The sequence below is a fragment of the Thermobia domestica genome, chromosome 8 (genome assembly GCF_964235325.1).
Source record: "Thermobia domestica chromosome 8, izTheDome1.hap1.1, whole genome shotgun sequence".
Classification (NCBI taxonomy): domain Eukaryota; kingdom Metazoa; phylum Arthropoda; class Insecta; order Zygentoma; family Lepismatidae; genus Thermobia; species Thermobia domestica.
In genome coordinates, this window is record NC_137461.1 from 42,644,074 (window position 1) to 42,705,021 (window position 60,948).

At 34.7% G+C, this 60,948-nt stretch overlaps 1 protein-coding gene across 1 annotated transcript; it reads right to left on the bottom strand.

Moving 5' to 3' along the window:
* Nucleotides 1-32,723: 32,723 nt before the first annotated feature.
* On the bottom strand, nucleotides 32,724-60,531 carry LOC145692108 (odorant receptor coreceptor-like). Its single transcript, XM_081767402.1, has 4 exons — nucleotides 59,926-60,531; nucleotides 51,900-52,246; nucleotides 38,429-38,528; nucleotides 32,724-32,849 (listed from the first exon to the last, which is right to left on the bottom strand). The coding sequence occupies exons 1-4, from the start codon at nucleotides 60,529-60,531 to the stop codon at nucleotides 32,724-32,726; spliced, it is 1,179 nt and encodes a 392-aa protein (XP_081623528.1).
* Between the last annotated feature and the right edge of the window lie 417 nt (nucleotides 60,532-60,948).

Below are 60,948 nucleotides of genomic sequence, written 5' to 3' on the forward strand. Positions count from 1 at the left end.
ACACGTGGATTTGGAGAAAATATAAAAACAAGTTCCTTTTTTTGTTTGGTTTTGAATGTATCATGTTTCTCACCAACCAGATATAGTTAAAATTCTTGTTCTTCTCCAAATTTATTATTTATGTATTTATTTAAATATAAGAGCAATGTATATGATGAATATGTATTATTAAGTACCAGATTGCGTATGAATTCTTCTTTGATCTACTAACAGTGACACATGAATGAAGAGTTTTTTTAATGTGCAATTTCATTCCCATGTGAATATGGGCGGGTCGTAGAAGGGGATGCCTTCTCTGAGGCCATGAATATTTACTTATTGGTAGTATTATTGTGTATAGTGCATAGATATAGTTAATTTTCACATCAACTTTTTTGCCTCATTTGCACATAGGAATAATTAGATGTTTGGATTTTTAATCATATTTATAAATATTAATAAATAAAGGATTCGGTGTGGAAGCATTAATTAGACTTAAGTTTATTTGCATATGTTATTTTTGTAATTTATCAAGAGGTAAAGCATGTAAATATATGTATATCAAATATTCATTTAATAATAATTTATATATCATGTAACTATATGGAACGACGTAGCTTCAGTCTCACGCTGTGGATGAACGCAGAGTTTAAAAAAAAAGTTTCAATGCAGAACCTTTGTTTGGTACAGAAGCTATGCTTTCTGAGTTAGAACACTAGTGCATAGTTTCCATCTAAATTTTCAAGTTATAGACAGGCATAGACGCAGGAAGGAAATGTCCTGATATGGTCTTATATTTTAGTTGTTGCTTTATGAGGGAGAAACATTTTGTTTTGGAGTCCGACTGTCGCAGAGGGCTATTGTTGCTGGGATGCACTGGAACCTAGCATATACATGCCAAAACCCAGCGTACAAAGAAGTGTGATTTTGGGAAACTCCGCCCACTTTTCGCAGCTTTTAATATGCAAGCGTCTAGGAAGCAACGGACGTCTTCCGCCAGCCAGGCGAAGCTATAATTTCAAACGCTACTTGAAAGACTATGAATTGGTACTATTCCGTCTGTGAGACTTCACCCCCTTTTTGTATAGATGTTTCCACACGTAATTCTTTATAAAGTTGTTAAAAATTCTCTTGATATATTCGTAATTTTTTTATTTAAATAGATTAGGCCGTAGCTAGTTTAAGCATTTATATCGTTAAAATTAAGGCTTATATCGGAAAAGGGTAGCAGCTCTCGCAGTTCATGAACGGAATGCATAGTACCAAGAACAGCCATGTCGCCATGTTAAAAGCAGAAGTTTTCCTGAGGAGGATCAAATGAATGAGAGTGCATTTTTTCAAATGTAGTTTGTTTAATATATTATGACAGCACAAAGTGTTCGAAACATATATATTTTTACATGTAGATTTATTTTGTATTGAGTTTTAAGCAGTCTTTTGCTGCAATACTTCTCAAACACGAGAAAAACCTTCTAGGAGAACCTCCCTCACCTCTCTCATACAGGTGAAAATTCATCCCCACAAATTGGGAGAGGAGGATATATATATATATATATATATATATATATATATATATATATATATATATATATATATATATATATATATATATATATATATATATATATATATATATATATATTCATAAAATAATCGAAAACGACCGACATTAGTGTCGAATCTATACTTTTTCGGGCCCCGAAGTTCATTGGTGACAGTTTTGGTAACCTTTATATCCAAAAGTATCCTATTCTCCCCGTGCAAAGAATGGATATTCTGGTAGTCTTTAATAATAACGTACGGAAGTTTCACATGTTAAATTCTTTAATATATTTCTCGCTGCTCAAATTTACGACTTGGTGTATGTGTGTATATTTAAATAAAATCATCTCTTTTTTGAGTTGTTCGAAAAATGTACAAACAATAAAGTGGGATTTTTACCAGAAATCAGAAAATTGAAAAGTAAAATTAAAACCTGTTGCTTTAAGTATTTTTCCTGCTAGCGAAATATATACATTGTGTGCATGCAGCAGATACGTTACAGAAAAATAAGATTAGCATCAAGCGAAGAAATAGTTTTTTAATTATATTTTCCGCTTTTGCCAATATTTCGTAACATTTTTTTCTAATGGGTTCAAAATTTCTGGAAATTTTACCAGTATTAACTAAAATGATTCTGGTCCCGTTATTTTAACACTTCCCAGCCATAACGTGGGAACTTCGTAAGATTGCTTAAGATATTTTGAATGTGTCTATATCAATTAATCTAACTAGGACCATATTTTAGTAACTTTTGTAGATACAACTCCAATCTATCACGGTTTTGTTTCCAGGAATTTTCCCTATTCTAATACAATAAACATAAGTACTCAATGATCTTAACTGTAAACTAGTAAATATAAAATAGTTTTCATTTTTAAAAAAATATTCGAAAATTTCAATTTTCCCAAATTTTCCGAGTTTTTTCAAGCTCCTGAAAAACGATAAAAAGCTGTTTTTTCACAAAAAATTCCAGAGATTTACAACACTAATCACAGGCCTCTTTTAAGACAACTTAACACCATCGAGAGAGTTTTGCAGATACCGAAGTAAATTATAGTTTGAGAGTACTAGATCTGGGATGTATATAGTAGATACATTAAAGCCCTCCGTACAAATTATCTCCATTTCTCAAGGTTTTTACAGATGAATGCAGTCAGACGCTAGGAGCATGGTATACGACATCCTGTATTTTATTAATACTCTGATATATATATATATATATCATAGTGCCCGAATACTCTGATATATATATATCATATATATAGTAATGACAAGCATTGTCACTGCCAACTGCAGAAGGAATGCTTCGCGAAAATTGCACAGATGAAAAAATATATTTTATTGAAATGTTTTCTTTTTTTCTCTTCGTTTTCAAACTGGAGGACGGAAAGGGGATTTAATTGACTGGAATTGTATTCATTGGTTAAAAAAATTCCCGACAGATCAATTCATGGAAAGTTTCAGTTTATGGAAAATGGAGTTCCTCTTACAACGAACAGTGTTTCTTCCAGACATATTTGTTTGAACATTTGCTTCATTTCAACCATTTGTAGTCGACTTCAGTTGCAAAATTAGGCCTCATTCAGGAAGTTCTGAGAAAATATATACTATGTCCGTGTCAATGATCGTAGTTTCAAAGGAATTTCACAGTTTTACTACCAGGAAGAGATTGGGTTATCACTTCAAATCCACCTCTTCAGAAGTTGAGATCTTTCCTCTGCCAATATTAAAAGTGGTACTTAATATTTTTTGCATGGGAGCACTAACATACTACATGAGCATTAAGAGAATCCACATATCCCTTGCAGAAAATCATAAATTCAGACCTGCATGGTAGGATTGGCAATTAATCTCCCTTTCAACATCGAGGCCACATGAGAATTGATCACATTAACGTAAAATCCCAATCACATAACTCCTACGAGGAGTGGAATAGGGGTACTCAGTGTCAAAGTCGCGTAGCCTAACCATATAGCACGAGAATGTTCTAATATCTGATATATATGTCAAGTTCATAAAAAAGACTTTACATTGCAAAATTGATATGCTAGTTCTTCAAGAATTTAAGCATTTGAAGAAATGTATGTAGTCACCGTGTTTTATATTTGATCTAGAAGGGAAGAAAAGCAGTGGCGGATCTAGAAGATACAAATTGGGGGGCAGCAACCAGAACAAAGCATATGACAAGTATAACTATAAACTTTAAAATATATATAAATAATAAATTAAATTATATTTATCACTCAAAAAAGTGGCGGGCCTTGGTCCCCCGGTCCCAGGCTAGATCCGTCACTGAAGGAAAAGATGTATTGGTGCGTCATTAAGTTACCAACATTAATTTTTTTAAAATTTTGTGCGCGATTTAGAATTCACATGTAGAGATACACAAATGTCCAAAATGATTGTCGCATATCTATAACTGTCTTCTTGTAAGAATATAATTTGATAATGATTTTGCATGGTACTTTTAATACTGTTACTATATATATAATCTAGAAATGTATATTTGTGGTAAATTTCATAGGAAAAGAATTATAAATACGAAAATTAGAACGAGTAAAACAAAATGTTGCTAAATGGACAAGGGAGTTTTATTTTCGTTTTATTGTTGTTATTTACTGCTCTTTTCACATGCAATTTGCCACAAACATGTCTTTTCCGATTATACACATACTAACATTATAAGAAATACCGGGCGAATTCGTTATCAAATTATATTCCTTCAACAACATATTTATACACATGCGACAATAATTTTGGACATGAGTGTACATAATATAGAGCGCAAAATATTAACCGAGGTAATATATGGGGGATTTTGTTGGCATTGTAGGCCTATATGGATTTATTTTTGCTGTTTGTCATGTTTGTGAGGGAATTTAAGCCCATTAACTGATGAGTTGAGCAGTTGTATTTCTGCGACATACATAGTAACTGATTTGTTCAACAGATAGAAGTTGCAAACATTGTATTTTACATGCAACTGACATAAAAGAACATTGCAATATACTTTTGCTTATTCATTAGTTTATTTTATTATAAAATGTAAGTTTAACAAGTAAAAAATTATTTTAAAGAAACAGATTGTTAAAGTTAATAAACTCTGTAGTCTTTACCCATTCACTAATGCTAGAATATTATTTCCACATTAGTTCCATTTCAGTAGGTTGCTTTCTCAAGAGGAGCTATTCTCATAATCCGGTTCTTCGTTATATGATATGGATTTTGTAATTTGTGTAATAAACATGTGTTATGATAAGTATTTGCTTCAGCACTATATTTGGTTTCCTACTCCTACAGTCATACAATTTGACGAAATGTTGGTCATAAGCATAAGGAGTATAGAGATTTACTGTTATTAAATTGAAACGAAGAATTTTAGTTTAACAGTTTCCATAAAAGTAATGAAACAGAAGCTTAACTTAACATGAAGAGTACTGATTTTACACATCTACTCTGATGATTTCAGACGATTTCCACTCAAGTTCCGGGACGGAGTTTCAATACACCGAGAGTTAAAGAACTATTTTGAAAATACTGCTAATCGTTATTGAACATGATCGGATATTAACGCGGAAGAAATTTCGTAGCTCGGAGGTGGGGGTGGGGAATTCAGTGCATCTACTAACATTCTGGAATAGCCAATTAAACCTTGTTCCTATTTACTACATGTAATCTGCTTTCTGTTGTTTCTTCATACAGTCTGGAGACCTGTAACATAATGTAGAATAGGGATAGTCAATTACCGGCCCGTGGGCTGCATGCGGTTTGCGAGGTCTTCTAGTGCGGCTCTGGGGAAGATAAATGTTAGCATTTTCATATATTGTACTAAGTATATAAAAAATTTAAAAATAGTTAAAATGCACCAACTTGAACTAATACACAAAGTGGATGTATGCTTTTAGGCCCGGAAACCAAAAACAAATTTAAGGTTAATTAGTTAGGTTAGTGTTTTATTTCAATTTGGTTACGTCAGGTAGTACCAAAAGTTTAAGCGTATCTACTATTTCTATTCACACATGAGCATGAAAAACGAGTAGTTTTGAATATTTTTAAACGTCAGTATCATTGCGGGCAGGTATTATTTTACTTGCGATTTAAAATATTTCTTGTTTTTTAAAGATATTTTCACCCAGCCTTAAGAGTATAAAGATATTTTTGAACAAAAGGGTTTCTAAGACTCGTCGAAGAAACTTCGATGTTGAAAACTGGCAACTCGCCTGTGTCATAGACTGGTGTATTATATCAGCATACTTTAGAATTGCGATGTGTTTCCTCAAGAAATACATTATTTTTAATTGCCTTTTGAGTCAGTGTCACTTCATAATGAGTAAGAAAATATCGGTGAATCGCTGTCTGTTTTGATTGTCGATGTCTTAATAGACACCCGCAAATTCGTCGATTTCTGGGCGAGAGTGTCATGAATGTATATTATAAATGTGAAGTATCGTATGAAGTTGCCGCTCTTGTCATATAGAATTTTTTTATGATTCGGCCACTTAGTTTAAAGAAGGTGGTTATCATTGATGTACAGTATTGCCCAAATATACCTTAATGTCATTTTTCAGCATAGTACCCGTAAGTAGTGTGATTAGCAAAGATATTCCCCGTTTCCTTCTTACAAATAAGAAATTGCACGAACTTTTTGTTTTTCTTTTGCTATATTTTATCATTATTATTAAATTTCCGAAGTTTGTGTATTAGAGCAAAAATGGTCAGAGATTCATAGAAATGGTTTCTTGAAATCGAGTCAACGTCCCAAACACATATTCCAGCATATTATCCATTAGCCATGAATTCAAATCAAATATCAAAGATGAACGACATCCTTTCAAATTTTCATCGTCATAGAACAATGACGTTAACAGATACACTGTAAAAAATTTCATAGGTAAATTTACAAAAAAAAAAAAAAAAAAAAAAAAAGATGGCAATCTCTTTGCCACTCCTCTAGGTAAATCAATTTAGACCTATAAAATAAAATTACTAATACGAAATGGTGTAAAATTACATTTTCATTAATAACAATATCATACGTTCTTATAAATTTACTGTAAATTTGTTAAATAACCCAGCAAAGTTTGTAATTTAATCTAAGGAAATGTATATCAACTTGAAATGCAAAATAAAGGGCAAATGATTTTGCATTGATGTTTGGCAATTTAATTACAATTTTTTTTTCAGTATACAGACAAGTGGTTTTATGTAATTGATTCAGCATGATGTACGATTGAACCGAAAACTCTTCCCACTCTAGGTGGAAGTTCTACCACTTAACCACCGTGATCCCTTCCCTGTTAGTTATCATCATCCTAAGTATTCTGATATTATTGAAAGGTCATTTGCCGCAACTCAGAAGTTTCCATGCTCCTAGGTCTTCCGCTATCCTCTTCGTCATCAAGTACGATCTTTCAGTTTTGATATTGTCCATTAATTGTAGTCCTCTTCGCCCTCTCTCACTCCTTCCTGCCACCATACCCTCTGAAACGTCCCTTACAATGCAGTTCATTCTTAGCTAATATCCCAACCAGCTTCTTTTCCTCTTCTTAATAATGTTTAAAATTGTTCTTTCTTCTCCCGCCATTTCTTAGACACTCTCATCCGCTTTCCGCTCGACCCACCTGATTCTCTCCATTCTTCTCCAGACCCACATTTCAAAATACCCAGCAATATTCACAGTAGTAGTAGTAGCAGTAGCAAAATACTTCCACATGACGTTAATCGTCTATCGGTATAATTACTGATATATTATTAGCAGTTTATATAAACAACGCTGTGCAATGTTAATAATAATAATGTTCTTCACTAAATATTACTAAGGACTTGGAAAACACAAAGAAACAGTGACGCTCCGCGGACATCATTAACCAGCTGTAATTTTAAGTTCTGAAACTCTCTTCAAATGTCCTTTTAGTTTCTTAACAGACGTGTTTTCTTTCAACTGTATAGACTACTTCAAAACTTACACACACACACACACACACACACATTATATATACGAGGAGAATTCAAAAAGTAAAATTACATTCGCGATTTCTCTTTCGAGGGATTGGCAACACTGCCAGTAACCAGTGCTCAGTGAGTGTAGTTGGCAATACTTCGAGACAACGTGTCGCTCATGTTCCTAATGGCAGCTCCACTGGCAATCTACATCAAAGAGGAAATGAGAGCACTGATTCGCTTTTTGTATGTGGAATGTTTGAAATCTGCGAACATAATTCGTCGAATCCAACCACAGTATGGTGACAGCTGTTTATCGCGAAGAAATATCTACGTATGGAAAAAGCGTTTCAAACAGGGAAGAACTTCTTTATATGACGACGAAAGATCCGGCAGGCCATCGACCTCAACGACTGAGGAACTTGGGTACATCATCCCGAACCGGAAACTAAGGCTGCGAGCATGGTTTGGAAACACCCATCATTACCAGAAATTAAGAAATTTAAACGTCAACCATCAGCTATTCATAGATGCGGTGCAAAATTATAGATTACAGATGGAACCGAAAAACTTTTTTTGTGACAGAATCAAAAACAAAAAGACTTGTGGAACGTTGGGAACAATGCATTGAAGTCCAAGAGGTTACGTAGAAAAATAAGGTATGTTTCAGTTTCCTATCATTAGGATAAGAACAGGATTTCTCAAATGTGCCTTTACTTTTTGAATTCTCCTCATATATATATTCTCCTCATATATTGTATAATTTAATTTATTAACTATACTACGTAATGCTCACCGTTGTGAAAAAATCATAGGAAAGAGTAAAAAATTTGTAACCAGTAAGTTTTAAAGGTTTCTGACACTGCACATTCACAATTTTTATAAACATATGTGTGTCTTCATTTGCATCATCCCAAGGTGTTTCATAGAGGTCCCGTCCAAGGTTTGTGCTCTGGAATGAGAGATAATGATTTATAAATTAAAATAAAATTTAGAATATCTGTTTAATATATAGGTTGTTCGTAAAATGGAGCCGATGTGCCACAGATCACTATTCTGCAGGAACAAAGAAAGCCAAAACATTATATGATGGAATTTACTCCGGGCCCCCCTTCAGCAGCTATTAGCAATAACAAATTTTGCAACGTCGCAGATTAACTTGGAACAATTAGCATTACTCTACGAATACAGCAAGCAGTTAAGTTGATTACCACATTAATAAGTGATATTATTATCAATCTATGTCGACTTTAGCTGTAAACAATCGATGGTAGATTGATAGATTGGTACTATTTGATAGATTGATACTTTATGGTTCTTCATTTGCGGCATTGCTACGTAGTGCAATTCATGTCTTCTAACGAGGATCCGATTTTTTGCTTTAGTTTGACTTGTAGAATAGTGTTCAGTGGTAAGTAGGCGCCATTTTTTTTGAGTACCCGATATATGTTATGATGATTTAGAACATCTGTTGAATATACATACTATACTTACGTATATATAGGGTGAAGCACTTATAATGTTCAACCATGATAACGGAGATACCAAAAGAGGGAGAGAAAAGAAATGTTGCATGGATAAACTAGAGGAATGGGGACACCTTCCTTAAAGTACAACAAAACGGCAAGGCAATACACATTCAAAATTCCTTAGCTTTGGATCGTGATGTGACGTGTTTCGAATAAATAGGGACGAAGTAACAGTGAGATGATAATTTGAATTTTTGTAAAAGACTTAATTGTGATAAATGCTCAGATGAGTATCATACCTACGTATGTGTGTGGTTTTCAATTGACTAATAAATCATTTTCCCGTTTACACTTCGCTATCTTAATCGGTTTCGGAGATATCATAAAAATTGCTGAAGCTTGCAAGACTCAGTGTAATTCACGTATGTGTGTGGAAATATGTCAGTAGCTAATACGTAATACTTAATCGTACATGAATATCAATTTATCTTACCCGGTTTGATTTATTAAACAGACATTTTTTATGTAGAAAAACAACTACTTCGGTCTTATTTTAAGTACTGTACACATGTATATTGATAGATAATTAATATTTATGGAGAATTGCGGTATTGTGTGTTATTATGCATTTAGTAACTTTGTAAGCTTAAATCAAATATAATTTAAATTGTTGTCTACAGTACAAAATTACAAAATACAAAAAAATGCAAAACAATACAAACAAAACAAAAAGAAATGCTCCTTACAACAACCAATGAAACTCTAAATATGCTGAAATGCTGAAGAGACTTCTTGATTCTTCGGAAATAATTCAGAGAAGAAATTCATGATATGGTGAATTTGCTGAGCATATCTGGGGCGGCTTTCAGCTTTGGCATGTAGGTGCGTAGCATGTGCACTATGTTGATCAGGTTTAAATCCTTCAGAAGTTGAAGTTCTTGAATAGTTTGGGTGATGTCTTCGGACGATGAGTTATTATCAGAAGACGTCTTCGATGTTGAAGCTTCGATAGTGCATAATATTATACGCTCAGGTCTTGAAGTGGATGTAGCAGTGTTGTGTTGGAGAGGTGCTAAACGTGATTGCTGGCGTTGTTTTCTTTTTTGCAAGTTTTCTTTTGTTTTCTTTTTTTATATTTTTTGTAGTCACGGACATCCGGAATAATTAGCTAGATAAGCGCCTTTACAGTTGACGCATTTCGCTGGGTACTTCTTCTCCTTGAGTGTTGTTATGATTTCCTCAACACTAGTATCAATTGGAAGGTGGCGAAAAACTGATTTCATGGTCTCAATTTTGTTCTTGATTTCTATGGCATATTGTAAGTTGATGGTGAGGAAAAATGTTTTGCACGACTCTATAATCACTCTGAACCCTGCACTTAATTTTTGTGTATCTTTCACTAATATCAAAGTAACTTGTTTGCTCCAAGATTTTATTATTAACTTTTGTTATTCATATTCCTAGACGAGGGCAATCATACATGTATAAGATAGTTTTGATCACGTGTGAGGAAGTCTTCATATCATGTATTTTCTCTTCCTTCCTAAGTTCATTGTTTGGACTGGAAGTCTTTTTTAGGGATGGCCACAAAGTTCCGGTTCCGGCGGAACCGGTTCCACGAGGAACCGGTTCTCGGAGATCTGGTTTTCAGAACCGGTTCCAGACCTGGATCCGAAGAACCGGTTCCAGACCTGGATTCGAAAAATCGGTTCCAGACCTGGATCCGAAAAACCGGTTCCGGAACCGGATCTTCTAGAACTGGATCCGTTCAGACCCGAAAACCGGTTCCACCAGGAACCGGTTCCGGCCATCCCTAGTCTTTTTCTGTGTCATCCGTGGCTTTTAAAATTACTTCATTGATATTTGATGCGATATAGGCTCAGGTATCTGAGTTTCAGGTTTCTTCTTGATTTAGGTGGCAAATAAATCGGCACCACAGAAATTGGGATGAACTGGGAATATCTTAGGTTAGCCTAAGAATACAAAGTTTTCCACAACAAATTTACATGGCCTAGGTTCGAATCACGCACTCTCGTAATAGATGTAAGAACTTTACCACTAACCCAGTGTGTCCCCTTAAACAAAATTTGATCATGCAATGTAAAAAGTAGCTTACAATACAGTGGCGTATTTAAGGGGGTGGCTTTCGGGCTTAAGCCCCCCCGGAAATCTTACTTAGTATAGTAAAGTAAATGAAATATCTTGCCGAATTTTCACATTTCCAGGCAAAGCCCCCCCCCCCCGAAAGTTAGCAAAGCCCCATCCGAAACAAAATCGTAAATACGCCACTGATACAATAAAACATAGTTTTAATGAAGTGTGTGGCATATATGACATTTTTAAGCAGCGATAAGGCTTTATTGGAGACAAGATAGACATTGCCTATTCATTTCACTCTTATAGGCGTTAAGCTTAGAATTTTTCCTAAGTTTCCTATAAATTCTTTTATTTTTTCATGTTGAAACTACACACTTTTATATTATCTGTTTCCATGTAATTTGGCAGATCTCTAAAATGATCCTTGAACATTATCTCTCTGTTGGATTCATATTCCTGACACCAACTTATAGAAACGTAAGAGTACTAGACCCATGCGAATCCAAGGGCCGAACACTCGCTGTGCAGTTGCCCTCAAAAGACGTTCGACATCTGTCTATTGCAGGGTTGCTTGCCTATCTTATTTTTAGCTTGGTTTGTAAGTGCGAGAAACACCGGTACTTTCTTGTTGTTGATATTTCTGTTAATTTTAAATCACCTTTCAAACTCCCGGTTAAAAAGTGTTACCGTGGCCCCGTATTTTTAAACATGTTTAAAATTTAAAATATAGATTTTGTCGAACTGTGTCCAATAGCGCCAGTTTTGATATCTAGAACCGACTACTACTTCAGGATCAAATTAGGGGTCAAAAATAAAAACTGGAACATTTGGGCAATGCAGACATATTACCAACTGGGACGAAATGGGTGTCATTCGATTCGTATGCACAAGTACATGAATAACTGATATTCCATTTTCCCGAAAATTCAATATTTATCCAGAAAATTTACGAAAATCCTTGATGATACAAAATTACAGATTTTCGATAATTTTCGGAGTCAAAATATAGTTTTTGGGAAAATGGCATATCAATTATTCAAGTACGTGTGGATACGAATAAAATGACATCCATTTCGTCCTAATCAGTCACTGGTCCGAATTACCCAAATGGTCCCACTTTATATTGTTGACCCTTAATTTGGCCTTCAAACGGTCAGTTACAGAAATCAAAATTGGTGCCAGTGGACACCGCTAATCGAAATCTACATTTTAAGTCCCAAAAATATGAAAAATACGGGGCCACGGTAACTTCGTTTTAACTCTAACTCTCTCTATAAAATAGTAAATTGGTGTCTTTGAAGAACGATTATTTTTACACATTTTGTCGTCTTGTGTAAGGGGCCACGGTGGTTCAGTGGTAGAGCGTTCACCTCTGGTGCTTGGGGTCCCGGGTTCGTTCCCAGCCCCCGCCAAGTGAACTTTGTGGTGGACAAACACTGTGTGCGTAGGTTTTCTCGGGGTTCTCAGATTTCCTCCGACTTTCATCATTCCACCACTTCATTCATTACTCATCATCACCGTCTCTTTAGCCTAGCCGGCATAACCGTGGGACGTAAGATTTCATTTCATTTGTTGTCGTCTTGTGTGTTCGTGGAAAATATACTAGCGGAAACTTTAAGTGTTGCATTGGCAACTCTACCCTTATTGTGTATTTCCAGAAACTGACAAGTAGGGGTAGCGGGTTTTCTTTGTGTGTAAATGAGTGTTTACATTGCAGTGTATTATGAAACTGTCATGTAAAATACTTCAAAGATTTCATTGAAGTTTAGCATTTCTTTTCAGCGCTCAGACTATATAAGACGTGGATCTATAGGCTAAGGAAAAATCGGAACAACGTAATTCCTTCAACATTTAACGCTCTTTTAATGAGACTTGAATCCGGGACCACAAAGCCACACAAGCTAACTCCTATAACGGGGAGAGCTGTTCCCAAAATTTCGTTTTCATCTCATTTATAGAAACTTTTCTTATTATTGCTGCAATGCACTGAGTGGATTTTAATAGTTCACTATAATAAAATTTTCAGCTACCTTCGTCGTGTGCGAACGATTATTTATATTCTTAACTATCCTTTATATCAAACAAACCTGAACCATTATCAAAAAATAAATAAGCTTATTGTTGTCTTAGTTTTACGTCACAACACCGTTCAGAAAGGTCTCGCTTTCGCTAGCCTCATCATAAAATACGATTTGAATTTTACAACCCTTTTCATCTACCTACAAGAATACTGTAGAATGAATTGAAGGTCGATTGAATTCAATAATGCACTGAACATTTAGATGGAAGGAGAAATGGGAATACTTTTTATCATGATGTATGTTGTGGTGTCTTGTAGATGGGCTATTTTCAGAACTGTAATCAGCTTGGTTAGTTTTTTAAACTTCGCAATCTTACTGAATAACACTCTTAACTATAGGTGCTTTCAAAAATTTGGAATAACATTCTGAATTGTGAGTTCCTGGGGATTTGACGAGTTCGAAGTATGTAAAGACCGTTTTTGACGATCCCGATAATTACTGTACATTTATGTTTTGAATTTTCAATATTATTTGGTATGTTAGTCGTTTTCTTTCATGATACAATAAATTGATTTTAAAGCATGTTTTTCCTTCAAAGTCTAGATTTTAGGAATAGTGTCATATTCCTACAAATTAGGGCATTAATCAGATCAACTTGCATAGATAGATATGGTCATAGAGGACACCCACCCAGCCAAAAACACACACACAGACACACACATATATATATATATATATATATATATATATATATATATATATATATATATATATATATATATATATATATATATATATAACGTGATTCAAAACAACACCAACAACGTTTGGGAGGTGATTCCTGACACCAAGATAAAGAAGTATAGACCAACCTGGGTGCACAAATGCTTCCTTTAGGAGTTATAGGCTACCGAAAACATAAAAAAGTAAACCGTAGACGTTCATAGCTCCAAAACTATGGACCCTACCGTAGTAGGATCAAGATTTCACTTAGGAACTAATATGCGCCCTCCCCCCAAAAAAAAAGACATGTTTCAGAAACCTGAAATACTCCCAAAGCAATTTTTATACAGGGAGTTTGGCTACGGGTATATAATTTGAAGTACTCTCCAATTACCTTCATAAAAATTACTGCGGAAGTATCGCAAGATTCTGAAACTTGGATATTTGGATAAGGCACATACTAGTTCTTAAGTGAAATCTTGACCAGGCTACGGTAAGTCCCATAGTTTTGAAACTATGGATCTTTAAATTTCATTTCTTCATGTTTTCGGCTAGCTATAACTCGGATAGCAAGCATTTGTACACCAAGGTTGGTCTATATTTTCTTTGTCTTATCTTGGTGTCAGGAATCACCTCCCAAACGTTGCCAGTGTTGTTTTAAAACACCCTGTATATTAGGATGGGCCTTATTTATATGGAGAATATATATATATATATATTGTGTGTGTGTGTTTCTGTGTAGTGTCTTTTATGTGGCCAATTTTTTATGGCACGCTTCGGTCCTGATTTTACGTAAAAATCGGTAGAACATAATCTACTAAATGTCTAGGCTGTTTGAGAGAAAACATAAAATAATAATTATCCATATAAATAAATGTGCTGGAAAGAGATGGTGCCGGCATTAACAAAATCAAGGAGACTAAAGGTTCGTTTGCTGCAAAATATTCTGGTTTCAGTAAGAATGTCATAAAATAGAGAACTCAATAGGAGCCGCGAAAATTGAAGACCCTTAAAGTAATCCATATTATTCGCATTTAGGTAATAAGAAATCTAAGAATCTCGATTGCAAGTACATGATATTGTGTCCAGCTGAAAATTTCACCAAGTAGTTACTGTTTCGTGTTTGAGTATTCAATTAGCAGACAGTGCTGCGTAATTTAAAGAAACACAGCGAAATGAGTTGTTTGATACAACTGTCACTTACAAGGAATAGGTGATTGTTACTTGAAACTTATGGTTTTAATTTTGATACATCAGGCGTGGTTCTCGTGTAACCTGTAGGATATAACCTTATACGGAAAATGCTAGACTCTGTCGCATTATATGTCACAAATGTTGCCTGGAGGACGTCTTAACCGTAGAAATCAGTTATTTATTGTACTGCTTGAGTAATTAACTTTATTGTTCCCGTGCTTTTACTTAGGCAATCAACTATACATGATACCGGCAGATGTTTTTAGTTTTTGCATACTCGATTTAGTGAAAATGATAATTAAGATCGGAATTGTAGGGATTGGGAAAACCGTCTAGAACTTACTACTCTACTCAATGAATTTATTTTGAGTATAACGTCTCTTTCAGCAGCGAGGCTACATGTTGACGGGACCTCCTGATTAACGTGGAATCTGGTCGCTACATGAGCCGCTGGGAATCGAACCCAGTTCTTCCACGTCAAAGGCACATACGCTAATCGCTCGGTCAAGAAGGAACTCTACTTTACTCAAGGAATATATTAAATTGTTTCGAAGGTTTGACCCCTATGCTAGCTAGTAGCTACGTTTATTTAGGTGTATTATTGTGTGCGTGCTTTGAAGTAAAAAAAAAAGTTTGGCTATTAGAGACCTAATGCCATGCTAGTTTCCAGTTCACTATTTATGTGGGACTGAGGTCAATCTTTACATTCGTCTAGGATAGATACATAAAATTGTTGTGTTAATCCATAAACTTCAAATGAATTTATGAAATGAATGAGCTTCCCAAGAATAGTACCAAATCAAAGGATCAATTAGACGTATATCATATAACACAATATTCCATATATATATATATATATATATATATATATATATATATATATATATATATATATATATATATATATATATATATATATATATATATATATATATATATATATATATATATATATATATATATATATATACTAGAAATTGATGTTCAGGATTAACCAAATATATATTAACGCTTAAGTCATAACATTAATAGTTACTTCCATGTATCTTTCGTATTCACACACCAAAACAAATTACGATGCAGAATCAATATGTTCGGCACGTCAAGTGAAATAGCAACATACTGTATATACCAAATAATCATCCGCCACACTTTACGATACATAATCCATATTTAACTACCACTGAAAAGTCAATATAGATCATATGAAGTGATACAAGAACACTGTATCGAAACATGTAAAGAAACATCATTTATTCATTGACCTCATTTATTTTTCCATTAAAGAACACTCGAATACTAATAATAAGTATACTTTATCTGACAACGAGTTCAGCGACCCACCTACTTGTTTATACATTTAATCACAATTTCACCCCCAACCAAAAATGACGGTTAGTTTACTACTTCACTGTGCATGTATTGGATTAGAAGTTAAAATTTTTGAAGGTCCTTGTTTATTCTTTACAGCTACATGCTGGAATATACTATACATCTATGTGATGTTTGTATGGCAGTGTATTCGTTTTTGTTAGTGTTGTGAGCAGTGCCTTATCTCCTCGGTGTTTTGGGAGAGGAGGGGAATGTAATGTTCCGGTAAGGAAAAAATACTCATTACCTACATATAAACGTATATCCTCAAAAATTTGGGGGGTATTCCAAAGCGTTAAGGAGGGGAATTTCCATCTCTTAACTTGTCTAGCTGCAATACTGACTGGATGTGAGAAAAGAACACATATAGATTCTTGATTATTGTCTAGTTTAAAGTATAAGTTAGATGAAGAAATGTTTGCTGCTACTTTTGCTAGAGTGACTTGTTTATGTGGTCTTGCTGAGCAGTAACGATCTAAACCTCCCCATTTCATGATGTTATTGCTGGCTTCACCGTTGCTTTCCGAACACTCATTTTATATTTTATTTCTTCGCAATTGAGTCTTTCTTATTGAAGGTTGATGAGGTCCAGGTGCTTTGTGGAGAGGTGCTGATCATCCAAATTGTGGGAGTTCTTGACTGCTGCTGGAAAGCTGTACTTGATTACTTTAGGCATCATTTTGCAGGAGCTGCTTCTAGGGCACTGAGACGGTCGCCGCTGTCTTCTGCGTGGCACAGAACATCTGGGTTATTCTTTGTTTGCAGCCACGGGTGTTGGAATAACATTTGCGAACATCAACTTTCGTTTGACTGAACAGGTGTTTTGATTACCGTGTTGGAAAATTTCCAGCGGGCAACGAACGTGGAATGTTCGTTGTATTTTCTGAAGCTAAGGATTGCATTAATGAGATTGTCTATTAGTTGATTGCATTCTAAGAATGTTGGAGATGAAGAATTTCTCTTGTGTGAGAACAATGACAATTATTTCTCACCTCATAGCAGGCCCACTTCTGAATTCCACTTCAAGGATACAGGATAACTTCTAACTCTCGTCTGCAGACGAACTGAAGTGGGGATTGAATTTAATATTTCCTTCTATTGGTTCTGTATGTGGAATCTTTAGAGGATTCTTTTTTCCTTCTTGCGTTAACTAGCGGAGAAGGGAAATCTGCTGCCTGAGATATGAATTCTGCAAAATGGTCCTAAAATTAGCCGTCTAAAGCTATGCGTATATTTGTCTGAAAGTGACATGTTACGGAAGGTAAAGACTTTTTTTCTATTGAGCAGGGAATGTCGAAAAAATTCCACCAGGAGAACAAAAATTTTGCCGTGACACCTCAAGAATGTCGTTAAGTGAACGAGATTATTCCTACTACCAAGATCTGCTTCTTCTGTCTGTAATTGTAGTTTCTTCGCGAGGGAAGAAACCACTGTTCACTGTTGGTGAATATGTTAGCTGCTGTGCTTTATTGATTAATCCTTTGTTAGTATTTTCTTAAATAAATCACATGAATAGCGTTGTAGGAAGCAAGGAACTCACTTCTTATTGGAACTTTACTGTAACACACAGCTTTCCTTTTGAACGAAAATGAATATACTTGATGCTATAGAACGTTTCCCTGAGAACTAAAATTCAGAATTTTTGTTTTACGTTTTTAATATACTTTCTAACGGTGCAATTTTGTGAAATGTTATTAAGAACTTTAAGGAAACTTTCTGTGGCAAGTAAAGCCATAAGAAAACATTTTTTAAAAATCATTGTCTGTTTTGAAAATTATCCGAAATTACAAACCTTATGTAAAATATTGATGAAACTGTATTACGTTTACTTCCGTAGAGGATGGAGGTATTGCCATTTTGAAAACTATTAATTTGTTTATTTCTGCCAAGATGTTTCTATTTTTTAACTTGAATATGTTGAAACATTAATTGTAAATAAAATCCAGCTGGAAAAATATTTGTTTTATTTCCTATAAACTGTAGATAGAGGCTTCCTAGCAAATGATATTAGTATAATTATGATTTTATTTTATTTATTTAATTTATGTGTAAAATTTCAAATTGAAATATGGTGCTATGGATTGACTATGTTTATTTCTATAGAGTATCTGATAATGAATGATTTTAACCAACATTTTAGCAGCCCTCCCTTTTATATATATTCCAATAGAGTCAATGTTCAGCTTAGGCATACACTGAAAACAATGTCAATGAAACTTATGAAGGAATATCTAGTTATTATTATTATTACATTTAAATATAATCTGTATATATATATTCAATGCTGCATAGCACAGAAGAAGATAGCGTAATCGTTGAAACAGTTGATTGTTGAAATAGTGAAATAATTTTCTTTACAGAATAGGATTGTGAATATTTCGTTTTAAGGTTATTCTTTTATGTGGATAAGTTTGATACTTCATCTTCCTTCTCTTTTCTTGCACTTCTTCTGTTTTCTTCTTTCCTTCTTTTCTTTCTTTATTATTTTCACAGTTTAACTACCGCCTCATGTTATCTTTATCCTAGAGACATTTCATCTGGAAAGTCTCTTTTCGGTGAAGTAACAGCCTTATTGAATACACGGTCAATATACTTACTATGGCTTCAGTAGTAGAAAATGGATCGATCTGGAACAGACCTGGCTCATAAGAGGACAACTCACAAGCCACTGAGAAAATGACCACCGTGCACCGTGAGACCACGGCCTTTTACGACCTCCATTTTAGGGGTGTATTCATTCCCTTTTATGAGCACTTTTAAGGGGGTGACCTCGTTCTCTTTTACGACCTCCATTTTAGGGGGTGAACTCGTTCCCTTTTATGAGCATATTTTTCAACTCCTATGTTAATTACGAACACATAGAAGAACAGATAACACATAACACTACGTAACACACAGCAGAACAGATATCAGATAAGAATATGAAACATAGAAGGGGTGTATTCATTCTCTTTTACGACCTCCATTTTAGGGGTGAACTCATTCCCTTTTTTCAACCCTTATTTTAACATAGGAGATAACACATAAGATTACGAACGCATAAAAGAGAAGATAACACATAAGAGTACGTAACACACATCAGAGCAGATAATACATAGCACAGCTAATAAAAGAACATGGCTTATTTTCAACCCCTATTTTAACATAACAGAAATGACCCTGAGATTATGAACACACAACAGAACAGGTAATACATAGCACAGTTAATAAAAGAACATGGATTATTTTCCAACCCCTATTTTAACATGACAGTGAATACGAAACATAGTGAAGATTAGATAACACATAAGAGTACATAACACAACAAGGGTGTATTCGTTCTCTTTTATGAGCATATTTTCCAACCCCTATTTCAACATGCCAGAGACTACGAAACATGGCGGACATAGCACAAGGGGTGTATTCATTTTCTCCACCTCTAATTGAACATAGCAGAAATTACACTGAGAGTACGTAACACACAACATCCTCCATTTTAAGGGTGGACTCGTTTTCCAACCCCTATTTTAAGACAATGAATACCTATGTAACATAGCGATTGGATACGCTCTTTGAACCGATTTGGATAAAACTAGGCATATGGGGGTTTTCGACCATGCTGAGTACGAATATCATACCATTTTAGGGGTGAATTCGTTTTCAACCCCTATTTTAACATAACAGAAATGACATAAGAATACGTAACATAGCAGTGGGCCTATTTTTCCACCCTTATTTGAGCATAGTCCATTTTTAGGGTGAACTCGTTTTCAACCCCTATTTCAACATGACAGAGACTACGAAACATAGCAGAGGTGAACACACAGCAGATACATAAGACTTGTTCCACCCTTCCAACCCTATTTGAATCCATCATTTTAAGGGGTGAACTCGTTCCCTTTTATGAGCATATTTTCCAACCCCTACGAACACATAGCAGAACATCAGACTACGTAACATAACGAACATACAGCAGAGCAAATTGAACTCGTTCTCTTAAGGGGTGAACTCGTTCCCTTTTTCAACCCCTATTTTAACATAGCAGAAATTACATAGCACAGCTAATAAAACTTAACACTACGTAACACACAGTAGAGCACATAACACTTTTTCAAGGGTGTATTCATTGCATATTTTCTTTTACGGGGGTAGCAAGACCCCCAACCCTCCTCCTTTCTCATCCAGGGCTTGGGACCGGCAATGGCGGAGTTTAAAAAAATAACATCATCATACTCTCATAAATGAATAAAGCATAATATCATTAGCATCAATAGTAGTGAGTGAGAATTTGTTTAAAAAATCCTGCATCGAATAACCAGATGCACGACATGCTAAATATAGGAAACAGTAATGTCCACAAAATTGAGATAAATCACCTTGAATACGTCTATTATTCCATGTATAATACAGACAGTTTCGTTTTAAAAACCTTATATGATGTTGTATATAGGGAGGTATACCATAGCTATCGAAATACTCTCCCACACACATATTAGATATATAAACAGCAACCCAATGTTCACCAGGCTTATCACTAGAATCAGTGTTTATAATTATGGCGGCTGGAAATGTATGAATAAACAAAGGTAACTCATCGGCGGCATACACACCAATAAAATGATCTTTAGGCAAATTTTGTTGTAATGCTTCATAAAGCTCAATTGTATTTAACATTTTTTTCCCTTTAATTAATATATATTTTTCTCTGGAAATCAATTTCTAATTCTGAAGAGAATTCACCATAAATAATTGTTGTTACAGGAGATGGCAGTGCTTCTTTAAAATGAACCTCTAAACGTACACTTCCTTGCCGTTGTGGACTAGTATGAAATGCAGCACTTGCGCTTGAATCAGGAGTTAAATCAAACACCAGTAGAGTATAACCATTAGGATATTCAGCGAGTGAAATATTATTACCTTGATTAGAATAATAAATACCTGAACCTGTAAATAACGTAGAATATGCTTGTACATATAGCTTATTATCAAAATCTGGTTGTAAAGGTTTGAAGGGCATTGGATTTCCATCAACATACAATGTAAAAAATGACATACTAAAATGTTGAAAATTGAATGGATTTGTTTGATAAGTACCATTGAAAGCAGTATTAGTAACAAAACCAATAATAATACGTTTAGGCACTATGCCTGAAAACAGATCTGGAAGTGTACTATCCATAATTCCTTGTGGCAGAGTTTCTGTCTTCACCTGCACTTTTGTTATAGGATATTTTATTCTAAATTTAGGATTTTGTAATACTTTATTTTGTGCTATTTTAACTGCTGGTGATACATCAACCTTTTTCACAAGCAATGTTGCATCTGTAATTACAACTTTTCCATCAGCATCTGCGTCACCCATTAGACAAAATGTAGGTTTAGCTGGAATTAGTTTAATACGCAATTGTACACCATTCAGTAAAAATTTCTCCTGATTGAAAATATCAGCATGAATATAACCCAATAATTCAAATGACTGACTTAAAGCAGTGAGAAGAAAACGTTGTTTAAATCCTACATTAGCATCGGCCACACTGTCCATATGCCCTGCAGTATCTTTAAACCACATTGATGTTTGAAGATGCGTTGTTTTAGCTTCAGCATTATAATTTAGTAGTTTTTCAATATACGATCGATATGGATATGTATGTGAAGAGTAGGAAATAATTTGATTATTTAAATATAATTGCACTTCACTGAACATTGCATTGAGAAAATCATTTACAGGGCCGATTTTCTTATCGGCAGAAGTTAAATTAGAACCATCTGATTTAGTAATTTTACATTTAACATATAACATTGTGTGCGGTAAGTCAATATAGTCATCCCCATGACCGGGGACTACAAATTCTATTGGTGCATTATCAGCTATTGAAGCCACAGGTTTATATGGAACTATTTTATTACCTATAATACTGGTTTGAGTGGGTAAACCAGCAAATAAATCTAATTCTGATTTCATACACTCACACTGCATTTTTCTTCTCTTTTCTTACTATTAATATTCACACATGGTAAAATTTACAATACCATATTACGTCTACGAAAATGTAATTTTACACATACACTGCCATATTGGAAAGGAAGTGGATTACCTGTACTATCTCTTAAATCAATAATAATTTGATCAAATTGTTTACGTTGCACAGTGACATAATGAGGATTATCAAAAATATGTACATTATTAATACCATGCTCTGTAATATTTGTATTTATAATACGTAACAATGGAGCTACGGTGTCACCCACCATTTGTGGTTCTACAATATCACTGTAAATATACATAAGTGTAGGTAGTGCTTTTTGTAAATCAGGTGGATAACGAGCATGATGAACAACTGCAATATCTTCTTGTTGAATATGATCAAAACCTAGTATTCTGGCTAGTTCAGGAGATAGGCGTACTTGTATATGCTTCTCTTGATCTTTTATTACTCTATTAACCTCAATTCGTTTCACTGATGCTTTGACTTTTAATTGTAAATTTAATATATCACTTTTATGATTAATTTGAGATAGAATATCATCAACATGATAATAGTGGCCTGGTAAGATTTGAGTTATGTTCCAGTTTTTTGTATTTATGAGACGGTAATAAATATTATTTGTATATTTGGAAACATTCTGAAATGAACTTGTATAATGCACTTCAACAACAGCTGTTTCCCACACTCCTTTCTCCAGTACAATAGGTTGATATAATTTAGTAGTATAACAAGCAAGAGTATTTTGAGGAAAATATTTCATAGAACTATTGCTAGGAAGTGTGAGATAAAAACTATCACTTTGTTCCATAATTAATCAATCAATCAAAAATATCTTTGGATCTTTTTATCCGTTTCACACCAGCACCACCACTAAAATGAACTTTCTTTCTTTTTCGTCTTCCAGATCCTTCCAACACCTGATTTAATTTATTTTGAGCTTTATTTTTTAAATTTGTTTTAGCTTCTTGCCATCGATCATGCAAAGACTCTTCAATAGGTCTATTATTATCTAGTACATCTCCTGCTACATTAATTCCTGTACGTATCAATTCTTTACCAACAGTTTTTGCACCTTGTTTTAATAAAGGAAATACAGTACGAAATAAACCTCCTAGTAAACTACCAATGCCATAACCTTCTTGATATGGTGTACCTCTATACACATTATAATCACCTCCTGCTTGGTGTATGTAATAGTTGAGGTAGGGCTCATTCATCTTTCTTTCTTTCTATATACTTAAAAATAACAATAGATTACAATAGAATATTATTATTATTATTATTGCTTATAAGTACACCATTTGAGTTTACGGGGTGGAGGACCATCTTCTTCTTCGTCTTCTTCTGTAAGTTTTCTAATATAATCTATTCGTTGAGGATTACCAATGTACTCTAAAGGTATATTGGCTTTTGCTAATAATGTAGCAAAAGGTTTCCATCCGGCAACTGAAATATTTTTCTTACGACATCTAACAAAATCGGATATCAAATCCACTATATTTGCACCTGGAATTAATTTATTATTAATATTCACATTTCCATTATCGTCCCATTGAATATTTGGATTTTGTTTCAATTTACGTAATAAAGGTCTCGCTTTACGTTTACAAATTTCAGGGAGAGTAGATATTATTTCATCATCATCCTCCTCATCCTCGTCCCCTTGTTCTTCCTCGGTAGTAGTAGTGGTAGTTGCTGTTGTTGTAACTGCTGCCGGTTTTTGAATTATATTTAAATATTTTTGTAAGACTTCTCTATATTTTGTCCATTTATCTTCTACATTTAAACTTTTATTATTTAAAATTTCTTTCATTTCATCATCAAGATTAAATATCGTTTGATAATGATGTAATTTTTCTGGTGTGATTAAAATAAGTTTTTGTGCGTTTTGCATAATTATTTAATTAAACTAGATAGTATACCTCCAATAATAGGTGCAAGCAAAGCAGTAAGAAAACCACCTTTTTGTATAATTATTCGTTTTTTCTTCTGTTTTAATGACGGACCTTTTTTCACCAAATATCTCAGTTCCTTTTTATATTTTTTTAGCTTATTTATCTCTGTTTTATTTAATGGAACATTTCCCTGTAATACGTTATAGGAACATTCACAAATAGAGCGAATTAAATCAGGATCTGCATTTTGTAAAATTGCCTTACGTGCTTTCGGTTTTGACTTTGCTAAAAGTTTTAACAAAAGTGCATTTTCCTTACTAATCATTTTTACGGCTATTAAAGCACAAATAGTTGTTAGAATATAAACCATATTACAATTATTATTTTTTTACAGGTACATAAACATAATTAAAAGAATCTGTTGGAAAGATATTTGTTCGAACTCGCTGCTCATCAGGAGTATTTTGTTTTAAATCAAAGAGTAAATAACCATGTGCAATTCGAGTTGCATCTTGATATGCTTCTTGAATAAATTTTGTATTACCTGGATACAATTGTCGTGCGAGATAATTAATTTGAGCTTGGTCTCTAGGATTTTTAAAACAAACAATATAATGACAATTTAACGAAATATCCCGCATTCCTTTTTGTTGATGGAAAATATTCTGTGTTATAAATATTACACTTATATTTCTATGATGACTACCCTTAGTAAATATATCTACAATCCGATGGTCACACTCACGCATTAAATCATCTATAATGACAAGATGTGGACCCTCATGTGCTTGAAATTCATTATTTTGAGGTAAACCTTCTTTAAACGTACAGTTTGAAATAGTATCATACAACGGTTGCCATTCACCATAACACCATACAATATTTTTAAATAACTTGCTATAATGGTCAAGAAATGTTTTAACAAAATATGATTTTCCACAACCTGTAGGACCTGCTACCATACATGTAAAAGGAATTTTCCATTCCATTTCTATTACAGATATTGTGACGACATGCTTCACCTATAAATTCTTCTTTTCTCTTTTTTTACAATATAGTATGTTTTAAATCAATCCAAGAATTTTCACTTTTTGGCAGACCTAACCATTTCACATAGGCCTTATTATTTTTCTTTCGCAACACTTTTTCAATTAAATATGTGTTTGGAAATTTCGTTAATTGTAATTCGTGTCCGTAAAATCTTCCTTCAATAGGTTTATTATTTGAGTCTACTAAGTGATATGTCGGAGGATTAGTGAAGAAAACTTTAGCAATTCGAAAAATTTCTGTACTCCAATTGCGTGTAAAACCTCTATCAAAACCAGGACGCTTAAGTTTACTAATTCTTACATATTCACCTATCTTAAATTTACTTTTTCTTTTTATCACAGAAAACTTTTTGCAATAGATGTTTGTCAATAGATGTTTTTCATTTTCTTTTTTAACAGCGTCGATAGGTTTCATTTTAATAGTGGAATGAATAGTATTATTATATTTATGTAGTAATTCCGGCAGAATGCCAATCCATTTATAATTTCCCTGCAGTGTAAATTGTCTCCACATTATGTTACGTAAAGATCTGTTAAATCTTTCAATAATACTTGCTTTCACATCACTGTACGTGGAATAATGTTTAATGTTATTTTGGTTCATCGCCTTCTGAAACTCTGAATTATAAAATTCTCGACCCCTGTCAGTTTGTAAAAATTTAGGGCTGTTGTTTGCTTTTCTCAGCACTGTTATAAATGCTTGTGTAATTTCTTTCCCAGTTTTATTTTTCACAGGAATAGCCCAAGCATATTTCGAGAATGTATCTATCACAGTTAATAAATATTTGTAATTTCGATTAATTTTTGCTAGACCTTTCAATTTTCCACTATTCATTTCAACTAAATCAGCTTGCCATAAATCATGAATCCCTTTCGTTATAACGGGTATTCGAGGATAGTTTCGTCTTGCACTTTTATGTAATTCTGCAACTATTTGTTCTCGAACTGATTGTGACATTTTTTTTAATACTAATATATCCCCAAAAAATATATCATATTTATAATATACAAATCGTACATTTTACATCTTTATTATTATAATACCCCCAAGGAACAGTGTGTATATTACAATTTAAAATTTTTCTTTTGTCATCATACGGATCTAATGCTAATTTTCTTACCTGATTTGTTGTTAAATTATGGTATTTACTTTTAATTTCAAATTGTGTTTTATAGATCGTTTCGTTTTTAAATATACATGATTTATAATCGTCAAACGTAATTTGTTCTTTAACTATATTTTTCTTGATCCCTTTACATTTTTTCAATTCTTTATTTTCACCAGTTTTTATAGCATAATTTTTTGCTCGTAACCCAACATATTCAATCATAGGAACTCCACCTAATTCGTCTTTCATTTTACCCAAAACGTGTTTATTTTTTGTGCTATATAAAGAATTATTTTCAGGATAATTTGAGGTGTCAAAATAGTCATTCATATCTTTTATATCGTTATAAATATTGTTAGTTTTAATTTGGTAAATGAAAGAGTCAGTATCCATATATGCAATTCTAATTTTATCTCCATATCGCGGTTTCATTATATTATAATGGAAGTTATATATAGCTAATTTGGATAATTCTAAAACTGTTGCTCCTACGTAAATTGGTTTATTAAGGGTTACCGATTTTTTTACCATATGAAACAATGCCAAATTATCAGCCAATTTTACCCAATTTTGAAACTGATTTTGCGCTACTAATTTTTTACACTTTTTTTCATTGTTAATTAATTTTATATCAATTCGTTTTCGTACATTCTCCATTGTCTTTCCGTACACAGAATTATTTAATAACTTATAGAAATCTTTTTCAAATTCAATTGTAGCATTTGCACGACGTTGAGTATTTTCGTGTATATAAGATGCAAGCCATTTAGATTGACGAAACCATAATATTTTATGTACTTTTACCAATATTAAACCTTGTTTTAGATAAAATTGTAATACTCTATAATGCAAAATATAATTCGATTTCGGTTTAAGTGTCAATAGTAATTTTGAATATTTACCATTCGGTGGAACTTCATTAGTTGGAGCACACGGAAAATCAGAATGGTATTCGTGTAAATCAGTTGGATACTCTAAGTCCACTTCTAGAAAAAATCCCCATTCACTATCCGTGGGCCAATTGATAATTTTATGTTTGTCTTGCCAATTGTCAATTTTATCCTCCCACCGAAAACCACCATATGGTAAATAATCAATCATTGATAGTCCGTACAGATTGTTCATGTCAATATACAGTAAATAAGATTTTTCTTTTTCCGCATCAAAATCATGTACGTAAGGATTATTAGCTTTGGCATATCTTAACACAGCTTGAGTAATACCTCCGCGAATCGATTTTTCTACAAACATATACATATTGATATCTGATAAAAGTTCAAGTTCAATTTTTGTTCTATATAACATGGCTTGCCATGCCAACCCAGGTGCAGTAAAACAATTAATCGGATCAATACAAAAAGCATTTAAACATGTCTTTCTAAAATTATCCAACACATCTGCTGTGAGAAGTACATCACATTTTAAATATAGATCGTGGTAGTCCCCTAAATTTTCACATTTAAACACACGCCAAATCAGTTTTGCATATTGATAATCAGTCTCGGAAATTTGTGTTCCATTCAATTTGCTACTAAACGCCTCTCTTCCAGGAAATTCAGTTTCTTTAAATGTATCTAAATTTGTTATGTATTCATAAAAATAAATTCCCTTACGGAGAATTAAAGGAAACTTTTCATCGGAAAAATATTGCTTTGTATAGACAAATTGCTCAGGTTTTAATTTTGACACCAAATTTTCGAGACTATACGGTAGGAATTTAAATAAGTCTACAAAACGTAACTCGATAGGTCTACCATTAAAATTAAAGTGCTTAGAGAATGTTATGTATTTCTCAGTGCTTTCAGCAATTACAAAAATATTTCCAGGGGTGCAACCTAATTCTTTCACAAATAAATGTGCATCATACCCAGACAAATTATGGAAGAAGACAGGGATAAAATTACTTTGACGCTTAATTTGTAAATTACACTTGTTGCACACCGTGGCAATAAATTGACCAGTTAAATGGTTATGATGTTTAACTTTTCTATTGTCACTCGTATATTTACTATCACAAACTGAGCATTCAGTGGATAGGTTAAACTCCTGTAACTGAGAACTATTTAATGGTATTAATGGTTTTTCTTGATCTAATATGTTTATGATTTTTCTTAATTCATTCTCCATAGCAGACATAAACTTCATCGATACATTTTCTCCCCGATAAATAACTAAATCTGATTTCATATAGTTGTTACTCCAACATACAATATAACCAAAACTGCATGGTATATGTTGGTGAATTTGTACTGTATGAGATCCACTTTGTTTATTTATAGGTTTTAATAAACTTTCCATATCTGCAATTATTATCACATCATTCTGTAATAACAATTTCAATTTTCGAAATTTTAAAACTTCTCCTTGTTTCGGCATGTTAATTTTGGTTGGAGTGTGTTCTTTACATAATTTGTCATGTTCATCTAATTTTGATTTGTTATAAAAAGATATTAAACATCGTCTACAAATAAATGTTTGATGACTACCTAACTGATGTCTGACTAAACCATTTAAATTTGTAATTAAACAATAATGAGAGTTTAAATATAATAAATCAATATGTTTAAATACACCTGCATTTTCGCTTATATGTAATGGGAAAATAGTTTCATGATCATAGTTAATGCCATATATATTAATGGAAATTTGTTCCTTAGGAAATATGGAATTATACATATGTTCAAATTTGCTTATGTGTGCTATTTCGACTGGAAATTTTTCAAATAACGGTAATAAAGTATTACTATATTGTATGTAATTATTCACACGATGTGGATTATCTTTTGTGGGATGCAATGCAGCCAGAATACTATACATAAAACTTCTATTATCGTTATTTTGAATATTTAAAACACATTTTGTGGATAAAATCCATTGAGGCAATTTTATATGACTCTTCAATAACGCATTGATATTTTTTATTAGACAATAATGAGAGTTTAAATATAATAAATCAATATGTTTACCTACAGCTGCATTTTCGCTTATATGTAATGGGAAAATAGTTTCATGATCATAGTTAATGCCATATATATTAATGGAAATTTGTTCCTTAGGAAATATGGAATTATACATATGTTCAAATTTGCTTATGTGTTCTATTTCGACTGGAAATTTTTCAAATAATGGTAATAAAGTATTACTATATTGTATGTAATTATTCACACGATTTGGATTATCTTTTGCGGGATGCAACGCAGCTAGAATACAGTACATAAAACATCTATTATCATTATTTTGAATATTTAAAACACATTTTGTGGATAAAATCCATTGAGGCAATTTTACATAAGTTTTCTCTTTATGACTCTTCAATAACGCATTGATATTTTTTATAAGACAATAATGACTGTTGGAATTTTCTTCACAATACAGTAAATCAATATGTTTAAATACATCTGCATTTTCGCTTATATGTAATGGGAAAATAGTTTCATGATCATAGTTAATGCCATATATATTAATGGAAATTTGTTCCTTAGGAAATATGGAATTATACATATGTTCAAATTTGCTTATGTGTTCTATTTCGACTGGAAATTTTATATTGGTTTTTTCAAATAATGGTAATAAAGTATTACTATATTGTATGTAATTATTCACACGATTTGGTTGTTCTTTTACTGGATGCAACGCAGCTAGAATGCAGTACATAAAACATCTATTATCATTATTTTGAATATTTATAACACATTTCTTTTTGGATAAAATCCATTGAGGTAATTTTATAAAAGAAGAAGCGGAAAGCGGATCATATTTACTGATTTTAATTTCTAAGTGATGGTTTGGTTCAGAACATAAAGACCACCCTGATTTCTTAATAGCCCTATTTTCTTGTTCAACTAAAATTTTATTAAATAATTTTTCTATTATAGAATTCACATCTGTACTCGGTAAAATAATTTCGTTACCACTATTTACAAAGAATCGACATGTTTCTAAATCTACTGGTTTTACAAAAGTTGTACCCAAAGAAAAATTTACTTTAAACGATGTCTTAGTTTGTTCTTGTTGTAATATATCTAAACAGTCTTTTATTTTATTATTTAAAAAACATCCACTATCCTCATTTAAATCAGTATCACATTTTAAAATAAATTTTTTTAAATTATTATTAAATAGAGTATCAGAATTGATAGTAGTTGATTTAACCTTTTTTGTTGCCATTTTTTTTTAACTAACTCTTCAAAGTTACTATAATAATTTTGAACTGAGTTTTTATAATATAATATTAATAGTATTATTATAAAATGTCTTACTTACAAAAGAAAACAAAACCACACTATTAATAAACCACACTAATAATATAAACGTACACACACAAAAAATATCTGAACTTTACGCTTCAGACGGCACACAGGAAGTGATTACAAGAAAACATGTCGGTCAGTCTTTTATACCTGTCTGATTGCATTGCGCAATATTGCGCAATAGTATGAGTCATGCTCCGGGGATTCCCCTCTTTTTTTTATACCTTTGTGATTGATTACATTACGTTCAGGGATTCCTATCGTTGAATGACAAGTTATTGTCTGTTAAACAGAAAACTAGGTTAAAAATCCGGATGAGTGACGTAATGAGAATTATCTACATATGGCGGAAGTTATTATGTAACTGATAACAAAACACGGAAGTTTCGCATTCTTTAAATAATCATCTCTGTTGTGTTCAATTATAAGTTAAAACAAGTTCACTCCTTAAAAGAATCTTTGCTATAGGGTTCGAATGTATTCTCTGCTATGTTCAAATAAGGGTTGAAAAATGAGAACGAGTTCACCCTTATTTTATTAGCTGTGCTATGTGCTATGTTAAAATAGGGGTTCAATTTGCTCTTCTGTATGTTCGTTATGTTACGTAGTCTGATGTTCTGCTGTTTGTTCATAGGGGTTGGAAAAGGGAATGAGTTCACCCATTTAAATGTGCTCGTAAAAGAGAACGAATACACCCCCTAAAATGGTATGATATTCGTACTCAGCATGGTTGAAAACCCCCCATATGCCGAGTTTCATCCAAATCGGTTCAAAGTTGGAAAACGAGTCCACCCTTAAAATGTACTCATAAAAGGGAATGATTTGATGTATTCTCTGGTCTGCTGTGTGTTCGTAATCTCAGTGTAATTTCTGCTATATTAAAATAAGGGTTCACCCCTTACAATGGAGGTCGTAAAAGAGAACGAGGTCACCCCCTTAAAAGTCACCCCTAAAATGGAGGTCTATTAAGGGTAGAGAAAATGAATACACCCCTTGTGCTATGTCCGCCATGTTTCGTAGTCTCTGGCATGTTGAAATAGGGGTTGGAAAATATGCTCATAAAAGAGAACGAATACACCCTTGTTGTGTTATGTACTCTTATGTGTTATCTAATCTTCACTATGTTTCGTATTCACTGTCATGTTAAAATAGGGGTTGGAAAATAATCCATGTTCTTTTATTAACTGTGCTATGTATTACCTGTTCTGTTGTGTGTTCATAATCTCAGTGTCATTTCTGTTATGTTAAAATAGGGGTTGAAAATAAGCCATGTTCTTTTATTAGCTGTGCTATGTATTATCTGCTCTGATGTGTGTTACGTACTCTTATGTGTTATCTTCTCTTTTATGCGTTCGTAATCTTATGTGTTATCTCCTATGTTAAAATAAGGGTTGAAAAAAGGGAATGAGTTCACCCCTAAAATGGAGGTCGTAAAAGAGAATGAATACACCCCTTCTATGTTTCATATTCTTATCTGATATCTGTTCTGCTGTGTGTTACGTAGTGTTATGTGTTATCTGTTCTTCTATGTGTTCGTAATTAACATAGGAGTTGAAAAATATGCTCATAAAAGGGAACGAGTTCACCCCTTAAAATGGAGGTCGTAAAAGAGAACGAGGTCACCCCCTTAAAAGTGCTCATAAAAGGGAATGAATACACCCCTAAAATGGAGGTCGTAAAAGGCCGTGGTCTCACGGTGCACGGTGGTCATTTTCTCAGTGGCTTGTGAGTTGTCCTCTTATGAGCCAGGTCTGTTCCAGATCGATCCATTTTCTACTACTGGCTTCTAAGAAGACCGTTGCTATAGAGATAACATGAAAGGGTTGCGGTTAGAAAATGGAAGACGAAATATCTATTCTTAATAAATAAGATAATTTTTGTGAATACGTAACAACATGATACCTTTTATATGTTTGTAGATCGCATTTCGTATATGTTTGTAGGTCGCATGCATTCTTCAAATGTGTGTACTGTTTGATACAATAACATTAATTTCTGTGGGGTACCTTGTGAACGTTCCTTGTATGTTACGTGATAAATGTGTACTCATATTAGACGTATGTCACCAGATACCAGCTATGTAGGATAACATTAACTATAAAGAAATCAAAGTTTAAGTTAAAGACTATATATACTTACTACTTCCATTAGTTCATTTCCGTAGTAGCAAAACATAAAAACTTGTCCAAGCGTATGTATTATATAACCAAGTAAGTTTCCAGCTTGAACTCCTATAGTTTCTTCCTGAAAATAATATTAATTAAATAATTAATTTAATTGCGGAAATACTAACGGTCTGTAATACAGATTCTATACAGCATGACCTGATCTGATCTCTAGAAATGTCCTTGGGTGGTTTCTTAGTTTACTCTTCTCAGTGTCACTCCCTGTAATCATAACTCTTCAAGTCACTGAGAATATTAAAAGTAAAGAAATTGTACGGATTTATGAAATTGTTTGAATTTGTATAGGATTTTTTTTTTTTTTTTCATGTAAGTGATATGCTCTACACTTAACATGAAAAATAGCTGTAGTTAACAAGTGATCAGACATGCAAACTTTTCTTTAAAACTTCAACTACTGTGTTCATATTTTATAAATCAACTAGCCTTTGGCTAGCTGCGGGCTCCGCCCCCAGACCCTCGCTTTTGATTCGCCCCCACACCCTCGCCTTTGCTCGGCCCACTACTTCGCACCTCTTAAATCCACAATTCCAACGAAATTCAAGTTTCTTTTCGTCTTTCAACTACCTAAAAGATAAGATTTTGTATCCCAAGGAAACACCCATTTCAATAATATGGAATTCATTCCTGCTTGAGACCACTAAAAATTAAAAATATTCACTTTTGGCAATTTTCCTATTCGTTAGTCCTCGAAAGCTACAATCTTGCCAAATTTCAATTTTCTACGTCAACCGGAAGTACCCCTTTATTTTATGTCAGTTCATGTATTTTTATATATAGTTAGGTTATTAAATTTATAACCCTGTAATATAGTTTTAGCATCTTATCTCTTGAATAACTAGAGTGGGAGTTAAGTGGCGTTGATAGGTCTTATGAAATAATTTTTCCTCAAAACAATTAAACACATTTTGTACATTTTTATAAATAACTATCTCATTAATAACCTTCAAATATTTCATGTCTTACTTTTTTATAGGATTATTTGTCATTAATAACACTGAAATACGGCAAAATCTAACACACACACATTGTATTTGTATTATCGAGCCTTCATTTACTCATAAAAATATTTAATTAATAATCCTCCAATATGACACCTATTTATCTCAAAGATGATTATTTCTAAAACCTTTGTGTACCACACAATTCTACTGTATCATAAATTTATTCTTCATTAGTCATTCCAGATATGGCGAAAAATCTATTTCTCTAATAAATCAGTATGGCACACCCACGGGTTATGAACTTAATCAGTATCTAACGAACTTCATAAACGGGCATTATTTATCCTATTGAAATTAATGTAAATATAATTAATCGGTTCTAGACACAGAAACCCGGTACTCTATGTAAATTATTCTTATTTTATTTTATTTCCATTATTTTATTTTATTTTATTTTATTTTATTATTTGGTGATGTAAAGAATACGGAATGAAAGTAACATTATTCTTTTTTAAGACAAAAGTAATACTAAATCATACGAAACAGTATGATAATTAAAAATAGTACAGTAGAAAGTCGATTAACCGTCCCTCTTTTAACCGTCACTCTCTGTTATCCCTCAATGCTCCGGACAGTACTGTACTTTAAATGTGCCGTAATTGACGCCGTAATTTAATTACAGCGTCATTAATTTAATTTAATTTAATTGACGTATGTAATTTAAATACAGTATAAACATGTATTGTTTATTCACTTGTATAAGGTTATTTATTTTTTCCAGAACCTTTTAAATCTACTTACTGTAGAGGTTTATAACGATATTTCTGTTATCCGTCTATTCGCTTAACCGTCATGGTCCCGGTCCCGAGGGTGACGGTTAATCGAGTTTCTACTGTAATAAGAAATACAGAAAAAAAAGAACAAGAAGTAGTTTTCGTACACAGGTATCTTAAAAATAGTATATACAGCAAACGGCATGGTTTGTGAAATAGTCGATAGAAGCGTGTGTGTTCGTTCGTATCTCGAAATTATGTTTTTAAGCCGAGATAAATACAGAGTGTTTCAAAACTACACCGACAACTTTGGGTGGTGATTCCTGACATCAAGATAAGCCAAAAAGTTTAGACAAATCTGGGTGCACAAGTGCTTCCTTTCGGAGTTATAGGCTGCCGAAAACATGAAAAAATGAACTTTAGAAGGCCCATAGCTTCAAAACTATGGAACCTGCCGTACTCGGGTCAAGAGTTTACTTAGGAACTAATATGTGCGCTATCCAAATATCCAAGTTTCAAAATCCTGATGTACTTACACAACAATTTTGGAAGTGTGAGTTTGGCTACGGGCATAATTTGAAGTACTTACAGACTATCTCTATAAGAATTGTCGTGGAAGTACCGCAATATTCTGAAACATGGATATTTGGATAGGACACATACTAGTTACTAAGTGAAGTCTTGACCCGACTAAGACGGATCCCATACTTTTAGTGCTATGGTACTTTAAATTTCATTTTCTTCGTCAGCCTAGAACTCCGAATCGAAGCATTTGTGCACCGAGGTTGGTCTATACTTTTTGTCTTATCTTGCTGTCAGGTATCAACTCCCAAACGTTGTCGGTGTTGTTTTGAAACACCCTGTATATCCACGAAAGCTGTCTGTAAGTTGATTTGTTCGCAAACTGGAATGTTCGTAAACCCTGCTCGAGTTTACTTCATAAAGCACTCCTAAATTTGGCATCATCCGTTCCTCTAATTCTTTTCGAGTGATGATGAAATATACCACTCTGAAATATACGTAATTCCTTTGTCTTGTAAATTGATACTTCATTAATAAATCTCCTCGTAATTATTGCGTAAGTAACCCTCTAGATTGCGTGAGATAATCTCTTTGTCTTAGTAAGAACTCATAAATAAGGCATAAGTCAACATAAAAATATTCTATTAATAACCCGACTATATCGCAAATCTCACTCGGTTTAGATATATTCCGAGAGAACATTCTGTTGACATACTACCGTAGAATATGGTACCAAATTATAATTTGACTCAAAATGTTGATCATGGATGCGAATATTATCTCGGACTATCTAACCATCTAGCTTCAAGTCGCCAAAATGAATTTTGCATAATTAATGGTAGTAACTTACGTTCCTATATTTGAGTCAAGGAATAAACAAAACATGAAAGTAAGAATTGATTGATTGATTGATTTTGAGTTTAGTGTCGCTTTCAGCACCACGGCTATATGAAACGTGGACCCACTGATTAACATGGAATCCGAAACACATGAGCTCCCGCCGTGAATCAAACCCGGGTCTCCCACGCGAAAGGCGCGTGCGCCAAACGCTAAGCTACGGAGGAGCTCTTGAAAGTAAGAATGTAGAGAAACCAGTGATCCACTGAATAGGCGTCTCATCAGATCAGCGAAGAAGATAGATGATTGTTCGTACTCACCAAATGGTATTGGCCCTTAGGCGTTCCCCGGTGTCGTAAAGATAGTTGGAGAGCTACTTAAGAGAAAGAAGTAGTGAACTTCGTTCTAAAAATCCAGCATTAATATATAGAAGACACCATGTGATGACCACACATCATCCGAAACGCATGAGTGCTACATTCCGTCTGATAGAGACCAGTCTCTGACGGATGTAGCGTCAGAAGTTTACTTTAGTATAAACTATCAGAATATCCGTTCTTCGCACGGAGAGAATATGTTTCTTTTTGGGCATAAAGGGCAACATGGACTGAATTTGGATTTAAACTGTATCGGAAGTGTCACTGTTCTTCTCAGCGACCCTGAAAACTGAATTCGACACTAATATCGATCTTTTTTTTATCATTTTTAAATATCTTCTCCTTCCCTTCTCTACATTGTATACCGTCAAAATGAAATGATAAGAACCAATCCAGGTCCGAACCTCATCTATATGGCAAATTTGATCGAGATCGGTCACTTGGTTCAAATTCTATTAACTTTTGTATATTATTTTATAGGTATCTCCTCTCTCCTCCTCCCGTACGTTGTACCGTCAGAGTGAAATGATAAAAATCCTCTCAGCCCTGAACCTCATCTGTGTTGAAAATTTGACCAAGATTGGTCGGGTGATTGAATAACTATGAAGTCACAAACATAGGCGCTTTCATTTACATATATACAGGGTGTTTCAAAACAAAACCGACAACGTTTGGAAGGTGATTCCTGACATCAAAATAAGACAAAAAGTATGGACCATCCTGGGTGCACAAATGCTTCCTTCGGAGTTACAGGCTCCCAAAAACTTGAAAAAATTAACTTTAAAGCTCCATAGCTCCAAAAGTATGGGACCTACTCTAGTCGGGTCAAGACTTCACTTAGGAATTAATATGTGCCCTACCCAAATGTCTAAGTTTCAGAATCCTGTGGTACTTCCGTAACAATTTTTATAGAGGTAATTGGAGAGTACTTAAAATTATATGCCCATATGAGTCCCTCTATAAAAATTGCTTCGTGTGTACCTACGGATTCTGAAACATGGATATTTGGATAGGTCACATATTAGTTCCTAAGTGAAGTCTTGACCCGACTACGGTAGGTCGCATAGTATTGGAGCTATGGATCTTTAAAGTTCAATTTTTTTCATGTTTTTATGTTTTGTGCACCCAAGTTGGTCTACACTTTTTGTTTTATCTTGGTGTCAGAAATCACCTCCCAAATGTTGATGGTGTTGTTTTGAAACTCCCTGTATAGATTTACTGGATAAATAGAAACGAAATATTGTGTCAGGCGTCAAAATATGAGTCCAACCGAAAACTTTTTTTTAAAAAAAAATATTCATTGGTAAACTCGTGTATAATCCCCGTTTCCAGAACCAAGGCTGTTTGAGGCATAGGCAACTACTTAAAGTGTGATTGAAAATTCTACCCGACAAATTATGGAAGAGAAGTAGAATCAAATGGGTTTCAAATCCCGGGCCTGAGATCATAAAGGAGGCATTTTAATTTGTTGGATATGTTAAATGTATCCTTTAAATAAAAAATTTATATATATATATATATATATATATATATATATATATATATATATATATATATATATATATATATATATATATATACGTGTGTGTGTGTTGAATTTTAAACCTTTTCAAATATATTAAGATACTAAACCTTGCAGAAACTGGGAACAATAACAAGATTTTAGAAGAAATAAAATCTAGTAAAATTAAGTCTAAAAACTTCTTTAATCTGCATGGATTAGAAAGTTTATTAAGCTCAGAAAGCAAAACATCTGCACCATATTAGATTTACTTTCTTATCACAGGGAGATCCACTTCGTGGCCAAGTGACTGGAACGAGAGTTTTTTTGTGCATTTAAAGACGGTTCCAGTAATCGCATTGGATACAAACTATTGTAGTGTTTGTGAGTCCACTTAAACCAGTAGTACAGTTTTATACAGTATCGCTCTTTAAAAGATCCTACATTTTCAGGCAATTAAACTTCGCGTATTTTGTTCATTTATTTCTGTCTGTAAGACGTTGCATAATAAAGTTTAACGTAATTCTGGGTAAAGTGCTGCATGAAACAATAATTGTTTTCTTCTAAGACTATGGTTAATAAGCCATCTCTATAAAATTTTGTATGTGTGAATGATAGTATATACTATACATGAAAAGTACATATCTATATTTTATACCGTTAAGAGTGCTAGATCAAATTCTTACCCTACTAGCTTCGTATGCCAGGACGCTGACCGTCACTGTTGCCGTGAACATATGAAAGCACATCACAATACCAAATGTTTCTTCAATTGAATCCACAAACCTACCAAATATAGAAGAAAACACTATTGTAAGACATTGAACTATTAAATGTTTAATTCTCAATAAGCATTAATTTTATAATAATTATTGGAATAGATACAGAGACTCTTACCTTGTGACGAATGTATTTTCTCGAGGTCCCTCACGCTTATACAAAGGTGCGAAATCATAACAGTAGAAGTGGGTAGGAGGGGAGGAGACGGTTGTATTAAAAAAAACTGTCGCACTGGAATCTTTCAATATTGAGAGTTCTCATCTTAAAGCATTCATAATTTATTAAACTAGATAAAATTAGACCGTTAAACTCTAGTTAGCTCATTATTTACATTTGAAATACATGTTAATCATAAATGAATTTCTGTAATAAATTTCCAAACTTTTAAAAAATAGTATCTCTTTATTCATGCCCAGTATTTTGTACACTTTTTAAAATCTTAAGTGGAGGAATTTCCTCCAATTCCTACAGGATTTAACACCCTGGGTTGTACATTTAGTGTATGTTCTTTTCCGTCCTGGGGACCCGAGTTCGATTCTCGTTGGGAATTCCTGTGGCTCGGATCCTTCATTAATTTGTAGGCCCACGTATCGTATAGCTTCAGTGTTTAAAGGGACACTAAATTCCAAATCAGCACTTATTTTCTCAAACTTTTACTAAAGCGACATCTTTAACCCTTTTAGGATTTCCACTTTTTGAGGTAAATTTTGGACCTTCACTCACACAGCTACTGCTTCCTTACTGTTTATCGAAGGTTCATAGCTTATACCGTGTTTTTTGCAGGATAAATCATACTTTCCAATGGTACCACTTACTTGTCCGTATTATGCACCACAAACGGGAAAATTGGGAGAAAACAGGGATATTCTTCGAAGCAAATTTCGAATTTTTTACTCCTCTCTGGCCCGGGCCTGGGTTGACGTAGGGATATAAATATCCTTACAAAATACACTGTTACGTACATATTACGTGTGCAAAATTTCAAAGTTGTATCTTGAAAACTAAGGTCGGGATAAATTTTTGAATGTCTGAAGGCGATCCATTTTTTTCATATATATAATATATATACTTCAAATATGTACTGCGTCATCACTATTGACCTAGAGTTATGGTTCAAAAATAATTTTCTTCACTATAACCAGCCCTTTCCGACGATAGGTACCAGTCACGGGTCTGTATCATATGCCTGAACGGGAAAATCGAAAAAAAAAAAAACAGATTTTCTGAAAAAATTACCCCCTCGGAAGACTTGCGTCCCTCGGGCACGTCCCCGTGCCACGTAGGTATTTCAAAAATATTGGGATATACCCAAAGGTGCACACAATCCGTATGCAGAGCTTCAATCTGATATCTTGAAAATAAAGGCGTGAAATGTTTTTGAAATTTACCTTAAGGAAAAAAAAGTCACTCCCCTCCGCCCCCACTTGGCGCGTCTAAGCTGCTCATCCGTTTTGAAAACGCATCTGAAGTGTTCTTTAGTCCATCTTTGACTTGACCAATAAAAAGTAGCCGGCTTAAATAAAAATACCCGACCTAAATAAGCGGTCAAAAACAATACTACGCCACGGTAACAAATGTTACCATAAACCCTAAGAGAGTTAAGTGTTACGTCCAAGAGTTATGCCGACTAGGCTAAAGTAGACGGTGATGATGAGAAATGAATCAAATGGTGGAATGAAGAAATTGGGAGGAAACTGGAGAACCCTAAGGAAGCCCACGCACATGGTGTTTGTTCACTACAAAACTCATGTGGCGCGAGCCATTATCGAACCAAGGACCCCGTGCACCAAAGTTGAACTCTCTACCACTGGGCCAACGTGGCCCTCAAACTTTTACTCGTATAAAAACTTGGCTGGTACACACATTTCTTGACACGATCTCAAACTCTTTTCTCTAACATGCTGACAATCCGTACGATCTTATGGAACCACTGGCCCTCTCCACTAATTAAATGGCTAACGTTCGCACCTTTGATGCACATGGTCTGGTAATCGATTCCCGGTGGAGAATATTGGAAAATGAAACGAAACCTCTCGGTTTTACTTCCAGGTTATGGAGTGTAAGCTAAAGAAGGTGATGATGATGATGAGGAGGAATGAAATGGTAGAATGAATAAAGTGGTAGGCCTGGGAAAACTCTGAGAAAATCCACCCACAAGGCGTTTGTTCACCACAAAGCCCAATTCGCGCGAGCCGGGTTCAAACCAAGTATCCCATGCACAAGAGGTTAGCGCTCTACCACTGAGCCACCGCGGTCCTCAAACATTTACTAACAGAAAAGTGTATAATCTTGGCTGGTACACACATTTCTTGACACGATCTCAAATTCTTCTCATTAACACACTGACAGTTCATACACTGTTATAGAAGCACTAGCCCTTTTCGCTAATTTAGTGGCTAACGTACGCGAGTTTAGTGTACATGGTCTACTGTTCGATTCTGGTGAAAGATTCGATTCTATATATCTATTAATATATATATATATATATATATATATATATATATATATATATATATATATATTATTTCTGTATACCCCGCCCCGTTGCTCTTGGCTAAATGTAAGCGTCGGAACCGTATTGTTTGTACCTATACTCAGGCCCGTATCCAGGGGGGTCTAGGGGGGCCGCCGCCCTCCTAAAGTTTTGCTGTCCCCCCTAAAATTTTCACGGTAGGCTTGCAAATGAACTATAATAAAATGATGAACTATAATATTACTGGATATTACTCTAACTTCAGCCGGGCCCCCCCTACATTTTTGGGCTGGCTACCGGCCTGCCTATACTAAATACAAATAAATAAATAAATAAATAAAGGGGTAACAGGCACCAAATGTTATTGAGACCAGGTAGTAAAATACCTAAAAACGGGTTTATATATATATATATATATATATATATATATATATATATATATATATATATGCCAAGAAGAAGTAGTATACAATTGTTTCCATTTACTTCTCATAAACTAAAATCCGATGCAGGTAAGTACCTAAGCATTTGTTTCGAAAGGAGCTCAAAGTCTTGAGGTCAGTGGCGGATCTAGAAGGGAAGAACTGAGGGCACCAGCCAGGACTCAGTCGATAATAGGCATATAATTAGTTTAGTATAAACTCAAAAATATTTAAATAAAATTACTTTTGCCATTCAAAAATCTTAGGGCGCTTAAGGCTTTCACGGCCCTGGTCTAGATACGCCACTTTCTTAGATTCCAAATTCAATACGTATCAAGATAAATTACGTTGAAATTTGTGAAATCTTTATAAAATTAGACTAAATTTATAGAAACGTGCGTGGGGATTTGGAAACCCAGGACCCATCCCCACGTACGTCACTACTCTAATGGAATTCGTTTCATCCCCTGCAGAATATATAGCTATGTTAATCTAAAACATTTGGAATGTCAACATCGACTTCGCTGAAAGCTAATTTATTTGCTCTTAGGAACTGTTGCACGAACTAAGAACACCGTCTGTTCACTCCTGCCATCTACTGTGGAAATTAACAACTTCGTGAATCCACGATGTTATAAACAGCTGTACTCTTGTCCATCAAATTCCATCAAAATGGAAATGAAATCTGCAAGTTTTACGTGACACGGTTATGCCGGCTAGGCTAAAGGAAACAGTGATGATAAGAAATGAATGAAATGGTGGAATTAAGAATGTGGGAGGAACTGCGAGAAAATCCACGCACACAGTGTTTGTTTACCACAAAGGTCACTTGGCGCGAGTTGGGATCGAACCAAGGACCCCATGCCCCAGAGGTGAGCGCTAAATTAAATCAAGATCCAATTGTTGCACCTAATTAATATGATTTTTTTTTTTTTTATCACAGGCTGGGTAGTACCTACTTAGAGCTGGGCATCGTAATATAATTTCGATTAAAATACCTGAAGTAAAGAGCTTTGTATTGGAGTGGGTAAAACCAATTTTATAAAAACCAGAAACCGGTTTGTAGAAAAACCGAAAATTAGAAAGCCGATTAATGATGTCTTAAAACTGTAACGTTTTATATATATAACCGAAACTGGTTTTGCTGGATATGCAAACCAGTTTTTGAATGTTTCCAACGGAAAATCTATTTCTTGTGCCCACTACTAGTTTCTGGTGGTTCAAAATGTATGCCAAGAATAGAATAATTTAGGGCGCAACAATGGATGAACTAACTACAGTATTACATTTAAATATGTATTTTTCATTGTTACATGCCATAAAATATTTTCCTTTGTTCTAAGAAAATTGGAAACGAAAATAGAGGATAAAGTTCAATTGAATGTATTACTCAGCCATACAAAATGTTACATTAATATGCTTGTAATGTAAATAAATTTATTTTTCTTGCTTTAAAAACTTAAAATATCTTTTCCATTCAAATATGAAGAGCATACATTTTATATTTCTTTTTTGATAAAAGCTAAAACCGTCGAAATTTGTGGGTCCTCGTCTCATGAACCTTTCTGCTGAAAAGAACGCTTAACCCCAAATCAACCAACCAAAAGTAAAACCAACTGAAATTGACATTTCTTTCGGACCAAAGGTTGCAATTTAAAGACTCCATCAGAAACTGGTCTTCAATATACCACGTACCAAAAATATCAGAAAAATATTTGTTATTTACGGAAATACAACGCTTCAAACAATGCAAAAAAAAAAAAAAATGAATTGTTTATGTCACGGGAAAAGAAACAAGCATTTTCGTGTGACGTCATATCTCGGTATCTCTTTTTCAGCCGTATTGAAGCTTCAGGTAATTCTTTCATATTGCAGTTTCTTAATGTAAACTACAAAAAAAAAAAAAAAAAAAAAAAAAAAAAAAGTGGAACAGTGAGAGAAAAAGTAACACAATACATAAAATAATTACTGTATATAAAAGTAACATGTTAATAATACCCAGTTTAAAATACATTAAAGACCATTTGTAATCATCAAATATTTTAGATAGACATACATATAAGCGGGATTACTTTATTATTATATTACATTAAAAACATTACGAGTATACTATATAAGTTTAAGCTAAATCACGTGCAAAATGAGAATATCTGAACCATCATACTATAGTTTTTCTTTGTCCTGAAAATTCGTCGCGAGTCGATATGCCACTATCCTACGTCTACTAATAAGCACTTTCTGCATCAAAAAGCTCTTAATGCCTTTTAAAACATTAGTATCCTACTAAATCCTTACATTGTTTCTACTATTTGCTCTATATCTTGGGTATTGGTCACCCCATAGCATTTAGTGATGAGCACAAGAGTCTTGGTCTTGCAGTTTTTGCAAGTCTTGCATGCAAGACCAATACCAAGGCCAAGTCTAAGACCAAGATCAGGAATCCCGATGCAAGACCAAGACCAAGACCAAGGGGTGCAAGACCAAGACCAAGACTGGATGTGCAAGGCCAGACCAAGACCAAGACCAAGACCATCCCGGTCTTGGTCTTGGTCTTGCATTTGCTCATCATTAATAGCATTGCTACAAATATTCTTATCTCAAATGCTATAACAATTGTATTATAATAGGCTTTACGTTTTTACTCTATTTCTTTAAGAGAAATATTGTCGTGGTCACTGCGGTGGTTTGGAGCTGAAGAAAGCTGTAGCAAATAGAGGAGGATAGATGGGTAGGGCACTAAAAGAGCATCATAAACAAGAAAAGTGTTCAAAAATGTTTCTTCTGACCCAGGCGTTGATTCTCGTACCTAAGCATCATAATAATACAATTACATACATATGAGCACAAAATTTTATTTTGGATTTAAATCATTTAGGCGTCAGACTAGAATTTTAAGCGCCATGACTACCTGGCGCCTGGGATTTTTCGAGCTTCAAAAGAGGAATATTGACAGAAATCCATTATGTATTACATGAATTGTTACTTTGAAATTTCAACTTTTGCTTTTCTATTACGCACATGAAATACGAACATAAATTTATTTACATTCTTTTTGTCGTCAACTCTGAGGTGATTAATTTTTAGTATATGGTAGTACACTTGGAAAAGATAATGTCTGAAAGTATTGCGTTTTGTATGTTTTCGGAGGTTCATAAGGAAAAAATATCGTAAAAGCAAATGTTTCAAGGGGTCCGTGTAGAATGATTTCCGTTATGTTGATTTACTCGCTAGAACAGAATATTGTGTTTATCACTCGTCACATGACATATCACAAACATTCATTATCAGAAACTTTCACATATCACATATCACACATAACTTTTACATATCACAAACTTTCATTATCATAAAACACGGTGGATCTATAGTAGAAGCGCTCATTCTTAGTGCGAAGGGTTCCTGGTTCGAACTTAGGCCATAGAAGTTCGTGGTGGAGAACATAGTGTCCGTTGACTTTCTCGCAATTCTGACACTTCCTCCCACATGACCATTCCAGCGGTTATTTTACAGTAATTGACTTTGGTTAATCATCCGCCTCCCTTTGCCTACACGACATATTGATGGAACATAAAAGTAAACATTTCATTTTATTTTATTCTGGAATAAGCTAATTTATTGTATCTAGTTTGTAACTATCACTGTGTTGCCATATCTATTTATTTGTTGGTGTAAATGTTAACTCATGTGCTCAAAACACTTTTAAGTCGATCTCTAAATATTCACATGGACTAATATAAGCAATTTAAGAGTATGTTCTATGCGCTAAAGAAAGTTATTTTAAGAGAAAATATTCTAGTGAAATAATATTGTTAATGTTGAGTTGAGTTGATTTTGAGTTTAACGTCCCGTTCAGCAGAGGCTATAAGAAACGTGAACCTACTGATTAACGTGGAATCCGAACCACATAAGCTCCCGCCGGGAATCGAACTCGGATCTCCCATGCCAAAGGCGCGTACTCTAACCGCTTAGCCACGGAGGAGCTCAATATTGCTAACGTGTAAAGTAGTTCGATAATAACACTGGTGAATTCTCAGGAAGCTCATGGACATGATTATCATCTTAAGTTTATGCGCCTCACAATGAAAACGAAATGAAATGAAATGAAATCTTTGAGTTTTACGTCCCACGGTTATGCCGGTTAGGCTAAATGAGACGGTGATGATGAGTAATGAATGAAATGGTGCAATAAAGAAAGTGGGAGCAAACGGGAGAATCCCGAGAAAACCGACGCACACGGTGTTTCTCCACCACAAAGCTCACTTGACGGGGGCACAATGAAAACGATTCAAGTGTGTGACACGAAATTATGGACGAGTTTATGCGTAATCGAAATGTTTTTGTGAATAATGATTTCCATCAGAGAAAAAAAAACCTCGACCTCAACCGTTCCGGAAATAGATGAAGAGAAAGCTGTGCTCTGATAATTTGTGAATTTTCGGGTATGTTGTGAGTCAATATGTTTGAAAATTGCATTTGAACCTTATGAAAGATGCACCAGAGCGAATAAAAGTGGCGCCCCTTTTACCGGGCGCCGAAGAAAGTAGGGTCCATGAGGAATAACAAACGCTATTGACAAGAAGAACAAAATTGTGATATTGCTTGCAAATATCACAATTTGCAAGTCTATGATGTCTTTAGTTCGTAGAAAATGAGAAAAGTGATATGAAAATGTATTAATTAGCCTATATTGCTAAAGGAGCAGAGACGTTATTATGTGAACAAAAATTCAAAATATTCTGTGCAAAAGCCCTATGGAAAAAGAACAAATAAAATAATGTGAAACATAAACACACATTGTTGCAAACTTACTTTTTTTTTCAAGGATCATTCCGACTTTCACTTTCGACTACTATATAGTAAAACACACTTTTGGGCTACTTTTTGTTCCGATCGGTTAACAATTGTAGAAGTTATAAATGTTTTGAAAGAACAGACGGCCACCTTTTTTTTTACATTTTTAATCCTATTTGACCTGACGATACTTTTATTCAATTTAATATAGCAAGAAACCTATTCATACACAACTTACACGCCTATTTCAAGAGACAATGGAGCTCCGTTATTTTCACCTTCACACTCCAAATCATTCTTATCCTTAAAATTTTGATAGACTCTTCGGTTTTGTAACCCTCATGTCTAAGGCGACGTATTACTAAAGTTTCGTGGATGAAGGAATTCTTCATTTTCAACGTCTCTTTTACCTGTAATATCGCTACATATTCAAACGGTGGCCAAATATCAAAGCACCAGCTTCCCCCGTATTCTTCTATAGCTTTAGAGATCGAGGGTTTATCCCTCTAATGAGTTTAATTGTACACACACACACACACACACACACACACACAAAAAAAAAAACACTTCGTTTGCGCATAAACTTGTTCACAATTTCGTGTCACCAGGCCCGTAGCCTGCGCAAAAATGTAGGGGGGCCGGGCTGAAGTTAGGGGGGGCCGATCCAACCATATGATAGTTCATCAGCATATTATAGTTCATTTGCAAGCCTACAGTGAAAATTTTAGGGGGGCGGCCCCCTAGACCCCCTCTGGATACGGGCCTGCGTGTGACACTTGAATCGGTTTCCTCATCAGTAAAGAATTAACATTATTTTTATTTGGAAAAATGGCTTTTCATGCGTTAATTTCCTAGAGCTGTGCCTGAATGCATAACTATCGAATCCATGACCAACTTAGATATCAGAAATTAGCACTCTGCTTTCAAATCAGTAGAATTTTATATTGTTGATTGTTTCTTCAAAATGAATAAAATTCGCTTCGTAAGGTCAGTCGGTGCCCAAAAGTGAGACCACTAATTAGTTTATTTACTCAAGTTGCAAACGATGTCAGTAATATTGCAAATTCGTACACTACAATTTTTTCTTTAGATGCTTAAGTTTATTTAAATTATTGGTAATAAATAAATAGAGAATTTACTTTTTAAAGAAACCTTAAATTCTGTTACTTTCCTTATTCTTTATTTTACTAGCAACGTCGCACACATTTGAAAAACATGCATCGTAAATTGTTTCCCTACTGAGTGGGAAAGACAGTTTGCCTTGAACAGAGACATGATGTACAAACATGGAGGGTTACTGTTTAAGGCGCAAGAGTATCAGACGGGAATTCAATCGCAAATTTCGACTAGTTACAATCATTGTATGAGTGAAAGGAAATTTTTCCGTAATCAGCTCGCTCTGAAGATTTTTATAGTACAAGAAAAGAAAAAAATAGTGCAAATGTCCATTGAAGAAAATCCACTTGATAATAGGGAATAAACAAAATTACAGACTTACTTCTGGCGACTTCTAGCTATATGTTTTGGAACTTTTCCTAATGCATCGATAAAAGTTTCCATCTACAGTACAGAAAAACTGTCAATTTGGCCACCTCTCTAAGTTGGTCACCTGTTCATATTGGCATACTTCGTCCTTAACATGCATTTTTCCATAACATATTAGTTACATGTTACTCTGGAAGTTGGCCACTTGTCTATCTTGGAAGTTGACCGAATTGAAACAGTGTTTACGCTATGATGATAAGATAATTTTGCCTACATATCTTTGCCATGCGTTTTTAATTTTTCTTAGCTTTTTTGTATTCTGATGTGAGAGGCAGATATTCTGTATGTGTGACTGGAGATAAAGACGCATGAATTCCCACGAATTGTTGTTTGAGGTCAATGGCCGGAACACTAATCTCATAAAGGGGAAAAGCACGTACAGGAATTCAGGAAATGGTCGTACATATTTGGTTACCCTGTCAGTTTTGCTAAAATATGAATAACTGCTCCTTTCGTCAGTGGGGGCTTTAATAGTTACGGAAAATTCTCAAGGCTAAAGCTAACCATCTCAATTGTCAACTATTGACAACTGACGGCCTGTCGAAGTGAAAGCGGAGGTTTTGAGATTTGAATTCCCTTAAGTTTTTCTCAAAACCTCTTTTGCTACGAGGGAAACACTTGCAGCTCATTAACAAGAGATAGTCAACTACAAAATACGAATGTGCACATGTGCCAAAAAGAAAAAAAACACGTCTAAAATGAACCACCATCAATGAATTTGTTATTAGTATAAAGATAACTAAGAAAGTGCTGTTGCTTTTAACCCACACCTTCGATAATCGATGTATCACCTAAGATGTACCTCGAAGATCAAAAATAGACACCATCAACGATATTCTGCCAACATTCTGGAAGGTAATGGATTCCATCGGGGTACAGCTAGGTTAGCCGTGAAGCAAAGAAGGCATCAAGTGCAGTTTGCACCTTTACTAGGGATTTGAACTGGCGTCCTCTAAGATGATTGTCCACAATGGAGCAGGTGATAATCGGACGGTGCAATATCCGGGGAGAATGGTGCATGCAATAGGGTTTCCCATCCAAGGCGTAGAATGATGTCCAGGGTCATCCTAGACACGTTCGGCTTAGCGTTGTCCTGTAACAGAAGGACCCCTTTGCGATTTACCAGTGCTGGCTCCAGAGTTTTGAAGTTTTCCTGAACACGGGTCAACTGCTGACAGTACACATTTGCATTGATGCTCTGAGCAATTATGCACGATGCTGCGAGCAGTCCACCAAACACACAGGATGACTTTCGTCTGGTGCAGTGCTTGTTTCAGCTGTTTTGGAACAGGTTCAGGAAAAGCTAACCAATGACGATGGCTCCTTGGAGCTTTGTAGAGGACCAACTTTTCATCACATGTCAACACCTTGTCCAGAAATGGATATTTCCTAAGACGAGACAGCAAAGACACACAGATGTCTGTTTGCGTTGCCTTCTGGCCCGGAGTCAAATCATGTAGGATCCATTGGCTCAAGTAGCAGTATTTCCCAAGTTCATGAAGGCGTGCCGATTGGTTTCTCCACTCACACTGAATTATACTCTCAGTTCCTCATATATATGGCCACTGTTCGACTGAATTAGTGCCTCAAGATCTTCATTTTGTAAATGTGTTGGTCTTCCGGCAGTCTCCGGTGTTTCGCCATCGTCCTTATACTTGTTAAGATAACGCTGCACTGTTCGCGTAATCACGACAACCTCACCAAAGGCCTGGCATATCTTCGGGCCCCGTGCGGCGGCGTTTGACCCCAGTTTCAACTCGTACAGCATATACGCCCTCATGACGCTCTGTACAGTCTCATGTTCATTATGTCCTTACTCAAGTTCACGATATAACTAAACTGCCAGAACCAGGTAGTATGTTTGATATATCCACACCAACAACTGATCTTCGCCTTATCTCCGTTCTGATTCAACTCACGGTGTGACGGCCAATTGAAGACAGTCCTCCAGGAAAAAGTGACAGAACTTTTTTGATTACTTTTATAATAACTGATTCGCTATTTTTCGAAAGGTATTTACAGAAAATATTTATAAAAATTTTACAATCAAGTAGTGTTAGAAATCATATTCTAAAGATACACCAATCATACTAGTTTCCTGCTATCCGTGGTCTAAGTTGGCCATTCTTTAATGGAACCGATGGTGGCTAACATAGACAGGTTTCTCTGTAGTTTACCAGCCGTGATAGCAATACCTATTCAAAGTCAAGGAACATAGTCGGATAAACTCGGAATGTGAAACTACTAACATGAATAATGTTCATATTACATTTCTTGTAGTTTTCTTTTCATTATAGCTTTTTTCATTGGATTCTAAATTTCTTCATGCTGAAATAAAACAGTTTTCTAAAACTTTCTCCATAGAAATATCTGTATGGATCTTTAATACGTACTGATTCTTCTCGTAAGTTTATAGAAAGTCCAAAAGCGCTTTGCTGTTTCTATTTACTAGATATTACGTATAGATATTAACGAAACAATAGCGTCCGTCAACGTATTTTATATTTCTATTTTTTCTGACTGTCCCCGTCTATATAATAGCTGTTAATGCCCTCTTAAATAGTATAATTCACGTCATTTTCTTCCTCCATGACATCGTTCTGTTCATGTTTACGTTGGTGTAAATTTAATTTTTAATACCTCAATTTACTGCGACAACTACACAAAGTTGGAGAAAATGATAATATTATTTGTGAAGCGCACCTCAAACAACAGGCGCTTGTACAGTATATACACCACGCTCGACGTAAGTACAGGGCCCAACAGGTGGCATAACAAGTGTATTGTTTAGGTCGGAGTCCGTTACTCCGTCAATATCGTTGATCACTTTTTACTGACGGAGACGAAGAGTGGTCGGTAATGTCGGATACGTGAACTATTACTGTTTTATTTCGAACTCGAGCATAACGTTAAGGCAGTAAGCAAAACATTATTCATGTAAAAAGGACAGGATACAGTGAACCATAGCACTGCAACTCGTTGGTTGCATAAGGTAAGAATGTCGACGAGTACTCAAGGTTCAGCCGCCCCAGCATAACAGATCCTGACATCATCGACACGCCATTGAGGTAAATCCATTCACCAATACACGACCATTGTCAAACCAACTAGCCATGTTGCAGTCCATTGTAGGTGTCACCTTCACGTCGGGAAAATAATCATAACCTGCCGATACATTGTCCCACATGAACTCACCCCAACATAGGCCCAAACCAGAGTGCCTATGTGCAGACAAGTTTAGCAAAATCCACGTGATGTGCGTTCTTTGGAACGGATTATCATATGAGACGAGAAGTGGATTTTTTTTTCTTAAATCCAAATGTATAAAATCGGTGTTGAAGCAACGGCCAACATTCAGAATCGGTCGTCGAATATGTCCGGTTAAAGCATAAGGTCATTTTATGTATGTGTGTATTGGAATGGTTTACTTCAAGTTGTTCCTAACGGTCATACTATCAACGTCGACCTTTATTCTAAACAATTAGAGCAGATGTATGCTCATCTATACCAAAACTATCCTGCGTTGGTAAACGAAAAGCGAGCCTTGCTGAAACAGGATAACGCAACACCAAGCTCGGCTCGAAAAATGCAACAAAAACTGAACGAACTTGAAAGCATGGAAACGATGCCCCATCTGGCATGTATTCCTGATCTTGTCCATTCATGTTACTACTTGTTTCGGTCCATGGCGCACTTCCTGAAATTACGATGCTTCACCAATCAGCAGGAGGTGCAAACAACAGTGACTTATCTCTTTACCTGTAAGCAGGGTCGTCATTCGGGAAAGGCAGGGGTAATTGCATTCCCTCCTGAATTCGAGAAGCATGTCTTTTTAACAAATTACATACTAAAAGAAACCATGAAACTCCTACGTCAGTGGACAATCTTAACCCACCTTCCTGCCTGAAATGAGTCTACTTCCTGTAATAACAAGAAATATTATCGAGTAGAATCGCGGAACTGACAGGAAGTTGCCTGGAGACAGTCTAATACGACGGTCCTGTACTTAGAATGGTAATCTGTTATAAGAAAGAAGAATGTTATGTATCAGAATATTACAATATTTAGGACTAATTCTTGTATTTGGAACATTTGTTCGGTGATTTTGAATCTTATATATGTATATAGATAGATAGATATACATACCGTATAATTTCTCTATGGCGATCGACCCAGCTTTTGATTAGAGAGTACACCAACTTCGTACGTGTTGACCTAAGATCACCTAAACCTTCTACAAGATCCAATTGGATATCTGCTACAGCGGAAAACATATATTGCCTTCCTTGATCATCTTTTCTGCTGTTATATCTTGATTCGTCAAAACTGAGATGGTTATAATCTTCAGGAACCTTCAGAGAGGACGACAAATATATAATTTTCTTTGCAGTGTGTTTTAAGTGTATCACCTGATGAATCGCATGGATGGTCATGGAAATTAATACTAAATCCAGCGACGTCACTTGCAAAAGGCAACAATATAACCAAACTGTCTGCAAAAGACAAGAAAATTAAATTCGTTTGTTTAATGTCTTTAGAGTTTTTTAATTCAACTTTTAAACGATAAAAAACAAGATTAAAGTTACCAGCTCACTCAAAAAAAAAAAGTAATTCTCAATACTTTATTTTTTATATAGAAATTATTGCAAACGTCTAAGAAAAGCAGCATTCTTAACGTGTTTAAAATCTGGTAAACTTCTATATGAATAAATAAAATTATAATAGTAAATTAAAATTTAAAACATAATATTCAGTCATGATGGTCAAGGGTTCGGTGTATTTTCAACGAACTTAAAAAGTTTGTTATTGAACTCTCTCTCTCTCTTTGTCTCTCTCTCTCTCTCTCTCTCTCTCTCTCTGTGTGTGTGTGTGTGTGTGTGTGTGTGTGTGTGTGTATGTGTGTATGTATCTGATATTTTGAGATTTTTTCAATGTTGACCTCACGATTCGAAAGAGCATCAAAAGCTATCTCAAAGAAGTGGTAGAATATTTCGCGCCACTCTCACCGTTCCCCAGATATTAGCCCAAAAAATTCCGATTTCGAGAGATTTAAGGAGCCGTATGTCGGAAACCGTAAGTAATAGAGAAATGGTATTTTGCGAATTTTTCAATTTTGAGTTTGATTTCTTCGTAAAATAACACGTAATAGGATGTTTTAGCAGAACTCTTAAACGAAACATGTAGGAAAAAAGTAGTACTCAAGGAAATTCTAAGTGGAAAGAGATATAACAAGAGCTGTTTAATAATTATAATAATAAAGTACATAGAGCAGTTGGTACTAAGCCTGTAAAGTTAATAAGAAAAATTAATTCTTTTTGAAGTTCGTTCTTGAATGATTTTGCAGCGTTCTGAACTGGTTATTTATTTATTTATTTCCAAACTTTAAGGAAATTACTAAACAGTCAATCTCATGCTGGAGCTATTAGCTTTATATTTTATACTTTACACACTACAGACAGGTAGCAATGCTAGTTAATAAAATAGAATGCAACTAGTAAGTTTGCTCGTTCCTAGAGAAGAATATACTTATTAGTAGTGTTGCCAATTTGGGGGAAAAGTTACAAAATCTAGGGGATTAAACTTTCAGAATAGCGACGAAACGTAACATTTCCGATTAGTGACATTTTTGGTGATTTTTAAACGACGATTTGGAGACATATTTACAAAATCTAGGTATTTTTCTGATGTGGACAAATCAAGTACTATTAGTTGGAAACAGTTTTTATATGTTTGTTTTACTTTTACTTAATTGAATTAGTCGAAGCGTCAATGAGCTTGGCTTATATACAGCCCATACAGCGATGGACATCTCCAGAATCCCGCTTTGTTTTCTGATAGGCTACGTCTTCTTATCTAACGGAAAACAATTTTAACCTTCCTAGTCATTTAGCTACCAGAGCTTCCATTGAAAGACAGAAATAATTCAGTATTACTTCTGAAAGCTCGAGTAAACGGTAAATGGTGGTATTTTTTTTCTGTAAAGGTTTAAATTTCATGCGTTTTTTTTCCTAGCGAGCTTTCGTGAACGCGGAATTGAACATCTGGGTTCTCCATGGCATGGAGTTGATTTTAGCGTCCCGTTCAGCAGCGAGGCTATATGATACGTGGACCTACTAGCATGGAATCCGAACCACTTGAGCTCCCGCCAGGAATCGAAGCCGGGTCTATCGCGCCAGTGACGGGTACGCTACCGCAAATAGGAAAAGATCATGCGACATAATGTTTCAAGAATAGACATTTTACGTCATTTCAAACTTGGATATCTATCTATCTATCTATCTATCTATATACAGAGAAACGAAACTTTGCGCGAAGCAAGTATAGAAAGGACGATACCTGCTTGTTTCTTGACGAACATCACCGGATGAACAGTGCTGCCAACCCAAGAGAAAGTTTTGTTTTTGTAAATCGAATGACCTAAATTAGATATCATCATTGAAAGCAACAATTAAAATAAAGAGAAAAGAATTGGTAAAGGCAGATCATTGTTGCTAACTTTTCACGAAATAACGTGCAACATGTGTTGCAAACGCCGTTGCGCACACAGCGAGTGAGATACTAACGTTTCCTAGACTTTAAACTAAATATTTATAAGAACTGTTTACACAGACTCCAAGTCCAGAAAGGTCGCTTGAACAGTGTTGCCACCAACAGAAGAAAAATGTTGAGTTAGGAAAAGGTACAATAACTTGGAAAAGGGCACTAGTGCAGTATGGTTTTAAACCTATAATGCAAGGCAGTAGAGCAAAAGGAGCACTGACATGGATAAATCACGTACTTACCGAGATATTCGGTATCTTGTTAAAGCTGCGAAGTAAGGTTTGTAAAAGATGGCAAGGCTGCACAGTCGGTTGGAATCCTAACACTGGTCAAAATATGAAAAGAGCGTGCAATTTGTATGGGGTTTTGTACCCGTGGGTTTTCGAGATCACTGATTTCGATGATGACGTCAAAAGTGAAAAGTTCAGAATGGCAGATCCAATTTGGGTTACAAAATGTGTTCGGAATGTTCCAAATAGGATGAACACTAAGTTTGTTATATTCGTGAGTTCTCTAATAACGTTTTGGGTGTCACAAATGTAAAACGCAATATGCTGGAACCAATACGCTGGGTAAAATGGGTGTAAATGATCATTTGGAGAATTTCATAATGAATTTGCCCTCCATATTGAATCCACTAACAGGAACCAGTACCGAGTTGGGCCTCATAGTGATAATGCTATCCAGTAACAGGCACGACGTTTCCATGTAACAGATGCTTTAGGTTACTTGTCGAAACGTTTGCAACACTGATCTGCATTTACTATTCCTTTTGTCTTTATTTTCATTGTTGCTTCCAATGATGATATCCAATTTAAGTCATTCAGTTTACAAAAACACACTTTCTCTTGGGTTGGCAACAACTGTTCATCCGGTGATGTTCGTCAATACACAGACAGGTATCGTCCTTTCTATACTTGCTTAGTGCAAAGTTTCGTTTCTCTGTCTCTTTTAGTTTCTCCGTTATCACGGTTAGACATTCTAAATTATATTATAATGTGGACACTTCATTTCATGACTGTCGTCAAGTCGGCACGAGTTAACGTTCTTGTAGGGAGCTGCTATTTCACTAATAAGTGTTTACGGTCACATACAGTGGCGTAGCAGCTGCCCCCGCAACCCCCGCAGTGCGGGGGGGCCCCGATGTATAGGGGCCCCGAAGTCTTGCGATGAATAAAGTTTTAAAGAAGTAGAACTTCCACCTTACTTGTGTCGGCTTTACAAGTGGGGCCCCTTCTCTATACTTTGCGGGGGGGGGGCCGCAAAAGTGTGCTACGCCACTGGTCACATAGAATACATTTAGCGGGTGTGCGTATCGGAATACGAAATTACCCTAAATAAGGGACATCCTAATATATATATATATATAGATAGATAGATAGATAGATAGATAGATAGATAGATAGATAGATAGATATAGATATAGATAGATAGATAGATAGATAGATGTGATACTTATTACCCTCATAATATCTGCTTATTACCTTAACAGTTTTCTTTCCATACTTATAAGGTGCTTTTGAATCATTCAGTATACTGTATGTAAATACATTCAAAAGTTCAGGTCGCTTGGGGCACCACGTAATGAGCTAATAGCTTCTTATAGCTTACTTTTTTCTGATATGGAACCATTTCAAGGAGTGAAATTCAATAAAACTAGGAAGTCGAAAAATAAGGCCCAGTCTATAGTTTGGAGGAATATGCGCACTTTTTGACAAAACTAACTGAACGAAGAGCATGAAAATTAAAGACTGTTTGTTCCAAGCTTCTGCTATCTGCAAACGTAAAGATTTTTCGACAATTCAACATAGTATAAGTTGCAGAAGTTCAAAGTAATCCGGCAGAAGGGGCATATTGCCCCAGCAATGGGGCAAAATACAGAAATAGGGAAAATTTCATACATGTATTTTCATAAGTCTTTTCTACTAGATTATGGAAAATAAACATGTGGAAAATAATTGTTACTTTGCGTTGCTAAGTTTCTACATAAAGAAAATGTGTAAGAAAGTGTGTAAGAAGTTAATAAATAATACACATCAAAACTCATAGTAATTTCAATATAATACACGTCAATCAATACTAGAGTATCACAATCTCTCTACAATGTATGTGCAGAGAACACATAAGGTCATCTACTAAACTAAAACCCAATTAAGTTCCCAGTGATATGTTTATAAAATTTTGGGAAAGTTAAGTTTTGTTCAAGCCACACTATTCAATAACCCTTGCACTAGTGATCAACTGCGCCGACTTTCCAAAATTTATGTGGTTGCATAACAATGGCGGGAGGTGTTAGTCTATATGTTTTCAGGGAAGTCTCGATATTTGATTTGATTTCTTTTTTTAATTAAAATCTTTTATGAACACTGTCATAAAGGGCTGTGCTGTGATAAAGTAAAATATGCCGGTACTATAAGGATAAGTCGGGGCTGCCCTAGCTCAGTCGGTAAGACGGCTGACTTAAACGCAAGAGAAACGGGTTCAAACCCAGATCCGAACTAAAAATCTTGTGGGTGCCACGCACCCACAAGATTATTTGTGTGGATGACGGAGCCCCGAAGAACCCACATAGTCGGTGCGCATGCTAGTGTTCACATTATTTAAGATAGCGTCTATACAAAAGATGGCACTGTGTGTGTGTTGTGAGTTATGGAGTAACCTTTCAGTGCGAGCAATGTTCCAAACAACGTATGGGAAAATACTCAAAGCAGAGACAAGAATTAAGAGATGGCTTGAAAAGTTTAAGGCAACAGGTAGAATAGTGTGTTAGATTTGCTAGACAGTAAAAGGCCTGGATAGTGTAGAAGAGCTTGGAATAGGATCTAATAATATCGTTTAAATAGAGTGACAAGGTCAACGTTACAACAGTCATACGGCTCAAGATGAATGATACACGATCTAATAAATGATAGCTGATATTCGAATAGGATTTTGTGATGCAATGTTTACCCGTGTAAGATATGATTGTGACCTTCCGACTCGAATTCTGTTCTCAGATGAGACAACGTTTGAAGTTTAGAAAAAGTGTACATGCACAACTTTAAATTTGGCTGTTTGAAAATCCACTTTGAGGTGCATACGCAAGGTTGTCCCAAAGTTCATATGTGGTGAGCAATTTCAATAAACCCTATCATCAGTCGATTTTTCTTCAAGAAAGACACTAAATGGTAACAGCTCTCTGAACATTCTATAGACATTTCGTGTACCAGAACGTGAGAGGTTAGACATCATCAATAAATTTGTGACGACAAAAATATTTTGAACTGAATAATAACACGAATTCCTTGTTTCCGGATGGCATTTAATTTCTTTGTGGATATGGTTTTTGTCTGTTAATATTGATACTAGCAGCTATACTTTCAGATACTAATATTTGAAAGTTTGCACTTCGTGCAGTAAGCTATACAGTAATCACATCTATGAGAATGAACTGCATTTTGTCTACATATTTTTTGTAAAATAAATAGCAGAACTTTTACATATCCTTTGTACTTCTGTTATTCTTTCAGATACTGTTATTTCTATGTGTAACCACAGTTTCACAGTGGTTTCCTCTGGAAATAGCCCAGCGGTCTGGAGGTCCGACTTCGGATCACGAGGAACAATCATTATGGATTATAATCACACTGTAGATCATTATAAGGCGCTTTAACTACCTTCGATATTTCTGTGTTCATGTCCCTGTACAATCTGTTAGTCATGATAACAGCTAGAAACTAAAATTAGTTTAGAGAAGGAGTGTTTGAAAAAATAATAGAGCGCTCACATTTTGTGGCAGGATTCCCTGGGTAAATCCTCGACTCCTCAAGTTTGTATTGGAGAACATTGTTTCTCTGACTTTGCTCGGGATTTTCCCATTTCCTCCTTCATTCTCTGTCCACCAATTGCTTCGTAATCCATTTCTTTCATTAATCATCTGTATTTTGTAGTCTGAAGGACACAATACTGTAATTTATTTGTGTATATTTTTTTTTATTTTCAACCTACAATACGAAAGAAGTATTGTGATGTTAGTTTAAAAAATATTGAAATCGAGATTTAAACGAATTTACACACTTTGTGGGCGCTAGAGCAGGGACTTTTGGAAGTCTGTCGATATTTTTGTCTGTCCGTTCAGCGCGATGTAAATATGCATTTCATTCTTATTGCCACTACCGTTTAAAATATCGAGACATAATTTTAAACTTAAGGTTTTCATAATATTTTCCACGGGGAGCATCAAATTTTCTTTACAGCTCTAAAAATAAGAGTTGTTTACTGAAGGGATTTTCTCATAAAAGCCTCTTTTGTTCATATTTCATAAATCAATAATCCTGAAAAATCTTGTAGTATGATATTAGTCGTTCCTCTAGTGGTAGTTCGCTCATGGGAGTTGGTTCTTTCTGCGCGATTTTGTTTTTCCCCAAAAGCGATTGGAACGATTTTGCTCACATTTCTTGGGTCAATATTCCATTAATAACCCTGGCTAAATTGTCACTGAAGGCGGCCCCTGATAAGGCCCAGATGAATATGTTTTCAACGTTGTGTTACAACTTACCTGTTCTTACTTTCATACACGTTACCTACAATTACCCCTGTTTATTTCTGGCCTTCACCATTCACTATTAATCACAAATATTTCTTATTTTCATGCTCCTTTTGCTCTTTCCTACATCCATATTCATCAATATATTATTACTGTACAAAATTAGTAGCTTGGAACTGTTAGGTGTTCCAAACTACACACTACTCATTAATGACTGAAACAATAGAGCCGAATAAATATTGTCTTCCCAACTTTGCAATCGCAGTGAATCACAAAATTTTTCTCTTGCATCACAAATTCGGTCTAGATCAAAACTCCCACAGCCAAAACTCCCACACAGAAGAAATGTCAAAATGCCCACACAATCGGTCACAACTCCCACACAAATGGACAAAACACTCACACCTAGCAACGATCACAATCCCCACATAAATGGACAAAACTCCCACACAAATAGATAAAACTCCCACACGCAGAAATTGTCACAACCGAACAAACCTCCCACACTTTGAAATGATCATGGTTTAACGTTTTGTAAGTTTCACACGCTGAGAATAATGAAAAGATGTAAAAGGGGATTTGTCCACTTGTCACCTTCTCCACTTTGGATCATAATAGTTTTCTGGACTTGTCTAAATTATTACAGCTTGTGAAATTTACAATCGGAAAATGTATATTTGTGGTAAATTTCATAGGAAAAGAATTGTAAATACGAAACTTAGACAGAGTAAAACAAAATGTTGCTAAATGGACAAGTTTTATTTTCGTTTTATTGTTCCTATTTGCTGCTCTTTTGACATGAAATTTGCCACATACATGTCTTTGCCAATTACACACATACTAACATTATAAAAAATACCGGGCGAATTCTTTATCAAAACATATTCCTACAACAACATATTTGAAGACATGCGACAATAATTTTGGACATGAGTGTAAATACGGAAGCTAAATAGGCGGCTAAATACACATAGGAAAATTTGTGTTTCAGTATGAGGAAGATTAAGTTTATACCTTTGAAGATGATATTAAGCTAGTGGAAAGAAAATTAATTTAAATATTATATAAGAAGTTATGTAAATAATTCTTAACATTAATTATCCATACCTGAAACACATATGCTGCAACGAAGTTTTCCGCTTTGTTAAACGGATACCATGACTCAACCACCAATCTCTTCTCTTTAACAATGATAGTTTCATTACCAGTATCCACTTCGGTTAGTTTGTATTCAAATAAAGGTTTTATAATCCAAAAGTTAGCATCAAAGACAATAAGAGCAAAGACTATGGTTACGACCCTCTTCGCTCTTCGAGAAGCAGTCCGTTCACAAATCTCATTATCAGGAGCAAACAAAGGATGCGTCTGTACATGGTCCCAAGAATGTAAAAGATCTCGGAAAGACTTTATATGAAACGCTGAATACCAGCCCTTTAAAATACCTTGGAATGCATACGTAGTGGTAGCTATTGTACTGAGAAATTTACGGAAATCAACTATGTTGTAAAAGATATCCACGATACACAGAATAAAGTGAAGTGTCACTACAGATATGCTAAACACAGAATACGCTATTCGTAGAATAACAACCCAGAAATTGTAGTTCGTGTGAAAATCGTAGAAGAAATGACCACCTAGTTGGAAAAGGCGAACGCTGCGCCAGTACAATCCAGGCAAACCTGGATATCTTCTATAATCAGATTGATTTCCCATGTTTATTTTACTGTATATTACGGGTTTCCTAAAAGGAAATTATTTATGATTTTACTTCCTTACATAAATCCTCAGGAGCTGTTAGACATTACACTTATCTGGAAGAATAGTTTGAAACAATATTGAAAGATAAAAAATGATCTAATATAGCAAAACCGTGTATCCTCACAAGACTTTGATCACAATTATCAAAGCAATTTTCATAAATTTATTGCTTTTTTAAAAGAAATAATTACACAATATCATTTTTCTTGAGCAAGATATATAACCGTTAAAATACGGTTATTTTTTCTATTTTCGTTTTGAAGTGGTTTCTTAAATGTTATTCTTTATGTACTAATATTTTGAAACATATAATTTATTTAGACAGGTTCTCTATACGAATTTCTCCATGTGAACATTGTACATGAAAACCTT

Excerpts from the sequence above, each read along its gene's own strand:
- LOC145692108 (XM_081767402.1), bottom strand. The coding sequence starts at position 60,531 with ATGGGAAATCAATCTGATTATAGAAGATATCCAGGTTTGCCTGGATTG. Across the intron at positions 38,529-51,899 it reads CGCCATAGAGAAATTATACG|GTTTGTGGATTCAATTGAAG; the intron begins GTATGTATATCT and ends TATATTTGGTAG. Across the intron at positions 32,850-38,428 it reads TGGCATACGAAGCTAGTAGG|GAAGAAACTATAGGAGTTCA; the intron begins GTAAGAATTTGA and ends TATTATTTTCAG.